The sequence below is a fragment of the Stylophora pistillata genome, chromosome 4 (assembly GCF_964205215.1).
Source record: "Stylophora pistillata chromosome 4, jaStyPist1.2, whole genome shotgun sequence".
NCBI classification, from domain to species: domain Eukaryota; kingdom Metazoa; phylum Cnidaria; class Anthozoa; order Scleractinia; family Pocilloporidae; genus Stylophora; species Stylophora pistillata.
This window is the reverse complement of record NC_142522.1, coordinates 8,517,070-8,586,713: the sequence shown is the minus strand read 5'-3', so window position 1 is coordinate 8,586,713 and position 69,644 is coordinate 8,517,070. Positions and strand designations below refer to the sequence as shown.

Here is a 69,644-nt window from a genome sequence, read left to right as displayed (position 1 = left end):
TTTTAATTTGATCAAATCTTTCATTTTCTGTGCCCAGTCAAAATACGGAAAATCGGCTGCCATCTTGCCCCACGACTGAGTTTAAAGAGGAATGACTCTAACGGGTAATGTGACGTCAAATCAAGAACACGAAAGTCTGCATTTCACACATTTTCACTTGTTTGGGAAGGTTATCGTCGATATTGTCCGAAATATGCCGACTAGGTGTGTTGTATGAGGAATGTATGAAGCGCGATATCCTCTTACAAATTTCACACATTGCTACATCCTTCTACAACACACTTAGTCAGCATATTTTCAGACAATATTGACTACAACCTTCCCAAACAAGTGAAAATGTGTGAAATGCAGACTTTCGTGTTCTCGATTAGACGTCACATTACCCGCTAAAGCCATTCCTCTTTAAACTTGGTCGTGGGGCAAGATGGCGCCGATTTTTCCGTATTTTGACTGGGCACAGAAAATTGAAGATTTGAGCAAATAAAAAAATTTTTGCACAGAAATACTCCAAAAAATACGCTTATTTCGTTGAGTGAAAAAAAATTTTTGGGTTTAGGTGCACTTTAAATCAAACAATAAAGTTTTGAGAACAAGGAAAAGATGGTTAACTGAAGTAGCTTTTGATTGTCAAGCAAGGAAAATTGAGGAGAATATATGTCCTGATGTGATGGCATGAAGGGTTTTCATTTTGTTGTGATTTTTTTCCCCAGCCAATCCTGCTGTGTCGCTTTCCAACCAACATTAAGTCTTTCTACATGTACAGATGTCCAGAGGACAAGGGTCTGACTGAATCAGTAAGTATACAAGCCTGTAAGCCAGGTTCTATGAATGCAGATTTTTCTGGGCTATAACCTATTACCAGGGTCAACATTTACACTTCCCCTCTTGTCAAAGTTGGTAACAAGCTAGTTTGGCCTACATGAAAATGATTAAAAGAAAACCAAGATTGAGAGGGAGCTGAGTGTATCAGTCAGTCCCCATGGATTTCTTTAACTTTTTGATAATATAAAGGTTAAAATATATATATTCATATCTACATGAACATGTAGATTTGGAAGATGTGATGACCACAAATGTTGCATCTGCTCATGGGCATCCATGCTTTGTTCATCATAACAGTGTGCATTTTTAATTAAGGTTGATCTTTTGATGCCTGGAGTTGGTGAAATTGTTGGAGGATCCATGAGGATGTGGGAATATGTAAGTACTTGGACAGGGTGACTTGTTTGTTCCTAACAATTTAGTGTAGTTTGGTGTGCTTGATACTACAATCCTTGTATTAGTGACATTCCTTCAACAAGAAGGGCCTACAGATAGATGATCCTCCATGTGGATAAAATAGGGTGAAATTAACTGCACATTTCTCCACTATTGGGCACCTCCCTTTCTCAACATAAATTTTAAATAAGCATTCCCAAGAGATAATTCAAGGATGTATTTGGTTTAACAACATGGATTGAATATGTAATAACTAAATTCTCCCTATGATATTCGGAAATTATCCTGCAAACAGTACAAGAATACTCAAACCTATCAGGGAGAGGCTATTGTCTTGTTATTATCTAACACCAAATTCTCAGTACTAATTTACAAGGAAATGCACAGCAGCTAATGGTGGAGAATTAAAAATCAGATCTTGAGAGTTAAAGGGTGAAACTAATTTGGAAATAAAATATGAATATTTGCTTACACTGCAACTAAAATTAATTGTAACGAGCGCTATGACAACGGACAACTACATTGGATCAAGCAGAAACCAAAGAACTAAATTTAATGCTAAGATCATCAACATATATACACAGTTATAATTATTCTATCACAGAGGTGATAGGGGTATTTGATAATGCACGATAATAATTATGCACAAGCATTCGTCACACAAATTGAGGTTTGTACCTCTGATTTGTTTAGGAGGAGCTGCTGGAGGGTTACAAGAGAGAAGGAATTGACCCCACACCTTACTACTGGTACACTGACCAGGTATGTCTTTCCTCTGACTTTCTTAAGATTTAATGGCACTTATTTTTGCAGTCTGTTGTATTTAACTGTAGCGGCCGACACAAGCCAAGCAAAATTTTGACAACAACTATGAGTTTCGCAAATGAAGACACACTATGAAGCGAGGATATATTTTACGGACAAGTCTTGAATCGTTTTATTTAACGTAGTCGTGGTATTCAAGTACTTATCATAAACTGAAATATGAATTTATAAGGAAGAAGCTAAGCTAAATGCGAATAGACAAACTAACATTCCAAACTTTCCGATATAAAGGCAAGGTGCAAAGCTAGCTAAAAACTCAAACAAACTCACAAAAGAACTATATATAAGCTCAAGGAAAGGAACATTAGCACTTACATAACAGTCCCAATTGTAAGAATTGAACCAAAACGAACTTCAATATAAGTTAGGTATTTGGAAGCGAAACGGGAAATCCAAACAGACACTTACTCTAACACAGAAAACTGTAGTCTTACGGCAAACGACAACAACCAAACGATAAACTAAAAAAAACTTCAACTACTCTTCTCAAAAAATCGCACACGTCAACATTAATTAAAAAGGGTCCGCGTGATTTGCTTACAAGATTACTTCGTAACCTCAAAGCATGCGAGTCGCGCGTGCATAAGTTTGTTAATGTCTTCTTAACAGCAGGCAAAAGCGTGGCAGCCGTTACATTAACAATTATTCATTGAAAGCAAAGTGAGTATTGTGGAGTAATCCCCTGAGATGAAGTCAAGAGGATTATTCAACAATGTTCACCAAGCCTGATGCAATTATAGGTGAGATATGATGCAATTCTTGACCAATAAGAGTGTGTGCATCTCTATGATCACCTCAGCAATTATACTAATAATAATTAATGGTCACTCGTATGTTACATTTTTTTTTTTTTTGAAATTGTCTCAAATGGAATGGTCTTTGAGTATAAGAACTACTTTCAAGGACCAGTTCTAACCCCATTAGTTGTAGGTGTGATCAGTACAAAAATTCCCGTGTTCAGTGATAATACGCTCTCCAGGAAATGAAGGGTCAGCTTTTAAAATGAATGTTCCTCTTTTTATTATTATTCACAGAGGAAATATGGTTCTTGTCCACATGGTGGCTATGGTTTGGGACTGGAGCGATTCCTCACATGGCTTCTGAACAGACAGCACATCAGAGATGTTTGTCTCTACCCACGCTTTACTGGAAGGTGTCGACCATGAAACAGATGTTTCTTGGAAAATTTGAAATGACCATGAACCAGTCAATATGCAAGATAAATTGAAAGGTGTACTGATGGCAGTTCCTTAGTAGCTAGAATGTGACAATTGCTGAAGTGTTGTAATACTTGACTGTACAACAAATGAAGTGCTTCACAAAATAAAGAATTGTGTGCAAAAAAGGGCTGAGAAATTGCCTATAATCTCAACCATAGAGTGACTAGCATCCTATTTCTCCCAACACATCACTGCTGATACAAACAGTAAGGTCGTGTGAATATTGGAGATGAGCAACCAAAGAACTTGTCAACTGTTAAACAATTTATCTATGTCAGTGTCATTTAGTAAGGAGAATATGCATGTTGATACTGCAGATGGGAGAAGGGGGTGCTGACATTGAAGTGGTGGTTATCGGTAATGAAAACAAAAAATCTGAAAATGAATTGATGTGAAATAAGTGATCAACTGCAGTTTCAACAAAAAGAGCACTGTTGACATTTGCCGTATTAAGGATAACCACAATCCTTTCAAGTTCATTTTGAGGAGAAGAGCAAGCATTGAGATGGGTAATTTTAGTCTCCCTTGCAGCCCTTTCCGGTGTCGTCATGCAAGCAAAAACTCCCCCACCAACGGCTGCTCACATTCGAACAACATTCCTTTCCCATTGTAATGTGTTATCCAATCAAAATAAAGTTGTTGTCTGACAAACAACCAATGAACACACGATATTTTTATTCCTGCGAATTCACAGGAAGCTCGTTGGCGTTAGTTTCTAAAGATGGAATGTGATGTCATCAAAACTCCGAAGAAAATATCAGATGATTGCTGTTTTGTTTGCCCAAATCCTGTGGGCAAATTTATAAAAACATCCCCTCTCTCTTCTATAATTACTGTTATGGCTTCTCTCTGATGCAAATTCAAGCTCTCCATACCAAAAGTATCTCGTACTGAGTCGAAAGCGTCTTCATTTTGCCAGTTTCAACGCTCGGATAATACGAACTCTGTGATTGGTTTGATTATTGAGGCACAAACGCTTTCCAGAATATGGTAAGTAAATGCTGATTGGCCAATTTCCAGAAAGGAATGTTGTTCGAATGTGAGCAGCCGTTTGTGGGGGAGTTTTCACTTGTGTGATGATGCCGGAAAGGGCTGCAAGGGAGACAAGGTAATTTCAATGTGTCCCATTTTACAAAAGCAAAGTACTTTCCTGCATTTTCCTTGTGTGGCATGAATCTATTTCTTTGGCATCCAACCCATATCTTTATTACCAGTTTTCCTTAATAGAAATTATAAAAAATATGCAACAATACTGTGTTACCCATACCACTCAATTTCAAAAATTCTTTATAAATGCTTTATTTATTTGATAATTTGTGAATGCTAATATACATGTGTCTTGACTGTTAATGAAAAAAATCTGTTTTGTACAGGTAGCAAATTTAATTTTTTTTTTTTCAGTATTGTAACCTCTGACAACTTTGCTTTGATGAAATTTACGGCAAAATGATTTATTTTTCAGTGAACCCCAAAATATTATTTCATTCCAAAGTTGTAACTCCGCTGCCTACAAACTTTACTAACAGTGATTTTGTTAAACCTGAGAAAAAAAGAAGAAAAAGTTGCCCTCACAGCTAGTCAAATTAAACAAACCACTGTTCAGTTGCTTTATGGTCTCTCTCCAATGCCACCAGCTAAATCATACACTATCTGAGAAACTTCTCGTGCTAAAGAATCCACTGCTTCTCTTGTGTCTGCCTCTGCGTACACTCGGACAACATCCTCAGTACCAGAGGGTCGCACAAAGGACCTTGCACTTTTATACCCTGCAACAAGCTTGTCGATTTCTTCTTGTAGCCCCTCAGGAGCTGTAGTCTTCCTTTCAGAATCTGTTGTTTTAATGACAGTGCGATCCTTGATAGTAACTTTACGTTGCCTATTGGGGAGGTCTGTGTATGCTGCCCCCCAGTCGTCCAAGCTCCATCCCTTCTCATAAAGGATGGTTTCGACCACTAACATGTCACTCATGGCGTCTCCAACTGTTTGGTTGATAAGATCTACCATGCTTAAAAACTTTTCTGCAGCTTTGTGCCTCTCAGTGCTGGCATCACTGTCTTGAACAATAGCCTTCATCTTGTCTACAACATCCTTTGTAAACAGCACAGTTCCGTGACCATTTGCTTCAAAGTAGACTCCAATATCAAACTCTTCAGCTTTGTGGTGGACATGCTTCACTCCTGTCTTTGCACAAGCCACAGGAACACCAAGGGTGCTCTCGGCATATGATGTTGAGCTACCATTGGCATAAGCTGTCTGGACTATTCCCAAACCTCTTTCAAGAGACACGCCTGTTTTATCGAGTTTGTCTTTTAGGTAACCCACCATCAGTGTGGCAATTCTATCTCCATCTAACAAACAAAATTTATTTTCTTTGTTGAAATAAAAATACAAGACACGATCGGCATCACCGTCGAATGTGACGCAACGATCACCTGGGGTTATCACCATTCCTTCAGGAGCACATTGATGAAGCTTGACAAAATCAGCACCACACTTCTCATTGAGCTTTCCAGTTGATCCATCATTGCACACCCAAATGGAGAGGGTACCATTCAAGTGCTGGGCCATTTCTTTGATTTTCAGAGCTCCTACACCATTTGCACCATCCAGCTTAATGACTGGTACATCAGTTTTGCCTGATAGTGAACGCAGGTGAAGGAAAGCCTTGGAGATCTTATGGTAATATCCCTCTTCTGTGGCCTCGCCATATTCACCAGCTGTATTGGCACATCTCACCATGTAATGCAACTGAGGGGTTGCCAAGACACCTGCAAAGGAAAAACTTTCACAGTTGAAATCCCTAAAGTTCAAAATAACCATTTAAGAGAGGTATAGAGATCATTCCGAGAAAGGTGCAAAAAAAAAATTTTTATCACGAGTTGCAAAGCATCAGTGTTACTCGTACCAATTATTGTCCAAATACACCACTTTATTATACAATGAAAAACCTCATTAAAGGCACTCTTGTAAGCTGATCAGTAGCATTGCCTATATTTCTGGCCACCTTCCTAGAGTAACACTTTTATTTCTATATACTAACTCTATAGTTTACTTTCTTGGAAGGAGTCTTTTCCATAATGAGCATGGGAACCTAGTACAGGAGACAAGACTTGCAATTTTCCTATCATTCTGACTTGCTAGTAGGAACAATCACAAAACTGAGATAGATAGAGAACAAAGGATTGATCTTGACTCTTTACTTCCGTGTAGTATTCGATTCCCTCCTCCCCAAAAGGGAACATTATCTCTTTACCGTAATCCTGATGCGATCCACCCAGAGCTTCAACTCCTTCTACCAGAGCCTGTACGAACTGTTTACCACTGGGTCTGGTGTCTCGTGCGATGAAAACCTTGGCTGGGACATTCCAATCAAGACTGTGTTCTGTGACTACCCCTCTCAGGACTTCAGCCACATCTTGAGCATTAGCAAGTTCCGATGCATGCCTCTCCCAAGATGGCTGTAGCATCTCGCCAAAAGGATCGACAAGTTTCACGCCATTATCGTGCACAGGGTTATGAGAAGCAGTGACGACCACACCGATCACTTGTCCATTTTTGGCCTTCGAACGCAGAACGGCGAGCAGGCCCATGCGAAACATTACAGAGTCGAGATTGTCAGCTAGCGCACGAAACCCAGCAGTTCCATAACTGAACTTGATGTCAGGTTTTGGATGTTGCTTACTAACTTCCGCAGCCTTCTGGAAAAGAGGATCCATAGTCATAGGAGAGTAGAACGGAGAAATCAAGGCTGAAGTCTAACGAAGCGTTAAATATTTCCTCACGATAAAAGCCACGTTGGTAATTCGGCTCCAGTTTCCTAACGCGATCGTTGACAGCGCACGCCTTATTTTCATAACTTCACCGCTAACATGTAAGCTTAACCACCGCTGGCTCGTCCTCTTCGCTTTCTTGTTTTCGGCCATAGTAGAATTCTCCTGTGAAGGTACTCAATCGTCTTCCATCCTTGCTATCCTTACGTGATATGTGTTATTTTTTTCCCGAAGAATATTAAAATTTCATTTCTTTGTCTAAAAGATAGCTTTTGTTCCTGTATTTTTTTAAACTTGAAATCGTTTTGATCTCTCAAAACTTCATCCGCACGTTTCAAGAAGAAGAGTTCGTTTAATTTTTATGTGTAGAAACAGGCTTCGAATTTATGTGGAATTAAGGTTGAACAAATATGAAGGTTGGAGATAATTTAAGTTTGTTCACGGATTATTGTATATAAAAGGAAGACTTTCTTAAAATGTTTATCGAACAGAAAACAAACCATGGCTCGTAACCAAGAAATGGCAGTGGGACTCCACAAGGGTCACAAAACCACGAAAACAGTGCAGAAACCGAGACCATCCAGAAGGAAAGGAGTGAGTGTGTTTCTATTACTAGACAAATGCCTGAATATATAGTTGTAGTTTAGTGCATTGCAAGAATTCACTGAAATATGGTGTCTTTCCTTGCTGTTTCTAAGGTTTGTGTGACAGCAAAACTTATATTCAATGAAAGTGTGTTGTTACTGAGTATGTGATCACGGTATTATGTACTAAGTTGTAGGTAACACCCTTTCCAAGGTTGTACTCAAAGAAAAAATGAAGAAAGCCAAGTACTGTAGGGTGCTCATCATATGCTTTTTATGAATAAACTAAAATTCCCAAGTTGTCCAAGAGCAATAGTAAGGTGCCTGGGGCCACAGGGTGCGGTAGACCACAGCCCTGCTTTCTTTCACTCTCTTCCCCTCTTCCTGTTTTTAATAATTAGCAACTGAGAAGAACTGTAGTGGGAGCAACTTCAGAATACCCGTCCACCTCATTTACATGTGTTGGGAGGCTTTAAAGAATGAGGCATAACACAATAGACGCTATTCTTGTTTAATGACATGTAAATAAGTGGCCAGGTATTCTGAAGTTTGGCCCTGTAGTGTTTACCAAATGGGAAACTGTTGTTTTTTGATGCTACACACTTTTTTTTTTTTTTTTTTTTTCAATTCAAGGGCAGAAAATGCATGAATGCTCAGTCTGACATGACATGTTTCTGAAATTGGTTGGGCTTGTGAATGATGGTACAGTACTGGCAACCCTGCTGCTAAATATTACATTTGCTGCATCACCTTTGTATGCAAACAACTATTACTAATTGGGGGAGAATGTCAGTGATATTGAAAGGGTCACATCAAATGCATTACGATATTAGTAAGAGTTTTTTCCCCTTGTTTTAATTTTCAAATGTGGAGGGTTTTCAGTGGTACTTCAGTTTCTTGTTCCACTTAGAAATACGTCAAGTACTTGTCCTAAAAGCAGCTGTGGTTGTTGTGATTTTCTCTTGTGACAGAAGTGATTGTTGTTTTTTTGTGTAGGTTACTGATGCATTTTGTATGCTATGTGTTTTGTTCTCTAAATTTGTGCCAGTGTCTATTGTCAAACAAATTGTTTAATGATAGAGTTTTCCTTTGTCTTTAATTCGAATAAGCCATTTTCAATTTACCTTTGGCCTCTTTTTCAAAATGAGGCCTGGTGCTCAACTTTTCTTGTGAAGTTGAATTTAATTTACATGGGAATGAAAACTTATCATCGTATAAAAGGATGAGCACCGGGACTCGCTTTCAAAAAGAGGCTCAAGGTAATTCAGAAATGGGCTCTTCCACCTGAGAAAAAGCTGCACTACGCGATTTGGTGATTGTATTTAAAGTTGTATGATTGTTTATCAGCAATGTTTCCAAAACATAGTGCAAGTAGGTAGCTAAAGGTGGCATACATGCCAGCAGTTTTGACTGAGCACTGGCTTTTAGCTACTGCTATACGCTTATTCAAACTAGTTCTCAGGAACTGTGAAGTGCTCTAAAATAGACTAGAAGGAGAATTTGAAAGGACAATTTTTCTCTAACCTCTCCATTCCTTCAATGGAATGTTCTTGGTTATAAACTATGTTCTTTCTTCAGGATTTCCTTTCCTTTCTACTTCAGATGACAATAGGGATTAAGGAAAATGATTGTTGTTGTTGTTTTTTTTGGTTTTTTTTTGTTTTTTTGTGAACTATCATTTTTTTCTTTCTTTTTTTTTTTAGGCTGGTAACAAAAGGGTAAAATTCATCCGTGATCTTGTGCGTGAAGTTGTTGGATTTACTCCTTATGAGAAACGTTGCATGGAGTTGATCAGAATCGGCAAAGATAAAAGGGCTCTGAAATTTGTCAAGAAGAGGGTAATTATTGGCTGTTTCTTGTTTCTAACACACTTTTATTTTATTCACTTTCTAACCAAGTATGATTTCAAATGTTATTGCAGCTGGGAACCCACACCCGTGGAAAGAGAAAGCGTGAAGAAATGCAAAGTGTCATTGCTGCAATGAGGAAACAACAACAACATTAAATTGTTAATAAAAGTCTCTTTTCTCTGGATTTTGTTGTTTTGTTTGTGTATTCTTTGTGAATATTTTGTCGACTAACAGAAATCAAAAGTGGCTTTCAGTGGGTCATAATAGTTATTTGATGGATGTGGTTGTCTAATGATTTGTATTCGTTAAGATACATGGTTGCAGATATACCCTTTGAATGGTTAAATTGGAAATAGTGTATACTCAGAGAGCAACCATGATATTTTGAGTTCACCAAAAGAACAGGAATTAAATTGAATTGAAATTTTATTCCTAGTGTTGATTTTTAATTTTTTGTTAATATTCTTATTACCGATACTTTCATATTTTTGTACTCATGACAAAAAGCTTATGTGAGATCTCAGCTATTACAAAACAAAGGAAACACTAATGCAATAGGGAAGATAATTAACTGCCTGCCAAAGACGTGCAAAAGCCGCCCTATTATTCCGGACAACTCAGTTTCCTTGGCTAATAGATTCAATGAATATTTTACATCTGTTGGAAGTTCAGCAGCTCAGGAAGCTTACGATCTTGCTTGTGTACATAATTATCATATCAGTCCCGCTATGCCAACACCTGATGATTGCCCTGACTTTTTCGATTTCACACCGTACTGGAGAAGGATGTTGAAGGTGTAGTTAAGGGCTTCTCTTCCCAGAAAGCATCAGGTCGTGACAAGATTACAACCCGCGTCCTCAAGGACTGTTTGCCAGTCAGTACCAAATATTACAAGCATTATGAATAACTCATTTAGATCTAATTGTTTCCCTAAAGTATGGAAAATGGCTGAAGTTACTCCTGTGCTAAGGTCTGGCAACCCCGAAGATCCCTGTAATCACCGGCCCATCTCATTACTGCCAATTAACAAATGGTAAACACCACAGCGTACACTATTGAGTTATGGATGCACGCGGGAGGTTGCTAAGCACGAAAGAAGCGTAAGAGTCGCTCGAGGCGATAGCCGAGAGCGACTCTAGCTTCTTGAGTGCTTAGCAAACCTCCCAAGTGCATCCATAACTCAATAGTGTACGCTGTGGTGTTTACCATTTGTTTTATAACATAACATTGATACATTGTAGCTAAAGAGTTTCCGTTTATTTAACAAATCTTACGCGACCAGAAAAAACAAGCGCGCGCGGAAAAATAGTCTTTGCATTTGCTCACGTCAGCAGCGTACACCCATGGGCAAATGGGGAACGCTAAATTGACCAATCAGAGCGCGCGCTTTACTTTGGTTATGTTATAATACTATCTAAAGTGTCTGAGAGATTAACTCACCGTCAGTTCGTAGACTACATAACCACCAACAAGAAGCTATCTAAAAATCAGAGCGGTAATCAAAATGTCACTCGACGGAAACTGCTCTCTTACACGTAACAGATGATTTTCTCATGGCTATTGATAAGAGTGAACTGTCCGTTGTCGTGTTACTAAACATGTCTAAGGCATTCGACAGTATCAGACATGATATTCTCCTTCAGAAGTTACAGAGTATAGGTGTTGCCTCTTCGAGCTTGGAGTGGTTTCATAATTACCTGTCTGGTCGTAGCTAGAGAGTGCGCATTGGGGATGCTATCTCAGACCCGCTCCCTCTTAAATACGGAGTTCCTCAGGGTTCTATCTTGGGGCCCGTGTTATTTACCATCTATGTAAATGATCTCTTGTCCGTTCCAACCCACTGCAAGTCTGTGTGCTACGTCGATGACTGTAAATTATACCTATCCTTTCGCTCAACTGACATCGCTCGCGTATTTGGCTATCTGAACGAAGAGTTGAGTGAAATCTGCCGATGGTGCTGTCAGAATTCCCTTCTAATAAACCCAGCTGAAACTAAAATCTTACAAGTTGGTGTTCCTCAACTACTGCGGAAATTGCCTCCAACGTCAATTTCACTCTTGGGAAAGGAAATAACACCAGTCCCTGTGGCAAAGGACCTTGGAGTCTACATCCACCAGTCCTTAGCATATAACGATCATATTGCTAAAACTACTTCTAACTGTATTTTCAAACTAGTACAGATCAGCAGGATCAAACACCTCTTGGACAGGAAGACTCTCTTACTTTTGATGAACGCTTTTGTTTTTAGTACAACGTATTATTGTTCAACTGTATGGGCCAACACTTGTCAAAGAAATATAAAGAAGCTTCAGCTAGTGCAAAACTTCGCTGCCCGTATTGACCCGTATTGTCTTAGGTCTTAAGAAATTTGACCTCATCTCCCAAGGCATAAAATCTCTTAAATGGCTCACTGTTAAGGAAAGACTTTATTTCAACGATGCTGTAATGGTATTTAAATGTGTAAATAATTTAGTTCCTGAATATCTGGCTAACACGTTTGTCCCACGATCTCGTATTCACAGTAGGGTAACAAGAACATGTAATCTGTTCTACATCCCGCGAATCTAACTAGTTGATTTTACCTTTCGAATAAGATCCATCCTTTATTTTTCTTGGCCCGATTCAACTCCGCTACCTTCTGACATGATATCTAAACAATTATAGTTAACTAACTTTTATCAACTTTGTTCTCGTATTTTTTGTTCAGTCATATATCTTTTTACTTTGTCTTAGCCCTCCCTTGTTACTTCAGTGGAAACTCATAATTCCCAACCCCTTAATTCAGAATGCAGTTTTACCGTTCTTGCAACTCAAACATCCTTAAGATGTTCAAATTAATTTGGCCACCAAAAATGAAATTCTAAAAATGATTATTCTTTCAATATTTTGTTTACATCGAAAAGAAATGATCTGGTGTCGTTAGTCAAATTCTAAAATTATTCTATTTATCCGCAAATTAAACACAACCGACTTAGAACAAATTCATCGACTTCTCTTTCAAGTTGGATATAGTTTTACAACTCACATACCCTTTTAAAATGGTATAGAATCAGTTATTTCGTCAATAATTAAGGTTTATTTCTCAGAAAAGGTATGCTCAGTACTTCAGTTTGTACCTATACACACAGAATCACCCTGGTCTACTTTTCCTCCAGCTCCACATTCATGCTCCATGTCTAAACAATTAAAAGTTACCAGTTAAACTCTGATTAGTTCCTCTTTCTCTACATCGGTGTTCCTTCCAATATTATGCAAACCTTTTTTATTTTTTTTACAGTCTTGAGGAAGTGGAATAAAATATTCAGCCGATATTTCTGCACCTATTTGGCCAAGTTCTTGATTTTTTATTTTTCTTACAAAAAATCTCCTCCAAAAATTCTTTTACGGTAAATTATCCAATTCAAGATAGTCTTACTGGTTGATTATACCTGTCAAATATGATTCATCCCATTTTGCTTAGCCTGATTCAACTCCGCTATCTTGCGGCGTTATATTTAAACAAAAACATTTCCTTTTTAACTATCATTTACCAAGTTTAAGTTGAAGTACTCTCCTAAATTTGTTCCATGACATTTGTTTGTACCCAACAAATTGTCTTTCATCTCCTTCATTACTTCAAAAACATTAAGTTGACAAGCTGTTCATGCTTAAACATCCCCCACCTACCCCTCCCACCTGCTTTTCTTAATGCGACAACCTTAGACCAATTTTCCTATTCCTCTTGAACTCAAATATCGTTTTTCCGAAATACATCCTAGTATATGCTATGTGGCGAAGATATAAAATATATTTTTTTATGTGTATCTTGGGACTGTAGAAACTCTAATTTTTTTCTATTCTCACCAGGAATATCGTTTAACAAATGTATCATGCATGTCATCCTGACCACCGACGATAACCAAGGGGTAACAAAACTGAGTGCAAAATACATCAATGAAATAAACGTTTCCCTGCCGTAACACAACTGCAAGTTGATAGATAAGAATTTCATCCTCTGCCAAGACAATCTTCATATAAAACTATGATCTTATTCAGCAGGTGAAAAAAAAAATTGAGGGCTAACAAGACCCCCTCTGAGCTAACCGCCGAGTTTTTGAATGGGACTAATGAGGGCCTAAAAAATATTGAAAAAAAAAAAACCTTTTACATAACTCTGCGAAGATATCAAGAGGTAAGACTGTGTGATGATTTCCTTGAAACGTTACACAATCAGCAAAATCCCTTTTTAAACTAATTTTCCAGATGCCCTTTATTACTTAGTGAACTCTCTGTGCAATTTTGGTCGTAAATTTATTCATCGAAGTAGGAGGTTGACAAACAATGTTAATTAGCTATTTCCAACTTTTTGTATTAGTAACGTTTTAAGATGTAATTTCTTTTTCTGTATAGCCTGCGAGGGAGTGAGATTCAATGAGTTTTCTCTGAAAAGGTGAGAAAAGAAGCTTTAAGTTATTAGTAAGAGCAGTTTTAAATTTCGCACCGAGACATCGCCAGAAGCCTTCTAAAGTAACTACCGCATTTGATACGGTAGCTGGGTATGTCTACGACCGCGCCTGTTAATTTTATGTTTAGGAATATTTTCCTGGTTTTGACGAGCAAAATCTCCCGGAAATGAGATTTTCATTTGGCAGTTCAGGCAGAAAAAAGGTCATAGTGTTTTTACTTACAAATCCTCTTAATGAAAACGTGACATAATAGATTTTGGTGAAGACTAAAGGAGAAGGTTTACACCTGCAAGATTTTCTTAACAAGACTCTTGCTGATATGAGTAGCAAGCAACTTTTCTTTGGCCATGAAAATAGGTACTACTGGTTCTTCGCCACCAAACAAATAGAATAAAAAATTATTATAAACAGGTACGAATGAGTGAAAATATTAATTTGTGAATTCGTTTTTTGTATTTTTATGCGAAACAAGGTAGTTTTGAACTTTGCGTGAACGTGAAAAAATGATGCACGTTATGCGTGATGCGTGAAAAGGCCAACTGTTTTTACGTGAATGAGTTTTACAAAGGGTATAGGGGACCCTTTGTTAACGAAGCTACTAACGCAGGACAACTTGGTTGAAATCAACGTTAACGAATTGACAAAAACCGGCCATATGGCGAATGAAGCAAAAACATACGAATGTCGACCGTGATTACGTAATCTTTGAGAGACCTCGCATAATAACCTAAATATAATCAATTGAGGTAAAAAAAAACCCATTGAAATGGAAGTAGAATTCTCTTCAGTTCCATCAAAAGAGTAAGATGGATATGTAAGTACTGGTTGCTACGGGCGAGTATTGTATACTTGCCAACGAAAACGAGAAAGCGAAAATGAAATAATAGCATGTCTTTGTGCATATTTCAGAATGCTTGCCAAAACAGTATTGGCCCTATTCTGCATAGTGGTCCACCCCATAGCAGTTTTTGGTGACCATACAAAGAGTGGTGCATGTCGGGACAACAGAGAGGAGCATGGTTTTGCTTTAGTTGGACATGATTACAGAAGTGAGTCCGCCGACCATTTTGGACGTTGTTTGTTTGTGTGCAGCTCAGAGGAAAGATGTCAAAGTGTGACGTATCTCTGGAATAAGAAGGAATGTAAAATGAACAAGGAAACAAAGAAGTCAAGACCAAGAGATTTTATAGGAAACGCAGCTTCTACCTATATGGAGAATAATTTTCGAGGTACCCTTAATCAGTCTCTGATCCCAGTTAAGGTATATAAGCATATGAGCTTACAGACGACCGCTTACTTCTACTTTTTAAACAGCAAAAAAAGGTTCAAAATCTTTGGTCCTAGGCCATTCCTGTCAAGATATCGTGATCAGTGGCGACGCTTAGGGGAATGGTGAGTACTGGATCGACCCAACAGCCACAGGGAACCCCTTCAGAGTGTTCTGTGACATGACAAATGCACAAGGTAAGTTTAGGTTGAAAGCTTCCGATAAGGCTGCCAGAAAGTTCCGAGATTTCTGGAATTTTATGTTGTTACAATTTTTGTATAATATACAAGAGAAATCATCCCGAGAGAGATAGGGAATGGCTAACCTTTTGTTTATCTTTTTACCTATTTATCGTAGTTGTTTACATATACTTTTTTTAGGTGGATGGACTCTGATCGGTCGCTTTCTCATGAAAGATCAAAATCCTGATGACCATTTCTCTGTTACCTCGGATTCTTACAGAGAGATTCTCCCGAATTATACCTCTAACAACCACTACTTGTTACGGACTGGCTTCAATCAGCTAAAAAACGACATGGGCTTCACTCAGATCCGGTTCTACTGCTTCAAAAAGAAAGTTGGCCGTGTGTTTCACATTATGACCAACAAGGGGTTCGAAGGGAGCTAAAGTGTTGGGGTATTTTACGGACAGTAACAGTTCCCCCCCCCTCCCCCGCTTTTACACGTCTTGGAGACGACAATTCGATACTTGCAGCTAAATGTGCAGAATGGCGCCATCCAACAAACAACAGACGGGGGCATCAACAGCACTCGGGAAACAACCGTCTGTTTTCACGACCAATTTTAATTCCGTACGCCCGCTATTACCGATTCATGGGCCCCTTTCCTTACGCTTGTGATGACAAAGTCTTTATTAACTTTCCTATGTCCCTGGGTGACTTATGGCAGATATTTGTACGTTAGAGGTCTTAGAACTGATAACACCTGAGGGACTAGTCTGTATTCATCGCCTGAGGGGAGGGGGGGTGGTGGAGAATTGATACCTCCTGAGGGACCAGTCTGTATTCATCGCCTGAGGGGAAGGGGGGATGAAGAATTTTTTGGGAAGATCACATGTCTTCAGGGGGGAGCAGAGGAGGATTACTTGTCACCAAGAGAGTATAAAGGGGAGGGGAGGGGAGGGGAGGGCACTGCCAATTAACTGCCAGTGATGGGGGGGGGGTCATAAGAATATTATAAAGCCTTAGGGGAGATCAGATAAATTATATCGTGATACAACCAAAATCCTCCAATCCCCTCCCCCCTCCCCCTTCCCGGGCGATGAATAATGGCCATCGTTGTACGGCGAGAACTGGCTCATGATATGTTTGTTTGGACTTGAGCCAAGAAAAGTTTGGTAGAACACACATTTTAGGCGGAAGGGTAGACTACCTGACATACCTCGCTGCATGTTGTGAAAAAGAGGAAAGCCAAACAAAAGAAGAAACCAATAGGGAAACTTTTGATTTCTTTTTTTTTTAAGGAAGTTACCTTTTAACCACTTCTGTTCTTACCGACACTGAGGTTATATTGTTTTGGATTTCTAATCTCCTCAAAGCCATCATTTCATATTCTACTCTTAGTGGGGTTGAAATCTATTTGTGCAGACGATCATGGAGTTAGGAATTTGATTTTTTTTTATTCTTAATATATTTAATCAACTATTACGCGTTCCTTTCTATTGACAAATCTGGCGGACAAATTTTGTTCTGTCGTTTTATGCTCAGAGCTTAATATTTATGCTGTGAGCATAAATTCGGTACTTCTATTAATAGATAGGCGTTCATAAACGAATTTCTCATTCAGAGTTGTTGAATATTGGCCAGATTCCTTTTTTGTGGACATTCATGGACAAATACGAATTCGAGGTCCATATCAGCGAAAAAAAAAAACAAGAACAATATTTAGCCACCTTGACAATATGATACACTTTGTTAATGAGGAAACAATTATTTGACACAAATTTCACATGAGTTTGCTTCTGCGTTGGAAAGATTGATCTAACTACCGTGGTGAACCAATCAGAACACAGGATCCCCTTCCTCCTGCCTGCATGCGGAGCCACCCGTTATAATCATGGATACAGTTTACAAAGCGTTTGGAAAAATTCTCTCATTTCCACCAATAAGATGGTTGCTCTGAAATAAATTAAGCTAGCGACTAGATTGAAGTCGACTCTTTATTTATAACTCGCATTTTACACTCAATACAATACAACATAAAACAGTATTCTTTATTTAACGAAGGTGACGTAATAAACCCAATGAGTTATCTAGCTTACGGCCTTACTCAGCCACGGAACGAATGGATTTCTGTGGGTTTGGAATTAATAACTGAAAAATGATAGGAAATGCTAGGTCGTCAAACGGCTTTACAGCTCTGCCCAAAATCGACAACTTTGTGTTCCCAGACCGGAAAACGCCTAGTATCTTGTATTAGCTAGGGACAATGGAAAGGATGTGATAAAGATGACAGGAATTATTTGTGATGACACGCCCATACAGAATTTGTTGAAGAACTGACATAAAAGCAATGAAACATTAATAATTTATAGATTTACGTTTTCTTTTATTGCATTAGTATTTTTTATACTCCAATGCGGTTTTATCGGTTTTATACTCCCAACTTTAAAAATGCTGGGGAACCTGTGCAACTGTAACACATTAGCCAGCGGTGTTTCCTATCACAACAGATGTTAATTGAAGATGGCGGATGTAGGAGTGATAGTGCGATCAGACCAGGAACAGGAGGTATAAAAACTGTACACAGTCCAATACGCTTAAATCTTTCTTTTTAATTTCACTCTTTCAAGACATGACTTGCTTTCCTTGCTCTCTAACACAGGCGATTGCCGTTTTCTTGAGAGAAGTCAACAAGGACTGCGCCGAAAACGGCTTGAGTCCTGTGGGAACATCTACCGCTCTTATGTTCCTTATGGCTAGGAAATTTAATGTCGAACGAGCTGTGAACGTATACAGACGATATCAGGTAAGGAAACTGTAACAGCTGCTAAAGATTTTCCAATGTTTCTGCTTATAATAAAGCGTCATTTCCAAAGACATGAACTTTTTTCTCTAATCTTAATGTACACTTGCATATTCCGTCTCTAATCGCCGCCGAATTTTCCGGCTGTGTCTCTGACAGCTAAAAACAGCTGTTTGTGGAATACTGTGTTTAACTTTTAGTGCTAATGAATTAAACAACAGGTATAGGATTAATAATTGTTGCGTGTTCACTTCTTTATGTACACATTTTAACTGTAATTGATACCTGTGTTCGCAATTGCGAACGATTTCACCGAGTATATATTTTTCTGAGAGCAACGATGAAAGAGCTACAGTTTAAAAATAATCCCCCCAAGGAATGTGATTAATTCTTTGTACTTGACTTTTTTAGGAGGATTACTTTTGTACATTAATTAATCTGTTTACAAAGTATTGGTTCGCCCATAGTAATCATGCTCAATATATTGAATTTTCCCGTTGCTAAAATTTTGCCATAGTTTAAGTCATTACGAACGACCAAGGTAGTTTAATAGCTGAAAACGTTTTTCAGTTTCAGTTACTTTTTCTTGGATCCAAATAGGTAAAAGATGGACCTTTAACAGGCAGATATTTATCGATAATGATGTTTTTTTGTATTTGGTTGATGCTTCCTTTTTCAGTAATTTGTCCAGTTACAATATATATATATATATATATATATATTTTGTGATGTCTTTTACATTTCGGTGGATTGTAACCGTTATTTCTGGCAGTTGCCTGACGATTGCTTCGCAAGAGGCATGAAACTCAGAGTTGCAGTAAAAGTTCAAGTAGCCTAGATCTTGAAGTATAATTATATATATATATATATATATATATATATATATAGTAGCAAATGGACTACTCAAGTGACGCACATATGGATTTTAATACAGCCTGTTTCGTAGACCAACAAAAGTTGATCCACTCATCAGTTAAACTCCATACATACTGAGGCATCGTGACGGTTAACTCTAACTCAGCAACGTGATCACATGGCATTGTTTAAAAAATTCAAATCTTGAAAACCGTGCGCGCGCCGATAATAGCGTTAAGAATACCTGAGAATATATTTTCGCCGATGTCTACAATTGGATATTATTTCACTTCGCTTGTTTAAAGAGGCTTCATGCGGATAATACAAGATAAAAAATTTCTCAGTAAGGCATAAATTGCAACGTTTTGTGGCATTGGAATATGATCTAGCCCTAGCAATAATTTTCCATGAAATCGAATAGTCTTCCCTCTTCTCCTTTAGTTTCCACAGGTACTTGCTCAGCTCTGTGTCATTTCGCCGTCTCTCGTGGTTGAACGACATTTGGTGGTTGCGCCATCTAGTCTTAAAATCTGTCGCTGTGAGGCCAACGTACGTTTTAGTTTCTTCCTTGGTATCGACTGTGGCTTGGTAGACGACCTCGCTTTGCAAACATTCCCCTCCTAAAGGGCATTCGTTTTCGTTCCTGCAGTTGCACAATCTTTGGGGGCGGCTATCTTCGGACATTTTTGCGTTCCTGATTGTGGCTTTGTTATGCCCGTCTATGATCTGTTTCATATTTGGTGTGCACGAGTAGCTCAGTTTAATGGTGTTTCTATTGAAAATTTTCCTCAGTTTGTGGGTGACTGGAAAGCACTTGTCAATAAGGTTAATGAACGCTCTGCCAATGTTGGTCTGTACGTTTCTGTTAAATGGTGGGTTAAACCAAATTATGTTTCTTCGCCTTTTGGTTTGGTATTGCGGTCGGTGCGGTTCCGGTTCAGTGAAGTGCAGCTTGTATGTGTAGCCACTCTTGTGCAACGCGTCTTGGTAGGGAGGTGCGGCTTTGTTAAACATGTCTTCGTCAGAAGAGATTTCAGAAAGTCTTTTATTAACTGCTTCGGGGATGTTTCGTAGTATGCAAGGTGGGTGGTTAGACTTGCTGTGTACGTATAGATGGGTAGTTGCTGGTTTGGAATAGGGTCCGAATCTGCCGGTTATCAGGTCAAGCGTTACGTCGAGAAAGTTGATGATTTTCTTGTTTGCCTCGATGGTAATTCTAAGGTTGTTTTGGGCAAATATCGTGCAAATCTGTTTCTTAATTCTCTCCACTTTTTGGGGTGTTTGGTTTATAACTGCAAGGCCGTCGTCACGGTAAAGTCCGATGTTAATTTCTGGTATGGTCGCAAGCTGTGATAGGAGGTAGCAGCCGACTAGTTCACATGTCTCCGCTCCATCATAACTTCCCATGGTGACGTCGAAAAGGCCGTTGGAATTTTTCTTCTGCCAAGAGGTCTCATTGCTAAATAGTAGTGATTCTTTAGCAAGCAGGACGATTTGGCGATCATCTGAGGAGATGGTCGTGTAGTTAGACGCGAAGTCGAGGGCACGTCCGAGTAGATCTTTCGTTATTGAGGGGTAGAATTCTACAACATCGAAGCTGATGAAAGCAGATTCGCATTTATTTGGTAAGTTTTTGAACCACTGCAGCACAGAGGATGTGTTCTTCCATTGATTAACGCCTGTTGCATTTACAAGTTTCTGGTTAATATTTTCGAGAATTTTCTTGCTTATTTTTCCAATTTCCTGTTTTGATGGGTTGATCAAACGACAAGTGGGTCGGTTTAAGAAATTGTCTTTATGGTCTTTAAGTGTTACGAACGCATCTCTCTGGGCGGTAACTTCGACCCGGTCGTCAATACCTAGTTTCTTCATGATTGTTTTGGCTGCAGCGTCAGTTTTTCTGAGTTGGTTGCTGTCAGCTTTCTTGTATGTTTTGGTTATGTTGTCGTTCAGGAGTTGATTATACTTCGTGGCCTCTAGCTTGTAAAAATTGGTAGATTTGTCCGCTTTAACGAATAAGCGATTTTCGTTTTTAATCAACTTGATGTCTTCATTCAGCTCTTTCTGAAACTGGCATTTCGTATTCTTGAATTGGACGCTTTGGATTAATCGTTGCATGCCGTCCTCAAAGTCGCGCAGCTCTTCGATGACCGGCGGGCAGTTGTTTGTCTTGAAGCCGAAAGTTTCTTTCTCTTCCGCCTGTCCTGGGTTCAAAAAGTGGAATGCTTTCCATCTCATGCGGCGCAAAAATTGTTCGGTCTTTTCAATCAGTTGCTTTGTGAATTCCCTTCGTGATGCCAAAGGAATGTTCTTCGTTGAGTAGTGGAACGCCACACGTTCCATATTTGAATCTTCGGTCACACAGTGCTCAACAAAATAGGAGCTATATAAGCGAAATAGGCAACGTAGGATCCATGACAGTGCTCGACAATGAAGGAGCGATTACAGTAGCAAATGGACTACTCAAGTGACGCACATATGGATTTTAATACAGCCTGTTTCGTAGACCAACAAAAGTTGATCCACTCATCAGTTAAACTCCATACATACTGAGGCATCGTGACGGTTAACTCTAACTCAGCAACGTGATCACATGGCATTGTTTAAAAAATTCAAATCTTGAAAACCGTGCGCGCGCCGATAATAGCGTTAAGAATACCTGAGAATATATTTTCGCCGATGTCTACAATTGGATATTATTTCACTTCGCTTGTTTAAAGAGGCTTCATGCGGATAATACAAGATAAAAAATTTCTCAGTAAGGCATTATTATCCGGCATGCAACGATTAATCCAAAGCGTCCAATTCAAGAATACGAAATGCCAGTTTCAGAAAGAGCTGAATGAAGACATCAAGTTGATTAAAAACGAAAATCGCTTATTCGTTAAAGCGGACAAATCTACCAATTTTTACAAGCTAGAGGCCACGAAGTATAATCAACTCCTGAACGACAACATAACCAAAACATACAAGAAAGCTGACAGCAACCAACTCAGAAAAACTGACGCTGCAGCCAAAACAATCACGAAGAAACTAGGTATTGACGACCGGGTCGAAGTTACCGCCCAGAGAGATGCGTTCGTAACACTTAAAGACCATAAAGACAATTTCTTAAACCGACCCACTTGTCGTTTGATCAACCCATCAAAACAGGAAATTGGAAAAATAAGCAAGAAAATTCTCGAAAATATTAACCAGAAACTTGTAAATGCAACAGGCGTTAATCAATGGAAGAACACATCCTCTGTGCTGCAGTGGTTCAAAAACTTACCAAATAAATGCGAATCTGCTTTCATCAGCTTCGATGTTGTAGAATTCTACCCCTCAATAACGAAAGATCTACTCGGACGTGCCCTCGACTTCGCGTCTAACTACACGACCATCTCCTCAGATGATCGCCAAATCGTCCTGCTTGCTAAAGAATCACTACTATTTAGCAATGAGACCTCTTGGCAGAAGAAAAATTCCAACGGCCTTTTCGACGTCACCATGGGAAGTTATGATGGAGCGGAGACATGTGAACTAGTCGGCTGCTACCTCCTATCACAGCTTGCGACCATACCAGAAATTAACATCGGACTTTACCGTGACGACGGCCTTGCAGTTATAAACCAAACACCCCAAAAAGTGGAGAGAATTAAGAAACAGATTTGCACGATATTTGCCCAAAACAACCTTAGAATTACCATCGAGGCAAACAAGAAAATCATCAACTTTCTCGACGTAACGCTTGACCTGATAACCGGCAGATTCGGACCCTATTCCAAACCAGCAACTACCCATCTATACGTACACAGCAAGTCTAACCACCCACCTTGCATACTACGAAACATCCCCGAAGCAGTTAATAAAAGACTTTCTGAAATCTCTTCTGACGAAGACATGTTTAACAAAGCCGCACCTCCCTACCAAGACGCGTTGCACAAGAGTGGCTACACATACAAGCTGCACTTCACTGAACCGGAACCGCACCGACCGCAATACCAAACCAAAAGGCGAAGAAACATAATTTGGTTTAACCCACCATTTAACAGAAACGTACAGACCAACATTGGCAGAGCGTTCATTAACCTTATTGACAAGTGCTTTCCAGTCACCCACAAACTGAGGAAAATTTTCAATAGAAACACCATTAAACTGAGCTACTCGTGCACACCAAATATGAAACAGATCATAGACGGGCATAACAAAGCCACAATCAGGAACGCAAAAATGTCCGAAGATAGCCGCCCCCAAAGATTGTGCAACTGCAGGAACGAAAACGAATGCCCTTTAGGAGGGGAATGTTTGCAAAGCGAGGTCGTCTACCAAGCCACAGTCGATACCAAGGAAGAAACTAAAACGTACGTTGGCCTCACAGCGACAGATTTTAAGACTAGATGGCGCAACCACCAAATGTCGTTCAACCACGAGAGACGGCGAAATGACACAGAGCTGAGCAAGTACCTGTGGAAACTAAAGGAGAAGAGGGAAGACTATTCGATTTCATGGAAAATTATTGCTAGGGCTAGATCATATTCCAATGCCACAAAACGTTGCAATTTATGCCTTACTGAGAAATTTTTTATCTTGTATTATCCGCATGAAGCCTCTTTAAACAAGCGAAGTGAAATAATATCCAATTGTAGACATCGGCGAAAATATATTCTCAGGTATTCTTAACGCTATTATCGGCGCGCGCACGGTTTTCAAGATTTGAATTTTTTAAACAATGCCATGTGATCACGTTGCTGAGTTAGAGTTAACCGTCACGATGCCTCAGTATGTATGGAGTTTAACTGATGAGTGGATCAACTTTTGTTGGTCTACGAAACAGGCTGTATTAAAATCCATATGTGCGTCACTTGAGTAGTCCATTTGCTACTGTAATCGCTCCTTCATTGTCGAGCACTGTCATGGATCCTACGTTGCCTATTTCGCTTATATATATATATATATATTCTCTAAACTGTTCTCCAAACATTTTCAAAGTGCTAACAAGGAGAATTTGTGTAACAATCAACAGCCTCTAGTTGGTGATCATTTCCTTTATTCTCATGACATCAATGTGTGATTCATGGGGAATATTGTAAAGGGAAATTAGATGTTAGTCACTCCAAGGGTTCATGAAAAAATGCAGCAATCATGGCAGTGACAGTAATATATGAAGAAAAGTGAACTTAAATTATGACATCAGAGTTGAGCATTATTTTCTATTTTCATTGTGTTGTGTAATTAGTACTGGGCTTTTTTAAGTAGTGGAACTACTTTATAAACCTATGGATAAGCCACACCTTTTTTCCAAAAATTGTCGCTAGAAATTCATCATCATCATCATCAGTCTTCTTCGTGCTCTGTTGTGCATAAGGCCTCGATACTTCTCTTCCATCGGTCCTGGTCTCTTGCAATGATACTTGCTTCTTCCCATGACTTCCAACCTGCCTCACTTCTTTCCTTTTCAATCTATCGCCTCTAAGTTGTTTTGGGCGTGGCCACCTTTCTCTTACTGTCTGGTGACCATGTGAGGGGTATTACGCAGTGGTGGTCTTGTGGCATCCTCAAGACATCTCCAAGAAACTTCCACCTCCTTCTCCTGACTTCTATGCTCATCGGCGCAGATCTGGTTTCTTTTTGTAATTCCTCCTTTGAAATGATGTACGGCCAAAATATTCCTTGAATTCTCTTCAGGCACTGGTACTGAAAGGAATCAAGTTTCTCCTAATCTTTAGCATTATTTTGTCTTCCATGTTTCACTTCCCTACAAAAGGACCGGTTTCACGAGGGTGTTGAATAGCTTAATCTTGGTCTTCTTACTATATTGTTTGGAGCTCCACACTTTTCTCAACTTCCTGAATGCTGTCTTGGCCTTACAAAGTCTGCTTTCTATGCCATTATCTGCTCCCCCATCTGCACTTACACATGCTCCAAGATAAGTGAAGTCGTTTGTTTCCTGGATGTCTTGACCGTTTTGGAATTTGATCGAGTTGTTGTTCTTGTAGTTAATTTTCAGTATGCATGTTTTTGATTTGCTAATGTTGAGTCCCACTCTCTGAGCTGCCTCTGTTAGCTTATCTGTCTTTTGCATCTGTCTGTGATTGGTTGAGATCAGAGCAATATCATCTGCGTAGTCTAGGTCTTCTAGCTGACTGGGGAATTTCCATCTGATGCCTGTCTTTGCTAGATTGGTTGTCTCTTGCATTATCCAGTCGATGGCAAGGAGGAATAAGAAGCCTGACATTACACAACCTTGCTTGACGCCAGTTTTTACTTGGAACCATTCAGATGCTTGACCTCCATCAAGGACTGCAGATTTGGAATCTTGGTAAAGGAGTTGGATTATTTTGTTGAGTTTACTCGGTATTCCATCTAGCTTCATAATATCCCAAAGGCTGTTCGTATGTAACGAATCAAATGCTTTCTCGAAATCGATGAAGTTCAGGATCAGGGAAGCCTGCCAACCATGTGTCTGTTCGATAATATTGCGTATTATGAATATCTGTTCAGTGGTACTTTGTCCCTGGCGAAATCCAGCTTGTTCTTGACGTAGTTTTGCATCTATTTCTTGCTTCATGCGCTCCATGAGAATCTTGCCTAGGACTTTGCTCGCAATAATGAGTAAGGTTATACCTCGCCAGTTGATGCAGTCCCTTAGGTTTCCTTTCTTGGGTAGCTTGATGATTAATCCTTTTAACCATTCTAAGGGGGCTCGTTTTTATTCCCATATTAATTGAATTATTCCATGTAGCTTTTGGGTGGATATTTCCAGGTCTGCTTTGAGAAGCTCTGCTACTATGTTGTCGACGCCGCCTGCTTTTCTGTTCTGTAGTGATCTAATTACTTGTCTAACTTCGTCTTTGCTGATGGGCTCTGTATTGATTTCTACTTCTGGGATATCTGTGTCAATCATTGATGGGTTTGTTGGGGTTTCGCGGTTCAGGATCTCTTCAAAGTATTCTTTCCAGCGGGTTAATCTGGCTGAGTCTTCAGTAATGGTTTTTCCTTCTTTGTTGTTAATGGCGGCGGAGTTGCATGGCTTCTCATTGCAGATAGATTTAGTTATCTCGTATAAGGTTTTCATGTTACCCATGTCCACTGCTTTTTGTGCATCATCCATTTGGTCGTTGAGCCATTTCTGTTTGTCTTCTTTGAGGTTCTTCTTAACTTGTTTGTCTTTAATCTTATATTTTTCCAGGAGTTGATTTTGGATCCTCTTTGACTTTGCGTTTTCCATTTGGATCTTCAGGTGTTTTCTCTCTTCAATCATTGACCAAGAGGCTTGACTGATCCATGGTTTGCTGTTTTTCTTTTTCTTACCTAGTATTTTTTCTGCTGTGTTGTTATAAGCTTTGTCAAAGTGGGACTACTTAGTATCGATTTCAAGTTCATGTTCCTCTTCCTGTTCCTCTTCATTGTCATCAATTGACTCGAGGACTGAAAGCTGGTTGCGAAGTTCTATTGAAAATACTTTCCCAATTGACTCATTCTGTAGTTTACCAGTGTCATACTTAGTCCTTGTGCTGGTAGGCTTGGTGATTTTCTTTAGCTTGAGCTTTACCTTGGTTCTAACCAGTTGGTGATCTGATCCAACGTCTGCGCCTCTCAAGACTCTTGTGTCTTGAACTGATCTTCTAAACTGCTGGTTTACTAGTACATGATCGATCTGGTTCTGTGTTCTTCCATCAGGGGACGTCCAGGTGTTTTTGTGGATTTCTTTGTGGGGAAATAGTGTTCCTGTGATAATAAGGCTGTTCATCTCACAGAAGTTGGTGAGCCTTTCAGCATTGTTGTTTATCGCTCCTGTTCCTTTTTTTCCCATAATTCTTTCCCTATTTCTGTTGCATGATCCGACTTTTGCATTCATGTCTCTGGTTACCAGCAGGAGATCGTGTTTAGCTACTTTCTCAACAATACTTTGTAGTTGTTCGTAAAACTGCTCCTTGTCTTCGTCTTCTACGTCAAGTGTAGGTGCATATACGTGGATAATGGTAAGTTTGATGAATTTTGAATAAAATCGTGCCATAATTATGCAATCGTTTACAGGCTTCCACTCCAGCAAGGTTGATTCTGCTTGTTTCGACATCATAATTGCCACACCACTTCGGTATATACCATCTTTTCTCCCTGAGTAGATAACAGTCTCTCCTGTAGTTAACATTCACTTACCCGAATCCGTCCATCTGCATTCACTGATGCCCAGGATGTCTACGTTGTATTCTCTCATCACATGTGCAATTTGTGCAGCTTTTCCAACAGCATACATCGTTTGTACATTCCAGTTTCCTACGGTAACAAATTTCTTGGGTTTCAGAAGTGACTCTGTCAATCTGGGGGCTTCTTCTGTAGGGGCTTTCACCCTCCAATGTCATCTGGCGCTGGTAGTCCGTAAACAACAGATCACTGTCATGGGGTACCCGGTCAGTCTCTTCGTTCTGCCCTTTCTGCCCTTGCATTCTTTGAAAAGTATTTCCGGTTTCAGTAATAATATTTTTTTTACGGGGAAGGGATATTAGCCCTTCGCCCAACCCCCAGCCAGGAGGGCCAGGTGTTGCAATCAGTCAGGCCTCTCACTTGGAACTTGCCCAACATGGTTGAACCTACCAGTGACCAAATTCACCGCTGGTATAACCTCCAAGATCATTAAGACACGCAGACCTTCCCACCACTATCAGGCGCAACACTTAGGGAGGGTCACTAGAAATTGGGGGTGCAGTAATTTTTTAGGGGCAGTTATTGGTTAACTTTTAGTAGTCTAGATTGAGATGAAACACACAGGCTCAGTGATTCTCTTTTAGTAATTCTAGATTGAGATGGCACACACAGGCTCTGTGACTCTCATTACCCATGACTTAAACTATGTTCTGTGGATTTTACTTTCACAGCATGAACGTCAGATGTATTATTTGCAAGAATTGGCTCCATATGATCAACCTTTGAGCTCTGAACTTCTTGGTGGGAAGTTTACAGTTTTGGTGAGTCACTTGACTCATTTGTGGTCACCTATTTGTTTGTGTAGATGTTGAGTGTAATGCAGCACTATTGGATAGTGATAGAAATAGCACTATATAAATACTGTACTATTATATTATTACACGACTCGTGCAGTCAGAGGGCCAATAACTAAAATCAACCAATCAAAATGCTCCATTGCCGGTCCAATATTCTCTAAGTATTGGACCGGGCACTGTCCCGAATGGTCCAGAATGATACCGCACTTGTGTCCCTTTGAACTTCAGTCATATAATAAATCTCTTATTAACCAAGCTTGCTCGGGACCATACTAGAAGAATATCAGCCCTCGGTCTTTTTTGTATGGACCGAGCGCAGCGAGGTCTGTACTGTCAAGACCAAAGGCTGATATTCTCCCAGTACGGCCCTTGCGCTTGGTTAATAAGATATATTTATTATATTATTATTAGTGGTCAAGAGTTTGTTACTTGCAATGAGTATAGGGGGTAAGGAATTGCTCCCTAATCTGGGTGCAAAATTTTCCGGTTAACTTTTAATATAAAAGAGATCATTACAAAGCTGCCATGGCAAGGTGACCTTCAGATTACAAAGTTTTTAAATGAGTTGGTCCAGAAGCTTATTAGTGCTATAGCCTTTGAAGTCAATGAGAACCCAGAGCATAGTAATTTGGTTTTATAAACTAAGTTGAAATTATAAATTAGCCACCATAAAGAATTAAAAAGTTGACATTGTGAGCGTTAGCCCTTCATCAGAGCAAATAGAGGAATTGTGGGTTGTGTGTGTGTTTCTATGCAGAAAGTGGTGCTGTACTATTAGTGGGAACATGGTGATGAGAAAAACAAGAATAAATTAGTAGAACGAAAAGCGTTTGTTGATACCTATTGGGTTAAGAGTGCCGATTTGAAAAATAAACTTTTGTTTAGGAGTTTTGCAGCTTTCCAAGCTACCTAAATGTGAGGAAAGACTGCAGACTGCCATATGCTGCTTAGAATGATTAGGTAGATTAAAGAGAGCATACCCTGCTTTCTTTAGGGATGAGGTGACAAGGATCATTGCTCTTATCTTGGAGGAGAAACTTAACCCTTTCACTCATGAGATCTCCTTAGTAATTCTCTTTACTGTCCCTAAATGAGTAAATAATTTTTACTCCTGCTTATCTAGGATGCTCGTGATTCAGGAGGTGCAGCGATAGCTATGTTCACTGCTAGCAAGCACTTTCCTGCAGCAACAAGTCACAGGACAGTTATACAGGGAATTGCATTTCAGCTGGATGAGTGTCTGAAAAGGTACAAAATATGTACACAGCAATTTTCTTTATTCAGTGGGCATGATCACTTGAAGATAAGAAGTGATGATGATGATTTGGTTTGGCTGGTACATGCATTTGGCCCTTTTTGATTTTATTTATATGTTTTATATCTCAGGTAGGATGAGATACCAGCTTGCCTTTCAATAAAATTGGCAGTCCCTGCAGTACATTGCCTTGTCTGTAAACACGTAAAGTTATCTGATTATCTGACCACTAGACATTATGTTGTGTGGGTTAACTTCCCATTATTTATTTCACATTTTTGTTTATTTTCCAGTTACGAAACCCAAAAGAATGGGTTAGTACTGCTCTACGACATGACAGGATCAGGCTATCATAATTTTGATTATGGTCTTGCAAAAAAAGTCATGGATCTGCTGAAGGTAACCTTGTACTTTCCTTATGTCGCCGTCAGGCATTTTTGAAACATTAAATTGCATGTGCACAGTTGTGTACATGTTTGCTTTGTGCCGTCTTGTCAAGGATTATCCAAGTATTCATTATTTACATCTCTACACTTCCAGCCACAGGAATGAAAGATTGCATGTAATATGACACGCTGAATTTTGATTGGTTCTCACTTATGAGCTTTTGGAGGACAAATGTGTAAAAATGTCATTATTATACTACACCACCCAAAGTATTGATCACATGAAGCTTTGTCCTTTTCAGGGAAGTTATCCAGCCAGGCTCAAGAACGTCTTCATTATCTCCCCTCCACTTTGGTTTAAGGCTGTGTTATCCATTTTCATGAACTTTCTCCAAGAAAAACTGAAGGAAAGAATTGAGGTAGTTCCAAGGGAAGCATTGCCACAGAGAATTCCAGAATCTTCTATTCCTGAAAGCTTAGGGGGATACCTGAAAGTGGATCATTTAGCTTGGTTAAACAAGTGCTTCCAATCATACTCACTGACACTTCAAGAAAAGGGTAGTTTGAATGGGGAAGCAAAAAACCTTGAAAGACATGGTGGAAATGTGTCAAACAAAGTTGGCACTCTAGCATTTGATCAAGAAGCAGGCATTGGAATTGAAGGTGCTCTCACTGTAATGGAATTTATCGAACACATGATGAAGTTACAAAGAAGGGGAATCAAGATCCAGTATTTCAATTTAAAGACCAAAGCAGTGGCTGAAATTTTTCAGTCTGCAAGGTAAGGACCCATCTGGTTCTTGTTGCTGAACACAAGTTGCAAAACCAGTGACTTAAGCTGCAAATTTAGAATGTTGTGGGAGTGAATAGCTATTGAATGATATGTTTTTGCATGCGTTATTTGCAGACTGCCAGAGAATTTGAAGAAAAACAGGTACACTGATGTCCCGTGTCTAGAAGAAACAAGGGTGAAGCTGTCTAATTTGGATGGACAGGTGGCAAGTTTATCTTTGTAGACAACCTTTTTAGTACACACATTGTTTCCATTAAAAAGCGCATTATACCTATGCCAATGAGTATATTATTTTTCAGCTTCACAAGATCTTTCTCTACTGACAGTATTTTGGCCAAACATATTTTTTGTACACCACTGCAGCTTACATGTGACATGACCTTGTTTCATGCTCTCAGTCAGTGGTGACAAGAAAGACAGTGGGCATGGGAAAAATGGCATTACTTCACGAAATAAGCAGGAGAGAAAAGAGTAATGCAAAGTGAGGTTTCCCTGACAACTGCAACAACAGCATCAGCTTGCTTGCCATTTTTTGCACATTGTCATCTACTGAGAGCCTAATACAGGCTATATGTAAAAGAGTCAAGCTTTTCTTTTTTCCATATCTTGACAATCTTGGTTAATCGGGGTAAAATTGTTTCTGCAATTATTTTCTAGACGTCAAATTACATTCATGCAAACTTTATGGATGGATACAAGCAAGCACGGGCATATATTGCCACTCAAGGTTAGAGTGAATCTGCAATAGAGAAGAACCCCTCTAGTGAGTGATGTAAAAGTTAGTGTTGGTTGAATCACAGAATGATGTTATGTAGATACAATTATACAGTTAACATATTTACATGTGAAGTTATCCTCTAGGATTTTTGATGGTAACAATTTACACAATCAAAATAATGGAGCTTAGGTGTTTTTAGTTTTTCTTGCAATACAGTAGTCGGTAGTCAGTCAGTGTGCATAAATCTTCATAATTTCCTTAGAAATTATTAACTGTTTTGAATAATTTTTGCTGTTTAGGGCCCCTGCCCCACACCAAAGGTGATTTCTGGCAAATGGCCTGGGAACAACAGGTTTATGTTATTGTCATGGTAACAAGGTAAGTGTACTAATTTTATCAAAAGCTCTTGGGGGATAAATGGAAATAAGCCAAACTTTGTTTTGATTTATCCTTGGAGTATGTGTAGGATTAGAATGATGTAGTTTACAATAGAGATGAAATTAAGGTTTTTGGAGGTATCATTCACCGGTAACAAGGTAAGTGTACTAATTTTATCAAAAGCTCTTGGGGGATAAATGGAAATGAGCCAAACTTTGTTTTGATTTATCCTTGGAGTATATGTAGGATTAGAGTGATGTAGTTTACAATAGAGATGAAATTAAGGTTTTTGGAGGTATCATTCACCGGTGGCTGCTAGTAGGTTAGTGATATATGCATTTTGAGCTTGAGGTGCAAAATTTGGGGTGGTTCATTTCTCTGGAAGGAAAGCTACACCTTGAATAACAAAATAATTCAAATGTTTTGTGCTGCACGAGAAGTCAAACCAGTTAATCCAGATCTCAGACCAGTTAATTCAGATGCTGCACCAGTTTCTCCAGATATCAAACCAGTTAATCAAGATTTTAAATCAGTTGCACTGACTCCGTTTATCCAGCATCAAGCACACATCATTAGCATGGCTTCCCATCTTCTTTCATTTCTTTCCTTTCTCATCTACATTGAATGGAAACAAAGCATTCTCAATCTCGTTTCAAGTCTCCGCTGCTAGGTGTCATATTATTATCATTCATTAGTCATTTTTACAGTCGTGGGCTTGGTGGCCGAGCCTTTGAACAGGAGTGAGGCTTAGGGTGACCTTGTTATGATAGAGATGTTGCTGCTTTTCAAATGCAAATTACTTTGTTATCATGCTAACTAGATACAGGTCTCTATCACAACAGGGTCACCCTTAGCCTCACTCCTGTTCAAAGGCTTGGCCACCAAGCCCACAACTGTAAAAGGGACTATTACTGAGTGACTTAACAAGAGTGAAATATGTTCACCCAGGTGCATCGAAAGGAGTCGCATGAAGTGTATTCAGTATTGGCCTGAAAATAATGAAACGCAAGAGTTTGCAGCCATAGAAGTGTCCCATGAAGAAACTTTGGAATTTGAAGACCATTTAGAAAGAGTTTTCTGGATGAAGCATAAAAGGGTAAGGATTTATTTTTACAGAATAGCTGGGAGAAGAAAGAAATGTGACTTAAATCTTCAAAGCTTAATGGAAGAGTTTGAATCCAGATTATCTTGTTATCGATTTCATGGTTGCCTGATTTCGATTGATTTTCCTCCAGGAAGTCCTTTTAGTCAATCAGAAACCAAACTTAGACAAATTGATCTTTGGTTATTTAGTCTTTCCTCTCTTAAGAATTGTGATGAAATTTTGTGGGCCGAGGCCAGGAACGTGTTCGATAATTGAGTCAGTTTGCTAGACATAACGTCTCGTAGTCACGTTCGACGCACTAAAAACTACTATAAAACGAATACAAGAATTGTAAAAACGTGTAAAATGGTATATAAAAAGTCACTTGTAACAATGTAGCGGAATTCCAAATCGATTTCGATCAATTACGATCCTCATCAGTAGTACTCCGCCATGTTTAAAATACTCATAAATAATTGTTCATATAAGTGACTCTGAAATGTCCACACTTCTTCCAGGCTTCATGTAAGCGGTCATGATGTATCAATCACAGCTCGTGGGATTTGAAAAAAGTTCCATTCGTTCTTGGAGTTCATAAGCGAGTCTTCGTTCACATTATTTATCCTCACTCCTTCAGTTATTTGTCTCAGCATCGCGTCATTGTGATAAACCCCCGTCACATCCATTCGGAACTGCTTTACCTCTCTATTGTGTTTCTCTTTACAGTGTTTCCACAATGCAGATCGTTCTTCCTTATTGTTAAGTGATTTCGTATGCTCTTTCCCTCTGGTATACGCGCTCCTGGCTGTTTCCCCTACGTATACGCTGTTACACTGGATACACTTAATCTCATACGTCACACTTTCTCTATCACACGGTCCTTTTCCACCTGTGCTACACACTGGGCAGTCTTCTCGTCCACACTGTCGCGGTTTAAATGGGTCGGACTTTTGGAGTAGTCGTTTAATGGCGATTCCGGCTTTCTCCACCACTTTAATATTGAAACCTTGCTGCTTTATTTCTGTCTGGTATTCCTTCCGTAACCGTGAGTTGGGCGTAGCTGGTACAAAAATTACTGATTCATTCCCGCCGCGTTTGTACCAGTTGGATTTCCTTTCGCTCTTTTCCTTTTCTCGTTCCACCTTCCTCCACTCCTTGGGTCGATGTAACGGTCTTTCTCCTTTTCGCTCAGCTCTTTGTCTCGCTCTAAAAGCTTTGAGGGCCGAATCTACAACCTCATATCTGAATTTCTTGCTGTACCCCGAGTATTGCATTCTCAGGACCATCTCGTTAACATTCTCTACTACTCGTTCCCATGGTAACAATCTGCTACAGTTAAGTAAGACCCGAAGGACTTCTTGGGTCAGGACTGTTCTCTTTGTACTCCAGCTTACGGCAGACCTAGCATGTATGACTGTCTTAGAAGCCATGCTCTTGGAATAAAACTCATACATGATCACTGAGGCTGAGGCTTTCTCGTCCTGCCTGTCTGTCTCTTCCCCTTTTGTTTCCATCCACACCTTCAAGTCAAGGATAGGTAGCTTTCCGTCCTGGTGTTTAGAGGGGTAATCTATTTCGAGTTGTATTGACGGGTGTATGTCGTTTCCTATCTGTTTTATCAATGTCATAGTCCTCTCATCGTCACTGATTCCTTGATCCTCAGCTACGGATCTCTCATCCATGTGAGTTTTTCCATCCTTGTACCTCATCCCAACTGGTGTTGCTTGCACAGCCATGTTGATGTCATCCACGTACCGTTTGTTCATTTTCATAACGATGGCCAATTCATTCAGCCTTGTTGCAAATTTTTCATCCCACCAAATCATGAAAATCTGGGCCAGTACCCCGGTTAATTTAAGGCCAATTGGACCACCTCTTATTTGCTTTCTGATCTCGTTATCAAATGTGAAAACATGATTTTTCATAATCACTGTCAATACGACTCTTAATGCCTCTTTCAACATAATACGTTTCGCACGTTCATCTGGCTGTGTGACTGGTGGGTTCCACGATTTAAATCTTTTCTCTTTCTGCTCCTCACTCCCACTTGCAGTGATCGTGGGTGGTCTCCCTCTATTCGTCTTTCTCGTTGGACATACATTTGTAATCTCCATCCTAGCTAGCACTTCCGGTGATGTCGTTAATGCCAGGTACAGACCCAACTCCTGACTGTTGATACTTCGGATACTGATGTTACTCTCGTAGAAAACCTCACACACCTTATCGATTGTGAACTCAATATCAAGACTAGGATATAAAGCAATCACGTCGGTGGAGCCAATTATTAAGTTGTCGTTATCCTGGTCCTGATTAACTCTGTTCATTTCCGCGATCATGTCTTCCGTGCTCGTGCATATGGCGCTATTCTCTCTCGATTTCCATACCTCTGTAAGTACAACGCTCACCAGGTGAGAGAGCTTGCAGTTGTAACCTACCATTGCCCCGCATACCGGTCTAACGGGGGGGCCCTTGTACTCATCACTGTACTCTTTATGGTCCTTACGTAGCGTATATAGCGGTGCTACTTGGCTATCACTATTTAACATACTGTTCTTTACTCTAGTCTCGTTATTGGTCTCGCTCCCTGCATTTAAAATGCGCACCCAAGACGTCGAATGTGCATTTATGAGCTGTTGTAACCGGTCATGTTCATCTTTGGTAATTAAGACGCTATCGACAACGTGCGGTTGAGAAGCTACTCTGTAGTTCCCCATGCTGTCTACGGAGAGGCGACCTGACTTGTCTGTTTGAAACACCACACTCTCCTGACTCTGAACTTTCTTTTTCATTGAAACCAAGCCTTCCTTTTCGTTCTTCTCTAGGTTGCTCCATTTGCAAACCTTTTCATCTTTCACGTATTTTTCTGTTATTTGATTTAATTTTACTTTCAGGTTTTGCATAGCAATTTCCGACAATACAACTCGAAATAGATTACCCCTCTAAACACCAGGACGGAAAGCTACCTATCCTTGACTTGAAGGTGTGGATGGAAACAAAAGGGGAAGAGACAGACAGGCAGGACGAGAAAGCCTCAGCCTCAGTGATCATGTATGAGTTTTATTCCAAGAGCATGGCTTCTAAGACAGTCATACATGCTAGGTCTGCCGTAAGCTGGAGTACAAAGAGAACAGTCCTGACCCAAGAAGTCCTTCGGGTCTTACTTAACTGTAGCAGATTGTTACCATGGGAACGAGTAGTAGAGAATGTTAACGAGATGGTCCTGAGAATGCAATACTCGGGGTACAGCAAGAAATTCAGATATGAGGTTGTAGATTCGGCCCTCAAAGCTTTTAGAGCGAGACAAAGAGCTGAGCGAAAAGGAGAAAGACCGTTACATCGACCCAAGGAGTGGAGGAAGGTGGAACGAGAAAAGGAAAAGAGCGAAAGGAAATCCAACTGGTACAAACGCGGCGGGAATGAATCAGTAATTTTTGTACCAGCTACGCCCAACTCACGGTTACGGAAGGAATACCAGACAGAAATAAAGCAGCAAGGTTTCAATATTAAAGTGGTGGAGAAAGCCGGAATCGCCATTAAACGACTACTCCAAAAGTCCGACCCATTTAAACCGCGACAGTGTGGACGAGAAGACTGCCCAGTGTGTAGCACAGGTGGAAAAGGACCGTGTGATAGAGAAAGTGTGACGTATGAGATTAAGTGTATCCAGTGTAACAGCGTATACGTAGGGGAAACAGCCAGGAGCGCGTATACCAGAGGGAAAGAGCATACGAAATCACTTAACAATAAGGAAGAACGATCTGCATTGTGGAAACACTGTAAAGAGAAACACAATAGAGAGGTAAAGCAGTTCCGAATGGATGTGACGGGGGTTTATCACAATGACGCGATGCTGAGACAAATAACTGAAGGAGTGAGGATAAATAATGTGAACGAAGACTCGCTTATGAACTCCAAGAACGAATGGAACTTTTTTCAAATCCCACGAGCTGTGATTGATACATCATGACCGCTTACATGAAGCCTGGAAGAAGTGTGGACATTTCAGAGTCACTTATATGAACAATTATTTATGAGTATTTTAAACATGGCGGAGTACTACTGATGAGGATCGTAATTGATCGAAATCGATTTGGAATTCCGCTACATTGTTACAAGTGACTTTTTATATACCATTTTACACGTTTTTACAATTCTTGTATTCGTTTTATAGTAGTTTTTAGTGCGTCGAACGTGACTACGAGACGTTATGTCTAGCAAACTGACTCAATCTCTTAAGAATGCTTAGGTAAATTAATTGTGAGTTTCATTCATTGATTCCTTCTCTTGGTGATTGTGTTCGAAATGAAAGAGGTAAATATTTTTGTTTCTATTTTTTTTACACTGAATCCAATGGCACTTATAGCGTACAGTGCGCATCGTGATAGTCGTGATAGTCTCTACCTTTCCATTGAAACAAGTACTTTAGGACAAGTTTGCTTCAATTTTTTTAAATGAAAAACTTGTATTTACCATACATTAACATTCTAGATCCCAAAGATCGGATTTGTAATTCTCTTTTCTGGCTGCTATACCGATAAAATGTCTTGTGAAGTTGTATGGGGAGTTTGGGGATTTGGTCTGATAACAAGATAGCCAGCTGCTGATCTGTTTTATTTTTTCCCCATCACGTTTGTACTGGAGAATATATCGATATTGTATTGAGAAGTTACTTGTGGATCACGCTCCTGGTAGGATTAATGTATCTTTGCTTGCATCCTAGTCAGGAGAGACGCGAAGAATTGTCCATTTCCAAATGACCTCATGGCCAGATTTTGGAGTGCCCTCGTCTGCCGAGTCGTGCCTACATGTCATTGGTCTGGTCCGGGAGGCACAAAATGATGCAGTGCAAGCATTAGGGTCCAAATGGAAGGGACACCCTAGAGGCCCGCCCATTATAGTACACTGCAGTGCAGGTATTGGTCGCACAGGGACCTTCTGCACTATTGAAGTGAATGTGGCTCGTTTGGCTGACGTGGGAAAATGTGAGGTATTTAACACAGTCAAGACTTTAAGAACTCAGAGGGCACTTACTATTCAGACACCTGAACAGTACGAGTTTTGTCACGTGGCCATATTGGAGCATGCGCTGAACATGTCAAGTACAAGGCAAGACGAGAAAGAGGCAATCACAGACTTCTTGGAAGGCTGGAAAATGCAGCGCAGAGATTCTAGTGACACGGATTGAGCCCAGTGTACTACACAAAAGACGGTGATTGGACTACAAAGGGTAGGCCTTAGTGGTCCAAGAGTTTTTTAACGACTCACCCCTCTCTCTGTCAGGGATAAGTGATAATCAGTTCTAATTAAACAGCCCAGAAAGCTTCCAAATGTCAGTGAAGCTCGAGCGTGGGATACCTCCCCCCCCCCTCCCCCCGTTCAAAATTCCCTCTCGTGTATTTGGTACATTTACCCTTGGGGAATCCTCAGAGTGCAAAAACAAATCAAAATCAAAAACCCTCATGAAAACGTACAAAATAATTCTATACCTTCAGAGCTAGCAAGTATAGCAAAGAACCATTTCGTTTACATTTGACTTTCTAGGTGTGCTTGTTAGATTCTCAACCATTTACACCCTAACATCATTCTGCATATTCTCCGTACTGTTCTCCTCCATACATTCCCAAAGGTGCTGACAAGGAGAATTTGTTTAACAGTTTAGACCTCCTTAAGTTATTGATCATTTCCTTATATTCTAACTTGATGCTTGATTCAGAGGTGATATTGTAATGAGAAATTAGATGCTGGTCACTCTTTGGAGTTAAAAGGTTTAACAATTGAGATGAAACTTATGGTTGTCTCCTTTTTCTATTTAGTATAATTTCAGAGCTGAGCAAAGAGTTTCCAGCAATCTGATTGGTCGAGCGATTCCTTATATCACGCTATATAAACCGCTCCACGCGGTTTATATAAAATGTTAAAATGAAATGTTAATAAATGTTACTAATATATTATGATTTTAGAAATTTCTCTGTTGTTCAGCTCTGAAATTATACTAAAACAATTATTCGCCTCCGGTTTGGTGAATATTGTCGAATAATCCCCGAGACGAAGTCGAGGGGATTATTCGACGATATTCACCTCGCCTTCGGCGAATGATTGTTAAAAAGTGGATTGAGGAGGCTCTTGCATGGCAAAGAAATTCAAACAAGGTCATGCGATTTCTCTCTCAGATTGTACATAGATTTTGTAGAAGTGTGTTTGACAATTTCATATGTTCAGCTTCGGTTGTTACCTAAATGAATACTCCAAAATAAGGTTTCTGAGGAAGGATAGGAACTGAATAAATGATTTAACGAATTATTTGTCGAAAAGTAATTTATTCAGTTCCAGTCCTTACTTGTAAACCTGATTTTGGGGTATCCATTAAGACTTAAGTCGCGACCGTTCATTTTCAGTGTGGCCGCCTTTCATAGTTGACATATATGTCATGAGGCTTTTGTGGCGAATTAGTGGAAGAATCAGGGTCCCAGATGTTCTGTTTCTTAATTGTTTTATTCGCGTTGGCAAATATAGTACGAATTGACGAGCTGGTGGGATGTAGCATAAAGATAGTACCAAATGTACTCTTTTGAGTTAAAAAATGGTCTGTCGATTTACTAGCTCTACGCCAATCAAACTGCAGCGTTAAGGGGGAAAGGTTAACGCCACTCCTCTGTGGTAGATTCTGCCCCATGATGTCTGTCGAATTTTTTTTCTTGTTGTTTCTGTTTGTTTGTTTCTTTCCAAAGGAAAAAAAAAAGACCGAGGACCCTGAGGAGTAAGAAAAGAGGCGCCTCCTTTTCGACCAATCCTGTTTTCCCGCGCTGTCGATAGTTTGCATTTTTCCACCTCTATCTGGTTGGGTAACACTCGATGAATACTCTTTTTGATTTACCAGCGCTGACTAAATTCACATTTACGATGATCTTTTTCAATCATGCGCTGGAAATTCTTTCATAATTACTTTGCAGAAAGGTTTAAAAATCGAGGAAACAAATGACAAAGCATCACACAGGGTTCGCACGGGTCCTGGTGAAATCTGGAAAGTCCTGGAATTTTATTTTGACATTTTCCAGGACTGGAAAGTCCTGGAAAAAGACTACAGGGTCTGGATAGTCCTGGAAATTTGCCTAATTCAAGCAATAAAGTTTTCAGAATTTACGTCATAAAAAATGTGTATAAACTGCAAGAAGGAAAATTGATTTTGAAATCTTGGTAATGAAAGGATTAAAGGTCAAATTTGGGGGCCTGGAAAAATCAATCTGAGCCTGGAAAAATCAATCTGAGCCTGGAAAAGTCCTTGAAAAGTCCTTGAAATTTGTTTCTGAAAAAGGGTATGAACCTTGATCACACTCTTGCGCCAATGATGACGATTTACTAATCTGCCAGTGTATTCACAGTGGAGTCATCGTGTATTCACGCGCGCACTAATCACTCGTGAAATGGTGAGAATCAAGGCTGCACAATGCAATACTATCTTTATCCTTTAGCGCTGCTGTCTGGTTTACCATGAGCGTATTATCTGTAAAACCTTTTTTGTTACCAGAGAACGTTCTAAGCTCTGTTTTGTATCTGTATTGCTCGTGATGTCGAGAAGAATCTGAAAACATTGCACATAGATTTCATTTACCGTAGATCGGGAACATCTTCATGGAGGCAATATCCCTTGAATGAAGGGTTATCTTAATTTACGCTAAAGGTATTTTAAAAGACAGGGCTGTTTAAAGCACCAATTTTGTAGAATACGTATGATATTTATAACTTTTTATGAGAAATGAAATTTCACATGAGGCTTTTTACAGTCTTGAAAATTACTAAATATCATCTACAGTTTCCAACTATAATGGGATGAAGTGCAGAGCTCAAGTTATACCCCATTCACGCCAGCAAAACATGTTATGTGAAATCTGGTTTAACTGAATTAAAATCAGAAACGTAGAAATGAAAACCGAATTTTCCACAGGTTTAAGTAGGTTTAGTCACTAACCTGTATTTTCAATGTGCTGAATTGAAGTCGACAAACATCAGTTTAGGCAGCTTCTGGGGAGAAAACAATTCCACCCTTTTTAAACAAAACAACCTTAAAACATGTTTGAGCTTTGGTGTGAATGGGGCAGTAGTCTCCTTAGCAACCGTTGTCTGGGATGTCACGTAATGCTTATCCCTCTGGAAGAGGCACCGTTGCGTGACATCCTACAGAACGGCTTTGAAGGAAATTTGTTAGTTTATGATGGAACAATTTGTTTGTTGCGATATGTGTGACAATCACGTTTCTTTATAAAATTTTTTAATACAAGAACATATTGCTCAGTTAACGTTATCATTTAAATGACATGAATTCCGTAAAGGAAAAGTTAAATGTAGCAGATTGGTTTTTTTTTCTAGGAAATGTTGGTGTCATGAGTAATTCAGTTTTAATATTTTTGTAAATAATATTCAATTGACAGTGCGATTACAAAAAGTGTCATATCAAAGATTTTCAAGACATTATAGTTTTGTAGAAGCTGTATTACTAAAGATATCTAGGTAAATAACTTAAAGAATTGAATGTTTTTTTAATGACAGAGTCAAAAAAAGTAAAAGTCGATCGAAACTGAGAAATGCTAAAGTTCTGAGTCTTTCAAAGGAAATTTTCTATTGTCAATAAAGATTTCCTCACAAGGAAACAGTTTCAGTTTTAGGCTGAAAAGAGTTAGCTGTCACATAGAGTTGGCCCTCGATGATACACTGAATTGACCAATCAGAGCGCGCGCTTTACGTGATTGGGTCGTAAAAAGAGTTGGCTCTCAAAGGTGGGTGTACATTGAGTGATGTTGCAACAGCAGTTGCTTTTACGTTTCAACTTTGAAAGTTCCCATGCCGCTGGAATTAACTGCGCGGCCGGCGCAAATGGATCCACTTGCACATTCCCGGCTTTTGACAGCTGTGTTTAAAATAAGCAAAATAACAAGCGCACGTAAAACGGCGCTTTTTTCGCTCTACCACCCCTCCGCTAGTTTCTATTCTATTAGAGCTTGGAACTAGCTTAGCCATTGAAAATGAGCGGAAAAAAAGGATCGCCGGCTCCGCTGACAATTGCAGCCATCGTTTAAACGCTTTACCAATCTTTCGTTAGTCTCCACTGACAGAGAGTCTGGTACTGCTGTTGATCGGCCTGTTTGGAAAAACTAGCGTTTAGTTTACGTTAAAATGCATCCGAACACAGATGCTCCTACGCCGTAATGCATGACAGTTATTGTTTCCATGATTTGCCATGACTGGACATTTTTATCTGAGAGATAATTTGTTTTTGTTTAATTTGGTTGGGATCAGCAAGTTCCAGTCGATTAAAAGGTGGGTAACTCAATTCATGGGATAAAACGCTGTTTGCGGAGTAGCATTGTTTAATCAGCGGTCTTCGTTATATAATCAGGAGTTTGCGTAGAACTTGGAGCAGTCTTGAGCTGAAAGTGAATCACTATATTGATCAACTCCGGAAATGATGGTTTTAACGGGCTTTGTGGAAATATAAATATGTGGAACACTGAAGGTTGCGGTAAGAGGTGTACAAGGGTCACGCATGATTAATCTCAAAGCAATACGTGATGCATTAATTTGAAGAAATTTGTGACACGTGCGTGACGCAAAAAGTTTCCTAAAATTCATGCGTGAAAAGGAATCAGGGCCCCTACCCTCCCCCCACCTCTTTGCTACCTTGTGATGTTTACAACGTTCCCAAAGTAATAATGTCGACCTGTTTTCCCTTAATCGACATCACAGCTAGAGGAAAACACCGCACACTTACGTTGCTAGGATGGAGACCTTGTGGAGAAACAAAATCGCTGCCAGTTAGGAGATACTCGCGATCGATGCCAAAGCTAAGACTTTCATAATGGGAGAAAATGTGGTTATGGGAGTTTATCGTTAACCTGGAGAATTCTTGGTCGAGGGTCGTATTGGTCGTGGTAGTGTTTGGCAGACATTTAAGAGTTCAGGAATGTACCTAAGCTATATCTCGTCTCAGTTATGGTAGAACAAAAAATTTAGTTTTAATCAGCTCTGTTAACAGTCAAGGCAGTCGTTTACTGAGGTTAGTCTTGTCACAAAACAGTTTCTCCCCCAAAATGCGTTGCGTGACTAGACCAGACAACGCAGCGAAAGGAGAGACCTAAAGATCTATTCACAGAATGTTAGAGTCACATCATGGAGTTTTAAAAGTCATGGTCTTTCTTGCAAAGTAAGGATCATGTTTTGACTTAAATAATTGATTTAAATCGTAAGGCCTTTTTTATGTTTTAAGGTAATTTAGTAGCAATTTTAGTTCCGCAGAAACTGCAACAGACAGCGGGGGATTGTTCACGCCTTGACCCAAACCACCTCCCTTCTTTTAAAAATGTTCGGCCTCGGCCTGAAGTCACGATACATATATCTTATTAACCAAGCGCGAGGGCCGTACTGGGAGAATATCGGCCCGAGGTCTTGACAGTACGGACCGAGCGCAGCGAGGTCTTGACAGTACGGACCGAGCGCAGCGAGGTCCGTACAAAAAAGACCGAGGGCCGATATTCTTCCAGTACGGTCCCGAGCTAGTCTCCCCGCAGCCGTGATGTTTCGGTCACGCAACGCTGCCTCACAGACACGGCTGCTTCAAGCAGCACCACATTCCGTTTCGATTGTATGCATAAGCCAATCAGAATTCGGTTATTGTTTTTTTTTGTTAGCCAATCAGCGAATCAGATTTAGCGGGAATTCGCGCCAACATGCGTAGGTTTGTTACGGCTGTAAGTTTGTAGATTTTCTTCGAGCGAAAGGGTTTGATCCACTTTCAAAACGTTTTATAACAAACCTATGAGTCAAACACCAATCAAATATATTGGGGAGAAAGACAACTGTTTCTTCTGCTCAAAAGTAGCCGCCAAGAAAGAGAGATTGCTGATATTTGGGAAGAGTTCAGTCGATCTAAAGGGACTAGTTGACTTCGCACTCGAGATTAATTTGTCTAATAATCACAATCCAGATGTTTATGTCTGCAAACAGTGTTATGATAAACTGAAAAAGCTTCAAAACGCCAGAAAAAAAGTCGAAGAACTTAAAAGAGAACTTAACGAAAAGTTTAAAGAGAGCAGAACAAGATTAAAGAGGCTAAATAAACCTGAACAAGAGAGTAGCGCCGTTGTCGAAAAGAGAACAGCGAAATCGCGGAGTTTTGATGATACCCCAAGTACTTCATCGCAAAAGCTTTCTCATGAAATAAATGAGAGGGAAGTGCAGAGTTCTACCTCTTCTATAAGTAAAATCTTGTTTGAGCCTCTGACATTGTGTTCAACAAATGCTCTTGAAGCAAACGTACTGCCATTATGTCCACTGAAAACTTCAACTCCTACGTCTTCACCAGCAAAGAACGTCGAAGCAGAGATAAAGATAAACTATCCTAGTCGAGCGATTAGAAAGTCTTACACGGTGAATTTAGCCGAATTGGAAAAGCATTAGCCTCTGGTGAACCGTCGCGCATATCATCCGCAATTATGAAGTGCCAACTAACCAGGCAACATGTAATTAAAAGGGTTCTGATGTAGGTTTCAACAGAAGTAAAGATCCTCTGTTCTCTTAAGAATCCCACCCTTCTGAGAAAAACTTCTAAAGAAGACCTGATGAAGTTTGAATTCAAGTCCCTTTGTGATGAATGGCAACAGAAAGCGCCCATATTTTACTCTTTTCTGTTGATGGCAAGTACAACCAGCAAATCAAGTGTTCAGACATGGAGCCCCAGTATGGCCCTAGCAGGTTCGATCCTTTTAAAGCAAAGGAACTGCGAAATGAATGCTACAGCAACTGTGCTTGGTATACTATTAAAGACTGGATCGATAGAAGTAAGTTGGAAAGTCTGCAATATCGAATAGAACTTTTATAATAATTATAAGAATACTTAATTAAGTGTGGCTATCATAATAATTTAGTAAATTAAGTATATAAATAATAAAACAAACATATAAATAAGTAAACAACAAATAGTCATGTGAGTAAATAAATAAATAAATACATTTGTTATTTGCATAGTGCTTATATCAAGTAAAATAGGTGAGCAACATATAGTTTATAAGTAATATTATTATAAACACAAAAAAGTAAAGAAGTTCAAGAACACAATAGCCATATATACTACTAGAATGTTTTTGAAGTGTGCATTTTTCTTCTTATTTTTCTACAGACTACTCTGAAAAGATTATCAAAGTTGAAGTTAACTGCATCTAACAGTTGTATACTAAGCAAACTGGATCAGATGGGAGAGGATCATGATATACAACTTCAAAATGCTAAGAAAGAAATAACAAAGGCCAATGTTCACCTTGAATTACTTCTTGACAAGAAAAGTGCTTCAACCTCTTTTCTAGACAGAGCTAACATTGCCAAGGAAATTGAAAAACACCAAGAATCATCCCCTCCAGGATTTGTTGTCTCCTTTGATAACATCGACCTGAATTTGCATAGAAGAAACATGACAGCAACCAAACAGAACCGTGACTATCACTGGGTAAACCATAAGATGATAGAGAACAGAGTTAGTGGAAACCACCTTGATAGTAAGAAGGCAAAATCTGACATTCTTGTTGTACAGAATCTCAAGTTTCTCCCCACAATCGCTGATAATGAAAAACAGAGAATGGATTATATTGTTTTAACATCCAGAATTTTGACAGATTACTTTGAACAGCTAGCTCCACTAAAAGATGTTTGTATCAACCACATCCCTCATAGATATTCTAAGGAGATGTCTTCAAAGTCAAGCAAGGTAATGTATGGACTAACTAGCATTAGTAACACTAGATGTGAAATGCTGTATAGGTAATGTAGTTATAGTTTGATTGGCTATTAAAATAAAATAGGTTATTGTTCCAAAAAGCATTTGTTATCATGAGAACAGGCTGTAAGCCAAGGCAGTTAATGAAGTAAATGTTCTGAGACTACAAACTTTAAGTATACTTCTATAAACTACAGATTTGACAATGATCTTACTCAATTAGGTTATTTCTTTTGTGTAACTTCAAATCAAAAGATAAAATGCCTTATGTTACTTTATAGGTTCCCCTTGGAGTTATTTTCAAAAACGAAAATATAAATGAGGAAATGTTGGCTGTACTCCAGAAATTTCACACTTATCTGCCACAAAATGGGAAAGGTGAAGTTGATACTCAGTTATTTGCAGGAGATCAACTCAGTGTTGAGCGTGCTGTCAACACAATAGCAAGCGTTGCAAATGGCTACACCCAAGAAGAGAGACTGGATGGTATAAATTTGCAGTTGGGAGACTGGCATGCAGGGGTTAAACTCTTAACTGTGAGTATTTCATGAATTATAATGTTGTAGTGGATTGATGTTGGGTGTTTCTTGCAAATTAGTGCCAGGCATTAAAATACAGCATGAAACTACTTTACCCAATAAAGGGCAAATTGACTTAAAAATAAAACATGGTATTGACCAATTTAATTTATCCACTGGATAATAGATTTCAACAATTTTGCTCAGATTTTGAAAAATTTCGATGTTGTTCAGTTTGTTCATTACCTATGTCCATGGCATATGGTTTATGTTAAGCACTCATGCTTTTGTAAGTATAAAAAAAAACCCATCATTTTCATTTTCTGTGATAATATCCTGTGTTGATGTATACCTTTTACTTATGGGATGCAAGTAAGACCTATATTTTGCTTTTTTCGATATTAGCTCAAGTGGAAAACACAGGGTAATGTCATTTTAATGTTTACAACATTTGCATCATATAGTAAACTTGTAGAAATCTCAGAGTTGGAATGGAACTCAGGAAAGAACATAGTGCACTGCTAGAGCATGCTATTAATGTCTGGACAATTATTAATAAGCACTAAAAAATTTATTCATTGTAACATTGTGTATTGTCTGCGTTTCAGTTGATCTATAACCGTTTTTACAGTGGAAAGTCTGATGATGATCACTGCACCCTCTTCTCCGATCGAAGTCTAATAAACAGATGAAATGTAAATGGTGAACCAAAGTTGGCCTACCGAGCTGACAGGGATTTCTTGGAAGTGGAAGTGAAGAAGTGAGTTATAGCAGCTGCAATGTCAACTCTTGATTTCAAAGACAAAACAGATACTGCAAATTCGTCACTGCGAAGCAATCTTCAATTAATGATGAAGTCTGAAAGGCACAAAGCACTGGTAGATATTTCAGCTAAGGTGGTTGATGAATTCATATTTGACCAGGGGAAAGCAAGTGTTATGGTGGATGCTGTGCTATTGGAACAGGAAAAAGAGAACTTGCTACAGCAGGGTTTGAATGAAGATGGGTGTTTTCCATGTCGGTTTGAGGGTTGTTCGAAATCGTTTGCATTCAATGGAAAAAGTAGAAGAAACCACGAACTATCTCACAATCCTCCAGTTGTCATTGAAGAGCAGAACACATTTTCTCCCTCAAAACCAAAGCCTGAAGATCCTTCCTTACCAAATTTAGATGATATATTCAATTATAACTGCGCACTTCTGGCTGATGGTTATCTTTTTTTAATTTTCTCGATGCAGTGAAAGAAGGAGATGGGGAACGCATCATGCGACAATATAAGTATATAATGTTATACTGTAGAGCTGATGGTAGTGGTAGTGCGAAATATGCACTGGAGTGCCTATATCAATTTTTCTTAGTACATGCTCTTTTGTCACCCAGAGACAGCGAGAGATTTGTTTGAAACAGGTCGGTCTACAACCACAATACTCGTGGCACAAACATACCCCTGGATCTTGACGTTGAACATAGTAATAACTTCCTGAAGCAATGTATAAAGAATCTGGGCCCTAATGTAAGTGAAGGAGCAGTTTTGCGAGTTTGCAAGGCTGAGAAAAGCACTAGAACTGTTTTAGATAACATTGACTGTTCTCTAAATGTAAAAAAAGCATCCACTAAACATGGTAAAACCTCCTGTGATGATGACATTGAAGCTCTAGTTAAGAGATTGGTTGACTTACAGGTGTTTAAAGAACATGCAGAGGGCCCTTCATATTATCATTATACTGACTTCGAGAGGAACAGACTTGAAAACCTAAGCATGTCTGAAATATATAAATGGATCAACAAGCACAAAAAGAACATTAGCATTGGAATTCGAGCCAGGTGAACTCAGAGACAAACAATCCTTTACAACGATAAATTGATTATTAAAAGCACTATATTAACAGCACTCTGTCGAACATAATTATAGTTATAATAACAACGATGATACTGTTATAAGGTATGAACTAGCCTCCTAAGCAGGCAGATTAAAATCTCTCTTTTCCTTTGTTGGTATCCCTGTGCTGCTGTATTTCCACAGGCATACAGTCACTAATACATTGATAAGCAATATGTGTTTTATCTTACCATACCTTTCTCATCTCATAGTCAGAAAGAAAACTACAGAGGAGGCTTCTTATGAACATTAAGTTTCTATAATGTGAAAAAAATGGATGCATTGAAAAACATGTTTAGTGATCATTAATAATTATTGCACTACAAATGTTGTATTGTTCAATTTCATTATGTTGTTTTTCAACCATAGAAAATTATATACCTTTTTAATTGGATTAAAAGTTTTATGAAGCATGATCCTATTAGGATACTAATTCCAAACATTTCCAATATCACTTGTACCAATGAACTCATAATAGAGTGAACATGCTTAATTTGTGAAACAAATACTAGTAAAACTACTAAGTGGTGTTGATTACACAAAAGGGAACAAGGGAATTAGCATAACTTAGTAGTATTTAATAGTAATGTTTATATTTCACGGATAAAGTATGTTCACTCTAGAATCTGTTTTAGTCTTACTTGATACAAATAAATTGACATATACCACAAAGAAAATTGTGATATCTTTACTTTTAATTCATGTCCATGTTGCCCAGCACATTCTGCACCACATCAGGAACAGCAGCAAAAGAAGTGTCACTTATCTCAAGATTACTGAGGTTTTCTTCGAGCAAAGACATATTTTGTAACATGGAAATATCCTGTAAGAAAACATCTGTAGCCTTTGCTAACAGCTCATCATCATCTAAAAGTGACATACACTCCTCCACCCACAAGTCATCCATGAGGTCATCTATGTCAGCTTTGTCCAAATTATTCTCATCAGTGTCATTGAATGTGTCAGCTAATACTTGCAATATCTTATTAGCATGCCTCAGATCCCAAATCTCAATATATTCATAAATGTCTTGTACTGTAAACAAAGACTCAATGTTATTCAACACTTGTTGAATTTGGAGCTCGGAGAATCCTAGCACAAATGATATATCAGTGAAAGTATTGATCTGGCACATTGATGTTGTTTTCAAAAGGTTCCTTACTAATTCTTTGTGGTATATGTTCAGTTCTTGACAAACACTTGCCTTTTGCTCATGAGACACCTGTCTAGTCTTTCTTGCAGTGTTGGCGTTAGTTTTATATGATGGGATTTCAGTACTTTTTCCACAACTTGGTAAGCTACACTTGCAGACCAATGCGCAGATGTCACAACATAAATGCAAATGAGAAATGTGGGTAAATTCAGCTTCAAAATGTTTCATAAGACCCTTTCATCTACATTCTGAACTTGTCACATACATCGTCATGTTACCTTCAACATGTGCCAATAGTAGACCATTGTACAGGAGAATTGCTTGAGCTGGACTTCCGTCCCTCCCAGCTCGACCAGTTTCTTGAGCATAAGATTCTATATTCTTCGCAGGGCCAAAATGCACAACTCTACTCAGCTTTGCAATTTACGCCCATTCCAAAGGCTATTGTTGCGACCAAAACACGTATCTTGCCAGCTTCAGTTGAAAAAGACTCCATAATTGTATTTTTGTTAGCCACAGGTGTGCAAGAGTGGAGCATTTCCAACATAGCCTCATCATTAGGTGTAAACATGTCTTTACCAAGCAGACCTCTGATTGTAGCATAAATAACACCACACTGTTTAATAGTTTGACAGTAGACAATAGTTCTAGCACATTCTTCCTTGTTGGTTCTCAAGTCATCTGCCAGCCAACCTAAATAATATACAATGTCCACTTCCTTTTCCATGTAATGAATGGAGTAGGTAAGGTTGGGCTTATTTGGACTGTCAAAAATAACGTAAGGTTCTTTCATTAATAGAATGTCAAATATTGTGTCTCTTGTTTTATTAGTTGCTGTTGCTGTTAAAGCCACAATTTGCTCTTTTGGGGCAAGGCTTCGGAATTCATGTAGTCTTGCGTAGCACTCACGGAACACAGCATGGTCATTAGTGCTTGATGTACCCCTGAGAAGTAAAATCCGACAGTTTTTATTATCTTAGAAATATTATTATGGTATTATTGTGTACATAACAGTTCTTTTAAAGAAATAATTGTGCTGACAAATGAGCAACGTATACAAAGCAAGCATTTTCTAGAATTAAGCCACGAGTTTATCGAGTCTATTCTCATCTCAGGACGAATTAAAATTAGAAATTTGAGCTCATTTTGAGTAATTCAGTTTAAGAGTATTTATATTTTTAAGGACAATACGTTGAATTTTGACCGAAGTCAACAGCTAACTACTTCAAAAATTAGTCAGCTATTTTCCACCAAGAAATGACTCACCATTGCCTTATCACATGGGCTTCATCCACTGCGATAGCACACAGCTTTTCGGAGTATACTTTATTAGTCAACATTGATCTCCAACGATCGTTATCGAGCCAGGATTCAGGTGTCCCATACACAAGCGAATATTTTCCGGCTTCTAAGTCTCTGCGATCTCCTTCATTTTCGACATTACTTATGTTTATTGCAGAAATACCCAGGCTATTCAAATAGGCAACTTGATCCTTGCTTAGATTAAGAAGCGGGCAGACAACAACAACAATACTCCCATGACGAGCCATTACCATGTCGAACATCGTTGGCAGAGCTTGGAATATCAGCGATTTGCCATAGCCCGTTGGCAAATTCACAAAAATATCTCTACCCTGCATAAATTTTTCGATTGCAACCTTTTGATAAGCATTTAGCTCTTTAAATCTGAATTTTTCGCAAACAGCTTTGAGTGCCTCTTCCACAGCCGCCATGTTGAATTTCCAGGAGGCGGGAATGGCGTCTCGATTTCTAGAGTCGCGCTCTGATTGGCTAACGGAATGTGGTGCTGTTTGAAGCAGCCGTGTCTGCGAGGCAGCGTTGCGTGACCGAAACATCACGGCTGCGGGGAGACTAGTCCCGAGCAAGCTTGGTTAATAAGAGATTTATTATACGACTGAAGTTCAAAGGGACACAAGTGCGGTATCATTCGGGACCATTCGGGACAGTGCCCGGTCCAATACTTAGAGAATATTGGACCGGCAATAGAGCATTTTGATTGGTTGATTTTAGTTATTGGCCCTCTGACTGCCCGATTCGTGTAATAAATTGTACTTCTGCATGCACCCGCGCACGCTCCGAAGTCGCACGTGTGGCCAGCAACTTAAGAGTGGATCACGCGTCAATTCTCCGCCGCAGCAGTGATGATCGGTTCTAGGATTTCTTATCGATTATGGCGAGATGTCTTGTGATATCGGTTTAATTTGAAATTATCATGCAAGTTCTACCTAAAATTTTATACAGTAAACTTTTCAGTAGAATTATACGAAAGCAATATCTACGAAAACAGCAAAATAAACTATATTGAAGTGTGCTGCTCAAGTGAACAAAAACCAGCGCTAGTTTATTTAAAATACGTACTTTAGATTTTCTAAATTGCAACCCCAAAATGTTTATGCTAATTACGGAAATGCACATTTTTAGCTTTGACAGACCATTGTCTCAACTACTTTCCGCAGGACTTTAAGAGTACTGCGTTCTTATCAAAGACGAGATAATCTGCAATATTCTTTGACAAACGACTTATTCCTAGTCGCAAAGTAAAACATTTTGGAGCGCATTGTGGCCCAGAATACAAAGTCAACGATTTTCATGTCTAACACTTGCACGTGCGTAATCGCGTGAACGTCTATTGACATGTAAATAGTGTTTTATAAGGGTGAAAAAGGTCCTTGACTGATAGATTAGGTCACGCCTGAACTAATACAAGTTACATCACTGAAGTGTCTTCTCTTCTTTTCTATGTAAATTTGAAAAACCAATTAAACTATGCGAGCATTATGTACGCTAATAACGTAATGAACGTGTAGGCTTTGACACTTTGCAGAGTATTACTACTGTAATTATCTGATAGAAATGTTATAAAACAATTGGTTCAGACGAAGTCCATTGTCTCAATCATCAAGATGCAGAGATGGACGGCACGAAAGATGTGGTTGAGTTTCTCGAGAGGTAGCTGAGCCGAGAACAACTGTATCATGTTCCAGTTGCTACATATCTCGGTGATCCCACGTGAAAGCACCAACCATCATTTTACCAGCAGATCTTTCTAGTAGCATAGCATACATCTAATTCATAGCGAGTAAACAATACCGTTTAAACATGTGCAGAGTATCACGTGCACACTCAGCTTGGTCGCATGAGAGAAAACGTGAGTGATCTCGTGTTCTCTGCGAGTAACCTTCACTCAACTTTACCAGCTCCACACAACTGAAAAGACAGAGTTGTTAAAAGTGAACAAAGTTATTTATTTAACAAATAATTTCTCAAATTTTACAGCAAGCATGATCTTTTCATAACAAAATTAATCTTAGCGCCACACCATTGATTACCAGCCATAGCGTAATGGCAACAGTTTACAGAATTTAAACACCTATAAAACATTTCTTTCTACATTGAATTTACAAATTTAAGGTTCTCATCGATCTAACTGCAGCTTTAACAATTTCATTCACATGGTAACATTGACATTGGATGTGACTTTAAGGCTTGACAAAAATGATAATATCTTTCCGAAGACAATTTCCTGTACTGCTGAGGCATTGCATACAGGAACTCTTCGGTTGATTTCTCACTTCATTTTCCCTTCCCTCGTCCCAAATAAATTAAATTATGATATATCTGTTGTGGAATAAATAAACATTTCAATTTTACATAATACTTTTCTTGTTAATAGCCATAATTGATAGCGCAATATCATCAAGGGCCAAGCTTAGGTAAGAATGATTTCCTTTCGTCGCCTAGCAAATTGCACCTAAATCAATCTTTGAAATTTTTTTTTCTTTCTTTTTTCTTTAGTTACAAATGACAATTGTCAAAAAAAATTAAATACTTGGAAATTATGTTTACGTAACCTTGGAAACACAGGAGAATTGCAAAAGTGAGAGTAAAAAAAAGTTACTTTCAACAAAAAACTGATCTATCCTTCACTTACTACTTTACTAACTTGCTTAAAAACGAAAATCAATAAATAAAATTAAAATTGCAAGGGCATATAAAAAAGAATCCCTTGGGCACAACGTAACTGTCATAAATTTAACTCAAATGGGTGAAATCCAATAAAGTGTATTTTTTCAATACTCTTTGTGGTAAAATAAGCCATGAATGGCACAGTACTAAAGGATAACACTGACAGAGAGATAAAGAATCCACAAAATCACATACAAGAAAATCCAATAAGTTAAACCAATCATATCTTTTAAGATTTTAAGCTTCTAATAAAAACTAGTAAACACAACACTTTCCAATTAACAAAACAATTTACTTTTTAACATCACACAATGACCCCCTTTCCACTGAACCAAAATGCTCCACCATAGCAAGTTTAAACGTAATGATCTAGCCGTCACATTATGTGAATCCTCAAGTACAAAAACACAATCCTGACCAATTAAAAATAACACAATCCAAATGGTCCATTAAAAACATTTTTCTTACAAGTTAAGTTCACATTTTCCTTCAAGCCTCCTTTGCCAAACATACCATCTAAAATGGTTGAAGGCATGTTAGCATGATGAGACTCGAACAGTTTTTCCTGCTCTTTAGGATCAACAGTTTCATTTAGGGACATTTGGATTTTATAGGCCACTGCCAAAGTCTCTAGTTCTTCTTTGTAACTTTCTAAACCCAAACGCTCTGACACATCAATGCGGGTTTTACACTGGTCCAGCAAAGGAGCTTCTGGCTCTTCCATTATGTCTTTCAAAGATAAGATGTCATTTCCAGAGTCTTGCTTCTCCACAACAACTTCTTCGAGAACGACATCTGGCACAGAGCTTTCAAAAGAGCCACTACTTTCAAATGAAGAACACTCTTCTAAAATCCAGCTCTTTAAGGTGTCCTCCTCAAAGTCTCCAACCTCATCTTCAATGTGCAGTGGCTCGAAACAGACTGGTTCATCAGATGGGAATGAATACTGATGAAGGTATGGATGAGCAAGGGCTTCTTCTGCTGTAATTCTTTTATCTGGATTAAACTTCAGCATTTTCACCAGCAGATCAAGAGCTGCCAAAAAAAAAAAAATGAGAAGCAAAATTTTGAGTATTGCCATTACTTCAGGAAAATATGGTAGCCATCAGCTAATCATGTAATGATGTTACTAAGTACTCACTATTATACAAACACTGTCAGTATTACATCAGGCAAATACATGTAAGAGTCTCTTAGAGACACATCAGTGATTTCTCCCAGAGGAAAACTAATAAAAAACATGATTTTACGCATGTATCTTACTGGTACTGTGAATTTTGTTCGCTAAGTACTAGGGGTGACTAAGGAAGATTGGCATTAGGTTCTAGGTGTCACAATTTACATCTTGTTTTCCAGGAATATGAAGAATTTCACTTTTAAGCGTGTGTTTTTTGTTTGTATACTGTGACTTAACAATTTCCTTTCACGCATGATTTGGAGCATGTAGATTGTTGGGTATTATTACAAAGGTTAAAATTTCAATTATTTCCAGTGCTTCCCAATTGGTTAGCCAATCCTACAGAACATTCCATTTGGGTTCGGTATGTGGTTAAGATTAATAATTATTATACGGTTTTCAGTTTAGCTAGTAAGTCGCCAAGCATCTTAAACAAGGTCGGTTCATCAAACCGCTACATAAAAATGCTTAACGTTTAAAATTCACACGAACAAATGAAAGAAAAGAAATCGTCAAGAGAACAAGAAAATGAAATTTACTTTACCACCCGCGACTGCGCTGATACGTAAACAATATTTTAAGTCCACTGGGGTGATTTTTTGCCGATCTGTTGCGCCATGAAAAACTCACAAAAAAGGAATAATATTCTCGTGGTTCGCGCAAATGGACCCGATATTCGATTGTATTTCGAAAGATATCAAGCGAGAGGCGATATCAAGGCCCTTCTGTGCCAACTAATATCATCGTTAAATTTAGAAATTTCCTAACTCACGACATTTTTTTCAAGTGTACCTCCCGATTCGAGCATTTTAATTTTGTACATTCTGTCCTCATCCATTCCGAAAGACACATTTCAGCTCGTAAATATTTAGACTGTAGAAAAAGAAAACTTCACCAAAAAGATACACCCTAGATACCTAGAATATTTTTTCTTTATTTATATTTTACATTAAAACTCATAAAATATTCATAGGGTGTCAAAGTACAATTCTGGAGTGAGCAATACGAGCGAAGTATCAGAAAATTCTTGAATATAGGGAAGACTCGGAAAACACGGGTTCATTCCATTATAAATAAACGAAAAAAACTGGGATGACAGCGCTCATAAGAATCAGAGAAAAAAAATTGGTGTTACGTAAGTGAACTTGACCGCGTCGCTTCCAATTGCGCGACTATGCAAATGAATTCCAATGTTTTCATGTACGGTTCGAACCGACAACAAAACCGGTTCCTACCTTGGATGCCGATGTGTGGAAACTTGCTCCCCAAGGCAGATCCCTGCTCCTGAGTCCTCTTCAAAGCCGTTCTTTCTGGTAGATGTGGTTTAAGAACTGTCCATTCTTCCTCCGTCAGGCAGACAGAATCTAAAATTTGCTCCATTTGATCGATTTCGTGTCTCCCTTCGAACAGGGGTTTGCCTAGTAACATTTCAGCAAAAACACACCCCGCGGCCCACATATCTACCGAACTGTCATAAGTCGATGCATTCAACAACAGTTCAGGTGATTTATACCACAAGGTCGAGACGCTGTGAGTTAGATGGCCGTTGTGTGAGTAAGCCGGATCGAGAATTCGTGATCGTCCGAAGTCGCCTATTCTAAGAAGCAACGTTTCAGAGTCAACTAGTAGATTACTTGGTTTCACGTCACGATGAACAACGTTCGCGGAGTGGATGTATTTCAGTCCTCGTAAGAGCTGATATAAAAATAATTTAACATAATCCTCTCGCAGTTTTCCTTTACTTTGTAAGATTTGATGTAGGTCAGAATCAATCAGGTCTTCGACAAGATAAAGTTCGGTCGCCCCTCTGAAATGTTCGTCTGTGCCGTCCAAGAATGGCATGCCCTCAGAGTCCACTACTTTTGTTAATTTCACCACATTCTCGTGTTCGAGGGTCTTTAGAGCCTTCACTTCTCTGAGAGCTGCTTTACAGTTCATTCGGTCTCGAAGAATAAGTCTTTTAAGAGCAACCCGTTGGTCGGTTTCCACATCGATGGCGGAATAGACCGCGCCGCTGCCACCGGTTCCCACAAGCTTCATGTTCGTGAAGCCAGAGCCGAGAAAGTCCGAGTTCGTTCCTTCAGACATAGTGAACGTCTTGGTAAAGTCGATGTGATCCCCAAGACTCCTGGGGAATAATGAGCTACTGTTATAAAGGTAAGAGCATTTCTACAGCCATCCACGACTTTCTCCCGTGGTTGCGCTAAAATTTTTTTCAGGACAATCGTTCGAACAAGATATCAACCGGCGAGAACAGATATCCTTACATCTGATTGGCTCATAGGATGAAGAGTATCGAACAACACCTGTGATTGGTCAAAAGTCTCTATGTTTCAGGTGACGTTCACATGCATCACATGAAGACAGATAGCGTATGACTACATCTGTTCTTACATCAGCCGTAATAATTCACGTTGGTAAACACATTTCCTTGTTACATAACAGAGCACACGTCCTCTTGTCTCTGTCGATACTGGCCAGCCTTCGATTTTCTGAGTATTATTTTGTATATTTTCAGTTAAACGGTTGAATATTTTGTGCATTACGCTAATCTAAGTGATTTGGATCCACACGCAACAGGAAACACGCAAATGTTTCTTTCGCCAAGGTCATAGAGCTATTGCATCGTCAGCGTAGAAAGTTCATCCGGTTCTTACTTCACAACAGAAATATGAGAGCTAAAGCATCGAAACTAGCGTTAGTTACCAAATTTGACTTTTTCCCTCTTTTACTTTCAGTTTTGACATGAGGGGAAACTGTTCAAGATAAAATGAAAGAAAAAATGGAAGAAGGAAGACTTTCCGAATACTGCGCATGATTAGGGCATGAAAAATTAAGAGGATGTGGGAGTGAGAGGGAAATTGAATTTTCCGAATGACGTTCGTCTAGATGAAGTACTTCCAATTTTGCTAAGAATCGCTGATGTCAAAGCGTGGGATGTTGACAGTCAATCGAATACGACTACAACATTGAGACAAATCACCTGCCTGCTAGAACGCCTCCGATTTTAGTTCAGATGAATATAATTTTGCATATTGATTCCAAAAAAAGAACACTAATAACGGAAACAAAAATTATGAGTAGAGCTGTCGTATTAACGCGGAATAACTTCTTCTCGTTGAAGTTGGGCAGCTGGCTTATCGAGGAATGAGAAAATGTCGCAAAAATTGATGAGATGCCCAGTAAAATTAAGATTTTGTGCAGAGAGCTTAGCTGTCTTTCGAACAGGTGAAAGATATATTTCAATTTTGCAAAACCCCAGGAATAGCTTTTGAAAACCACAAAATTAATTTGACAGAAGTGGGTCTCTACGAAACTTCCGGAAATCAAGAGTGAAATTACGTACTGCGACTGAGGAGTGTGAACAATTTTAAAAAACAAAATATTAAACTGAAAGAATATTGTATTTCGTCTAAGTCATATTTCGAAAGGAACATATACATATATCACGTTTAGTCGAATGATATATATTTTAGATCTGCTACGATTTTTCTCCTTGTTGTCCTCTTCTTATTTTGTGTTGGAATTTTTAACGGATTGGAGCTCCCAAATTTTTTCTGGCAAAACAACTTGAACTTCTTGGGAGGGCTTGCGAGGAACAACTGAAAAGCAGTAGCTACGAACATGGTGGCCTTAATGCATCCGGCACTGCTGCCACACGGGCATCATGCCAGCTTTAAATATTTTTAGCCTCGATCAACTGACGCAAGAGCAGCATAAAATATGCGTTAACCAAGTGAAAGTTCACCACAAAGATCAGCCTCAGGAAAAATTAGTCTTCCTTCGCCTCGATATACTGAGCAGAGTTAAATTTGCCAATTTGTCCGTGAGGCAAAATCAACAACCAATAATATTTGAGGTTTATTTTCTTCAGGAAAGTTGTACTTATGATGAAGACAGTCTGGTGAAAATTCCGCCGGTCTAATAGTGCAACGAAAAAAATGATCCACATAAATGATAAGGGCATAAAATTAGTCGAAAACATTTGTATGCCTAAGTGACGCAAGAGCAACATAAAATATGCCTAAGTGAAAGTTGAAGGCAAAAATCAGTCTTTTGAAAATTGTCTGAGGTTAACTTTGCGAATCGATGCGTGGAATGAAATCTACATGTACAGAAAAAAAAAATTTAAAGGGTATGGTTACAAAAAGAAAAAAAAGAAAACACTTGTCATGTCGCAAATTTTATAGATTACCCGTCAAATAACGAATGATCAATCCATAATAGGAAGATGAACCGTCATATAACTATTTTTTGTTTCTATCTTCCCTCATCTCTTTTGTGATAGCAAATATAGTCCCATATCGCGACTTGGTGGAGTACACTGCTAAAAACTCAGATAAATGCAACTTTTTTCATGAACGGAGCATGCAGTGTAATGAATCTGAACTTGCTATACTGATCGATTTAAGATACATGAATTTAAAAATAGTTTTAGGTTGGTTAAAGTTAGCCTTCATCTGAAGTAATTCAGGAATATTCTTAAGTTACCCTTGTATTGTACACCATGATAGAACTTTGAATCAAAGTTTCTACGTACCTCACAGGCCGGTCTCCTGTTGAAGCTCTCTCTTGTTGAAACGCAGCATGTTTTATTTGGCAAACTGACCATGCAAGATTTTACCTGCAGCCGATGATTAAACCTTTCGAAAACTCTGCACTCAAGAGACGTTCTAACTGAGTGCAGAGTTTTCGAAGGGTTTAATCATCGGCTGCAGTTAAAACCTTGCATGGTCAGTTTGCCAAATAAAACATGCTGCGTTTCAACAAGAGAGAGCTTCAACAGGAGACCGGCCTGTGAGGTACGTAGAAACTTTGATTCAAAGTTCTATCATGGTGTGCAATACAAGGGTAACTTAAGAATATTCCTGAATTATAGAAGAACTTATTAAATACACTCAATACTTTTGATTATTCTTTCAAGAATTTCACAAAATTGCCAGCACAATAATCTTATTACGGTCTTTGTGTTCAAACAAGTGTGTCAATTGTTTGAAGTGGAGTTTAAAGATCACATGATAACAATTTTTTTAAACTTTGCAGAAAAGCTGTTAGTACCTTTATACTGGCAAAAGTTGAATTTGGGGCAAATTGCGCCACAGGTTTATGGCATAGTTAACATTGATTCACATTAACACCAAGGGTCTTTAAGAGTTATGGAGTATCTGTCGATATTTCCGAAGTCTGTTTTTGATGTTAGGGACTGCTTGACCGCAATACGTCATAACTGGACGGATTTAGAACTCGGCACCTAACTAAAATAAATTGCGAAATATTATGGATAAATATTATAATTTTCTTTTTTACATACCCAGACATTAAAGTAGCGGAAAACGAATATTTTCAATTGTCGACTAGAAAAACACGGTCGTCTTTTTTAAAAGACGACCGTGTCTAGTATCAAGCCCTCAGTTGTATTTGGTTTCGTTTTAGCTTGACTATGATCGACTGATTGGCTTGCCTGACACACAATTCTCTCTGACATATTTCAGAAGTTATTGGGTCATTCATTTTTGAAATATTGGGACTGTGTTGTGTTTAGAAACCGTCACTTTGATCAAAGCGTCAACTGGAGACAGAGAAAACACTCTAAAAGTCATTTGTCTAAGTGGAATGTTGTTCAAAGAGCAAACCAATTAAAACAATATCTGATCGAAGCAGTGGCCAAAGTCATCGAGAGGCTTAGGAAACACATGGCCTTTAGATTTCTACCAGGGTAGTAAATGGAAATGCGATCAAGGAAGGATTTTGCGATGCATGTGTTTTGCGCTTTTTATGATACTTCAGAAATCTTCAGAGAAAAAATTGAAATCAAAGAGTTTGTTTTCGATTATTGGTGAATATAGCACTTTAAAAAATTCGTGATTTCGCTGACTGATAAATATTTTTAACGTTCAAGATATAGTTTAAATATAATGTTAATTGTATGGTACTCATATGTCTACTCATAAAGTCTGCCATTTGTTTGGCACATTTAGGAAAAAATTTCAAACATCAGTTATATTGAGTGAACTTAGATTGAATCTTGTATTTTCACAGCGCACTCCAACACTAAACCGCTGACCACAGACGTTCTCCAGCGAGTTATTAGACCATTCCGAAAATACGTATTTTTATAGTTCTTTACCGAGCTCAAAATCACCCATGTTTCTTTCTCTGTTTTTAGAAGTGATTAGGGATTAAGGAAGCGAACAGTAAAATCCGGAACCGGCGAGCATAGCGGCCGTAGTTTAAAAATCTGAGGTAATCAACTTAAAGGCCATGAATTATAAAATTATTTCCGATGTGATTTCCTCCGGACACAAATTGAGCCTTGAATCGACTTACACAAAGACACCGGAGGTGCATAGTAGTACCTCGAGCTATCTCGAGTCTCGCAAAATATTTAATCTATCTCGAAACCTCATCATAGTTTGCCTGAGTCTCGAGGTTTCGTATCTTCTACCTTTGTTCTCAAGATGTAAAATTTCTAAAAACAACTGTGCTAGTATATTGCTTACTTTGTTGGAGGCAAAATTCTGCGTAGGATCAATGTCAAGAGAAAAAAATTGAAATGGAGAAATTGATATTTCGCGTAAACGAATGGAAGTTAAGAGAGAGTTTAGTATTCCCAACCCCAACGCCACATTTTTCCAGTCGAGCTAAGTTGGACATTTGTCTATCATCCTACTGATCGGATCTCAGCAAACCAAACGACCAGGGGAAAAAGTTGCGGACCACGAAACGCTAGATCAAAACCAGACTAATCTCGTGTTTATCATGTTATTAGAACATAGCAAAGGTCTGTTGTTTACTAACTTTTTGACCGGAACTCATACAATATAGTTAAGCTGCAGTTGTAAGAGTGAGAAAAACAGGTCAAAAGGCCCGAGCACAGCGAGGCTTAAGTGTGGAAAAGATAATCAAATTTCATGGCATATTACGACTTTAAGTCGTCGGTATTTCCGTGAAGAGGCCAGATCACGAAATATTCTACGCTTTGTACCCTGTTCAAAAGATTCGCCGAAACCACCATTTGTACCATGAACACTTGCCATGTGCAACCGAGCGTCTCGAAGATTTTGCACGATGACCTTCTTGAGACTTATGTCTTCTTCTGCTCTTATCTTGTGTAACAAAAGTGGCTGGCGTATGATATAATTACATGACAATATTACCAAGTCAAGTATCTGGTAAAGGTAGATGTTGCATAACAAATCGTCACGCTTGTTCTCACGAGCGACCTAGATAACTTACATGGTGACCAGAAACGTGATGGTAAATTACGTAAGTAAATGATAGCATCGAAAACTTTTACCTTTGAACTCTCTCACATCCCGTTCAAAGGTCTCTTTTTTCGATATTAATCTAGTAAATAGTGAATGGTATTGCACTGTAATTTCTTGAATCTTAGGACAGGAATGGTTCGAGCCGTTCCATGCACTGCAGCTCGAGCGTGGCGTGCAATTTGGTAGAGCATCGGCCGAGAGCCAGTCACGAACATATAAATAGTGCAGACTGGGACGCGAAGCGACCCATCAAAATGTTTGCCATTGGGGGCATGCAAATGTTCTATTCCAAAGTTTTCCGTTATGAATAGTTTTTTGGCGTGTTCACAGTCTGAAGAGTACAGTTTTAAAGCATAGAGCGAGACACCTTCCTTTCGGACAAGAAAATTTGACGCCACATTTGCTCATGTTCCAATACAGAACTAAATTTTTTAACATTTCCGGTCCTGTACTCAATTTCGAATTATCAGTGTTCAAAACAAGACAAGAGCAAATTTAAGCGCTCTAATTTATTCGAATTTATGCTACTACCTAACCACAGCCTGTGTTGTTTTTAGGGATTAACAACAACAACAAAAGGGACAAGGATTAACGTTGAGCCACCACACTTCTCTTGGTTTTAGGGATACTGATCATGGCTACTTGTCAGTTTGTTACTTTCCCATAAAAAGACCCCACCCATTTTCAGTCGCCTATTTTTTCGCTCGACCTCATCGAGAGATCTTGGTCGCTTTCCATTTGACCAAAATTTTCGAGATTTCCGGTCTGAAATCGAATAGAACGGGAAAAGTTCCGAGATAAGTCTTGTTGAATAAAAAGAGCCTCTTACGACTCAGCGATTAGGTGCGCCTGCGCATCCGTGAACAAGATCGCCGCGCCAGCGGATCTTTAGGCAAGGGACTGGGCAAACGTTTGAAGGAAAACTAGAGAAACAATCCCTATCAAAGAGGATATGCGAAAAATTGAAACGCTCATAGAAATCTGCGAAAGGAAACAACGGTAGGGGAAGGGAAAACTCGAGACTCTCTAACACGAATCTTGGTGTACAGGGTGTACCCAGGAGCCATTAAAGGGGCGCGAAATGTTCAGCAAGCAACCGTGGACGATAATCCTACTCTTGTACGTTGGATCAGCAGTGATCTAATCGGCCCAAAACTATTTCTATTTCTAATTGTTATCTCATTGTCAATCAAATAAGGTTTACGTATTTCCGCTATTACATCATGCAGCTATCTATTCTATGTCAATTCCCTCTGCACCTGAAGAAGGCTGGTTTGGCCAGCCGAAATGTAGTGCTCCGTCTTAAAACTTATCTACGTTGTATTGGTCTTGCCTCTATATTTCTATTAAATGGGCCCCCGGTGTACGAAATTACGAACATACCATTTTGCTTTGAGCCTTATCAACAAAGTTGTAGGTTTTTCTTAACTAGTGACTTACTGGCATCCATGGTATATTTTTTAACTTCCTTAGGACATTTTAGCTCTGAAAGCCTGAATGCATGCCACCCAGTCCGCTATTAGTATATTACAACGTTCGCACACGTGCAGACGTTTAACAACTATGATGGCCAACGTGAACTTAGCACAGGCCAAGAGATTCAGAGTCTCATCCAAACCAACGGCAAAAGTTTTGGTCATCTGTCTTAGACCTGTTTATTTGATCTGTGTGAAGATAGCAAAGTTTTTATCTTCTGGATCAGAAAAAGAGTGGGCAAAGTTTAATGGAAATTCGCCCGTGAGCATAAAATCTGTCTACTGCTGCTGCTGAAGCAAGCGAAGAAAATATCGATGAGATTAAGATAAGTCTTCGCAACAGTCACTCTAAATAGCCTTTTTAGAGAGACCGCATTACTGCCCATGAGGTCGGCGATTCTCATACCCTTCTCAGTTCAACCACGTTTATTTTTTCGTGCTTGCCCTGCTTTCCTCTCGTGCTAGCGAACTAAGAGCCTGAAATAGCTAATAATTTATCTCTATTTCCATCACCTCACTCGTCTACTTGCGGCTACACAGATCAGGCTTCCATTTCGATTTCCAATCGAGTCACCATCCTAATAAGTTGTCATAGATAGGCAAGACAAACAAAATTTTGGCCACAATTAAACCTGCGAGAAGAAAAAACAAGATTCCGTAAATTACAGTACGGCCCGAGAAAACGATGCTAATAAGAGCTTTATTCTATCTCTGGATTTAATTATGGGGAGAAAGTTTTCAATTCAAGCAAACTTTTTAATTTAGTTGGCCATACAGGAAAATATGGCCTGCCTAATTGGCCAGTCGAGATATAATAAAAGGCCTTATTATTCAACTACACTCCGTAGAGTACAAATGACTCGCGAATAAAGAAGAAATATCACACGGCATTTGTGCTCCAGAGAACCGTAAATAAATATCCGCGAGATTTGTTGTGTTGGATGATAAATCTCTTATCAAACGTTTTCTCGTATGGTACATGTATCGCTGAGTATTTTTACGAGTTGTACTGTATTTTGACGAGCCCGTAGGGCAGTATTGGTCGCAGCAATGTTTTGAGAGCAGATAGCAATTTGTAGCTTTACGCAAAGCTTGCGGAGGAAGTTCTTCCCGACATTTATAACCATCATTTTGAATTCTCACAGCGTGGGTAGAATATGGGTTGAATTGAATTTTGATAAGTGGGAAGGAAAAGGAGGAAGTGTGAACCCGAACAGCCTCACCTGCCCACTGGCCACTATTGACCAAAATGATGTGTAATAGCGTTGAAGAGTATTAAAATAGATGTAGATGAAACATGAAGAATCTGGGCAAACTATCGCTAGTTTCCCTAAAGCTTCCTCATTAGTGTCCGTTATGCGGTTTTCCTTTAAAGAGTAGTATCCAGCGTGGTAGAAGAGCATTCTATCAAAAAAAAAAAAAAAAAAATTGAGGCACAGATTCATAGATCGCCAGAGTTCCTGTTCCCGCGCAGAGGTGGGTTATTTTTATTGCTATCCGCGCACCGACACTTTTGGACGTATTATGCGATCCGACCAAAAACTTCCTCGTGTTTTCTCCGTTACCAACCGCTTTCTGATCGCTTTTTCTTCTTAACACCTATAACAGGCCTGAGCAAGTTGTAGAAAAATAGAAGTGAACTTCAAAGCAAGCGATTTACTGAAAGGACTGGTAAGGAAAAACATAGTTTTCCCGCCATAGGCTTGGTTGCTAAGGAGAGAAAGAGGAAGTTGGAAACAGAAACCAGAAACAGGGGGTGTACTTTCAATCTAAAAACAGCTGAACTTAACGTTTTATATGAGAAAGGAACTCTTCGTCTTATTAACTGCATTTCAGGTTAGGTATTATCATTTTTTTATGGTTACTGTCCTCAGAAAGTTCTTACAGGTGATTGTTGACGTAGATTCCATTTTGGATCGAATTACTGTCGTGTTCGAAAACGGCAACTTAGTCAGAACGCGAGAATACTCAGTCATTGTTTATTTTATGCGACAAATTTTATCATGTGAATGTTTTGGGGATATTTAAGTAATTCTAGTAGAATGTGGTAAAGGTTATAAATTTTCTTTCTTTGTAATCTGTGGACTTCTGCATGGTCTTTCGGGTTACAAAAATAATGTCTTACGGAAAGAGTTCCCACATGCCAAATTTTAGCAGTAACTAGTTTGGAAAAAAGTGAATTTGTCATTAACCAAAAATATTTCAGTGAATCTATTTCTGGGATCGAGGAGGCTGGTGTTTACCATTTATAATGTTTCTCTCACTAAGCTATGATTAATTCACCCAACAAAAAATTGTACTACCATACCCTTGGCTTATGATGAAGCCTTTCAATACGCTTGATTTTATATTCCAGCTGTTGTGATGCAGTTGTCGCTTTCATTGTAGTTTTTAAGTCAATATGTTTCCAGCATTTTATACTTGATTGTATAGTTTACTTTATATTTTCTCTATGTATGGCACAAACGTTTTATACTATCCCCTTTTATATTCAATCTAAGGGCCTGTTTCTTATTCTACTGATTGAAGGGCTCAGAAAGCTGTACTGTTTTCTTTCAAGATGGGGGAAACTGAAACCTACTTCTATTATCTTTGAATTTTAATTTCTGGGCCCATTAAGTTAATGGAACTTTTGAGAAATGGGCTCCAGTTCCCTAGTTTTTAATCAATTTATTCAGCCCAGCATTGTTTTTATTGGGTAATTAAATTATCATGCTTCAACTTTAAGAATTTACATAAGGACAAAAGTCCCCAGAGCCAAGTGATTCTTTAAATTTTATTATTTTTGCCTCCAGGAATGTAAGTATATATATATATATTGTGGGAGGAAAAAGACAAGTAAACTACAAGTTCATCCCTACAAGCCTGTTTCGTGGTCGCGCCCACTCATCAGGGGATTTAATGAGAACTATTGAAACATCTGTGGACCTGTCTTGGAAGGTTTTATTGACAGAGGCCAAAATGTAGTTTGGCGTTAAATCCCCTGATGAGTGGGCAACCACGAAACAGGCTTGTAGGGATGAACTTGTAGTTTACTTGTCTTTTTCCTCCCACAATATATACTTCGCTCTACTTCTATGTATTGAGCACTGTTCTACGAAAATCAAGTCACACTTTATATATATATATATACTCAAGTGAATGTTACCTGATATTTACACCACTTATAAACTAATTTTGATCATAGATCTCTTTAGTCAGACCCTTAAAAGATTCTTGTGATGCAAAAAGTGACCAAAGCTGTTTTCAAATGTCAGAGTTTTTAGAGGACAGAGAGGGAGACAATATGGGACAAAGTGAGTTAAACTGTGTTTAAAATAGAGGAAAGGTTTTAAATGTGGTGAATACCTTATTATAGGAAATTAACAATGCACTTAATGAGGTGATTTTACAAAATTCATGTTAATTTTAATGTATCCTATTTAATGTTGATGTAAATTTAATGCACGCTATTTTACAACATTGTTATTTTAAAGCACCTTTATTTCCTAAAAGCTAACTACTGTAAATGCTTCTTTTTCTCCATGAGACATGTGTATGTCGTGTATATACGTCTCATAACTGCAGTTCACTCATATGTTTCATATGTTTGTTGTTGTTTGATTTATCATCTACGGGTTTATGTTGAATTAATTTGATGGCCTGCTCCCAGTTGGCTTGTTAGCTCAATTGGTAGAGCGCTGCACTGGTATCGCAGAGGTCAGTGGTTCGAATCCCGTACAGGCCTGAAATTTTTTTCAGGTCTGATTTTCACTATTGCTCAAATAGTGCTTTACTGCGAAGGATCGTTCTTATATACGTCTCATAACCGCAGTTCACTCATATGTTTCATATGTTTGTTGTTGTTAGACATGTGTATGTTGAGATTTTGTAAGTGCTGCAAGTTTGTGTTACTGCAACAAACTGTGGTTTGGTTTCTGTCAATTAAACAAGTGAGCAGCTCTTGGTGATTTCATGGAGGCTTTGAAAGAACTTTTGAATTGATAGGGTCTAGTTAAGCTTCAAAACCAATTTTTCAGCCTTAAAAAAAACTTAGAAACATCTGTGGACTTGTCTTGGAAGGTTTTATTGACAGAGGCCAAAATGCAGTTTGGCGTTCAGAAATGTAAAATGCGAGTTTGCAGAATTATGAAAATTGAAGTAAATAAAGCTAGATGCTTACTGAAAAATTTGTTATTTTAATACATGTAAACCTAATTTTTGAAAAATTCGCATTAATTTAGTGTAATGTAAATTTTCTTCACGTTGTGAACATGCATTGTTAATTTCCCGTAATAAGGTAAATACATACCATTTCCTCTATAGTCTGCAGTGCAAGAAGGCAGTTCGTCCAAAGGTGGACTGTATTGTTGTGTATTCATTTGTAGAGACACTCTTCAATTGCTTTCTATAATAGTAATAATAATAATGATGATAATTTGTATAGTGCAAATTCCATACAATGTTCAAATGCACTTCACAATAAAATAACACAGTAATAAATAATACAACTATTAAAATAACATAAAATGAAATAAATACTAGAACTACATACAAATACTAATGTTATACTAATACTGCTATAATTTCGTGTTCAGGCTAAGATAAAAATGCTAAACGCTGTCTTTATTCATTGATCAAGTATCGAACAAGCTGGAACAATCATCTCACTCACCTATAGTACTTTCACATCCTTTAGTAATCCTACAGTAATATCACTAACGTACATGTACTTTTACTATGTTCCTAATGGGTACGCAAATGTTACAAGCCCTTTGAATGGCAAGAGTGACTGACATCTAATTTCTGCTGACAGTTGGTCGCAATGGCATGATGACTTGTAGGGCTCATGGTTAAAATTGTCTATTTTGATGAAAGGAAACTTTGGTTAACTTTTTTAAGACTAATGCTGTAAATTTGTCAATTTTTCCACTTAAAAGTGAAATTCCTTTTGTGGTTTTAAGGCTAACAGTGAACCCCATTTGAACCCTCCCTACGGAATAACAGATCACCAGTTTAAGAAACACCTGATTTGTCAACAAATTCCCCTTGTCATTACCACAGGATATGTGCAGAGAACAGTATGGAGAATACACATACTGATGCTAGGGTATAAAGGGTGTAAGAGGATAATGTCTACAAAAGATTTCAACAGCTGGACAGTGGTTTACACCCCAGATTGTTGAACCTTTTAACGGAACATTTCAGCACCATATTAAAATCTGCCGCAATCTTCATCTCGCTGTGATCCTTTTGTCACTACCTTGTTGCTCATGTCAAGCTCCAACTTGGTTGAATATTGTCTATGCAATATTCAGCACTCCCTCTGCTGATAACAGTCCCTCTTCACTTTCTCCAAACTGTTCCTGATTTACAGAACCATGCTTTGAAATTTGTTTCAACAGATCAGAGTTCAAAAGGCAAGAGAAGGGAAGATGCTTTCCCAGATACTCTAGAAGGATTTGGATACAAGTTCAATGAAGGTTTGTGACAGAAAAAAAATCTTATGCTGAACACTGCCCTATCTGTCAAATGTAGTGTACACAACTGTTTTAATTATGGAGGGCCAGAAGCTTTTACTACTATCAGAGGTGGTTCTTTCAGTCTGGGTTCCACTGTTCTGCTAGACCTGACCAATTCTTTTCTTAACAGAAGCAGCAAGAAGAAGTACTCCTTAACCCTTTCACTTCCAGAATTGATTAATTAATTGATTAAGATGGATAGAGCACTGGACTGCTGTGTGGGAGGTCGAGGGTTCGAGCCCCGGCCAGACCAACACTCAGGGTCTTAAAATAATTGAGAAGAATATGCTACCTTTCTATAACATCAAGAAATGATTAGATATTCTAGTCTTCTCGGATAGGGATGAATAAATTAATGTCTCCTGCAGGGTTAGGGGCAGGAGACATTAATTTCCCACGCACAAGATTACTGTGTGATGGATTTCCTCCCCTGGGGTGGGATGGGTGGGTAACAGGACCCCGTTGATACTAGTGTTTACTACACTGAAGGGGCTATCCTGTATAAATATAGATGTCTACTCTACTCTACTCTTCTCTCTATAACATTCATATATTATCCAGAAAACAGTTGGTGAGAATGCTCAAACTTATCAGGTAGAACTTTTCATCTTCATCTCATATCAAACACTTGTAATTAATTTGCTTGCACCACTTTCTTTTTTGATCAGATTCAACACTAAAACCGACTACGACTCTCTTGCTTGAACTTTCCCATGCTGTCAGCAGTTAACTTACTTTTACTTTGAGTTCTGATTGATTCCTTATGATATTTTCTTTGTTCCAAAAGGTGACATTTAGATAACTTTGGTTTGGCTTCACAACACCTAATTAAAAAGCATGCTGATTTACAATTATTAGATGAGGTTGAGCATGATAGCGATAATTATCAAGGCCAAAGTTTGTGTTATCTGCTGAAGCCGAAGGCCTTGATAATTATCACCATCATGTGAAAACCGACTCCAATAATTTTATTATGCATATTCCTAAGCTGCATGTGTAAAGACAAGAGCGCGTAAAACTATTGTCTGTAGGTATGACAGCATTTCTATATATTAAATAAAATCTATTGTCTGTAGGTATGATGTAAGAGAATGTATAATAATAATGATTTCATTGTAATGTTTCTGCAGAAGGAAAGCTGAGAAATATCGAAACGGATGAACCCTTCAAGTTCGAAGTGAAAGAGGGTGACAGGATGTATAACCAAAAACATTATGAGGCTCTAGGAGAGGTATGACTCGTAGTAAGATTTGACATGTAGTTAAAAGGTTTTTCATTGAGATATTAAGTATCAGTCAGCATTCCAAGCTCA

General features: G+C 38.8%; 7 protein-coding genes, 1 long non-coding RNA gene and 2 pseudogenes across 12 annotated transcripts in view; 7 read left to right on the top strand and 3 right to left on the bottom strand.

The window, feature by feature from the left end:
• The window catches only part of LOC111341939 (asparagine--tRNA ligase, cytoplasmic), a 21,526-nt gene extending 13,893 nt beyond the window's left edge, over positions 1-7,633 (top strand). For both annotated transcript variants that reach the window (XM_088756038.1, XM_088756037.1), the window contains 5 exons: positions 711-794; positions 1,138-1,200; positions 1,912-1,980; positions 3,078-7,206; positions 7,525-7,633. In XM_088756038.1, the coding sequence (XP_088612164.1) occupies positions 711-794; positions 1,138-1,200; positions 1,912-1,980; positions 3,078-3,209 (348 nt within the window). In that variant the 3' untranslated portion in view covers positions 3,210-7,206; positions 7,525-7,633. The remainder of the gene's footprint in view (positions 1-710; positions 795-1,137; positions 1,201-1,911; positions 1,981-3,077; positions 7,207-7,524) is intronic.
• LOC111341932 (phosphoacetylglucosamine mutase) lies at positions 4,547-6,985 on the bottom strand. The gene is made up of 2 exons (XM_022948978.2): positions 6,517-6,985; positions 4,547-6,031 (listed from the first exon to the last, which is right to left on the bottom strand). Exons 1-2 carry the CDS (start codon positions 6,983-6,985, stop codon positions 4,872-4,874), a joined length of 1,629 nt encoding a protein of 542 aa, XP_022804713.2. The 3' UTR covers positions 4,547-4,871.
• LOC111341933 (large ribosomal subunit protein eL36) lies at positions 7,169-9,651 on the top strand. The gene is made up of 4 exons (XM_022948979.2): positions 7,169-7,206; positions 7,525-7,627; positions 9,321-9,455; positions 9,539-9,651. The coding sequence occupies exons 2-4, from the start codon at positions 7,535-7,537 to the stop codon at positions 9,620-9,622; spliced, it is 312 nt and encodes a 103-aa protein (XP_022804714.2). The 5' UTR covers positions 7,169-7,206; positions 7,525-7,534; the 3' UTR covers positions 9,623-9,651.
• A 3,694-nt stretch (positions 9,652-13,345) lies between these two features.
• On the top strand, positions 13,346-16,192 carry LOC148732276 (uncharacterized; annotated as a pseudogene). The gene is made up of 4 exons (XR_016000592.1): positions 13,346-13,896; positions 14,822-15,141; positions 15,227-15,376; positions 15,560-16,192. The product of XR_016000592.1 is annotated as an uncharacterized LOC148732276 (transcript).
• A 1,597-nt stretch (positions 16,193-17,789) lies between these two features.
• On the top strand, positions 17,790-41,262 carry LOC111341934 (tyrosine-protein phosphatase non-receptor type 9). 2 transcript variants are annotated; one of them, XM_088756036.1, is made up of 11 exons: positions 17,790-17,929; positions 18,024-18,167; positions 27,878-27,967; positions 29,127-29,251; positions 29,552-29,657; positions 29,947-30,425; positions 30,552-30,639; positions 31,095-31,164; positions 31,455-31,533; positions 32,482-32,629; positions 37,338-41,262. In XM_088756036.1, the coding sequence occupies exons 1-11, from the start codon at positions 17,885-17,887 to the stop codon at positions 37,800-37,802; spliced, it is 1,839 nt and encodes a 612-aa protein (XP_088612162.1). In that variant the 5' UTR covers positions 17,790-17,884; the 3' UTR covers positions 37,803-41,262. The 2 variants fall into 2 exon arrangements, with proteins under 2 accessions (XP_088612162.1, XP_088612161.1); XM_088756035.1 differs by having other exon boundaries at positions 30,552-30,642.
• Positions 41,263-43,144: 1,882 nt separating this feature from the next.
• Positions 43,145-48,448, top strand: LOC148732275 (uncharacterized). Its single transcript, XM_088756043.1, has 4 exons — positions 43,145-44,445; positions 44,784-45,365; positions 45,656-45,910; positions 46,501-48,448. The coding sequence occupies exons 1-4, from the start codon at positions 44,227-44,229 to the stop codon at positions 46,582-46,584; spliced, it is 1,140 nt and encodes a 379-aa protein (XP_088612169.1). The 5' UTR covers positions 43,145-44,226; the 3' UTR covers positions 46,585-48,448.
• Positions 48,449-48,465: 17 nt separating this feature from the next.
• On the bottom strand, positions 48,466-50,673 carry LOC148732274 (uncharacterized; annotated as a pseudogene). Its single transcript, XR_015999692.1, has 2 exons — positions 50,191-50,673; positions 48,466-49,868 (listed from the first exon to the last, which is right to left on the bottom strand). The product of XR_015999692.1 is annotated as an uncharacterized LOC148732274 (transcript).
• A 1,493-nt stretch (positions 50,674-52,166) lies between these two features.
• Positions 52,167-56,320, bottom strand: LOC111341927 (mitogen-activated protein kinase 4). The gene is made up of 2 exons (XM_022948974.2): positions 55,324-56,320; positions 52,167-53,946 (listed from the first exon to the last, which is right to left on the bottom strand). Exons 1-2 carry the CDS (start codon positions 56,174-56,176, stop codon positions 53,333-53,335), a joined length of 1,467 nt encoding a protein of 488 aa, XP_022804709.1. The 5' UTR covers positions 56,177-56,320; the 3' UTR covers positions 52,167-53,332.
• Positions 56,321-56,504: 184 nt separating this feature from the next.
• LOC148732273 (uncharacterized) lies at positions 56,505-58,450 on the top strand. Its single transcript, XR_015999693.1, has 2 exons — positions 56,505-56,696; positions 56,827-58,450. It is a non-coding gene; the product is annotated as an uncharacterized LOC148732273 (long non-coding RNA).
• A 6,073-nt stretch (positions 58,451-64,523) lies between these two features.
• LOC111341935 (cotranscriptional regulator ARB2A homolog) overlaps positions 64,524-69,644 on the top strand; it is a 14,095-nt gene continuing 8,974 nt past the window's right edge. Inside the window, exons 1-4 of the mRNA XM_022948981.2 lie at positions 64,524-64,667; positions 66,019-66,127; positions 68,216-68,293; positions 69,463-69,563. Coding sequence (XP_022804716.2) covers positions 64,629-64,667; positions 66,019-66,127; positions 68,216-68,293; positions 69,463-69,563 — 327 coding nt within the window. The 5' untranslated portion in view covers positions 64,524-64,628. The remainder of the gene's footprint in view (positions 64,668-66,018; positions 66,128-68,215; positions 68,294-69,462; positions 69,564-69,644) is intronic.

Excerpts from the sequence above, each read along its gene's own strand:
- LOC148732275 (XM_088756043.1), top strand. The coding sequence starts at position 44,227 with ATGAAGTTTGAATTCAAGTCCCTTTGTGATGAATGGCAACAGAAAGCG. Across the intron at positions 44,446-44,783 it reads TAAAGACTGGATCGATAGAA|ACTACTCTGAAAAGATTATC; the intron begins GTAAGTTGGAAA and ends ATTTTTCTACAG. Across the intron at positions 45,911-46,500 it reads CAGGGGTTAAACTCTTAACT|TTGATCTATAACCGTTTTTA; the intron begins GTGAGTATTTCA and ends TCTGCGTTTCAG.
- LOC111341932 (XM_022948978.2), bottom strand. The coding sequence starts at position 6,985 with ATGACTATGGATCCTCTTTTCCAGAAGGCTGCGGAAGTTAGTAAGCAA. Across the intron at positions 6,032-6,516 it reads TGGATCGCATCAGGATTACG|GTGTCTTGGCAACCCCTCAG; the intron begins GTAAAGAGATAA and ends TTTCCTTTGCAG.
- LOC111341933 (XM_022948979.2), top strand. The coding sequence starts at position 7,535 with ATGGCTCGTAACCAAGAAATGGCAGTGGGACTCCACAAGGGTCACAAA. Across the intron at positions 7,628-9,320 it reads GACCATCCAGAAGGAAAGGA|GCTGGTAACAAAAGGGTAAA; the intron begins GTGAGTGTGTTT and ends TTTTTTTTTTAG. Across the intron at positions 9,456-9,538 it reads TGAAATTTGTCAAGAAGAGG|CTGGGAACCCACACCCGTGG; the intron begins GTAATTATTGGC and ends ATGTTATTGCAG.
- LOC111341934 (XM_088756035.1), top strand. The coding sequence starts at position 17,885 with ATGGCGGATGTAGGAGTGATAGTGCGATCAGACCAGGAACAGGAG. Across the intron at positions 18,168-27,877 it reads ACGTATACAGACGATATCAG|CATGAACGTCAGATGTATTA; the intron begins GTAAGGAAACTG and ends TTACTTTCACAG. Across the intron at positions 27,968-29,126 it reads GTGGGAAGTTTACAGTTTTG|GATGCTCGTGATTCAGGAGG; the intron begins GTGAGTCACTTG and ends CTGCTTATCTAG.
- LOC111341927 (XM_022948974.2), bottom strand. The coding sequence starts at position 56,176 with ATGTCTGAAGGAACGAACTCGGACTTTCTCGGCTCTGGCTTCACGAAC. Across the intron at positions 53,947-55,323 it reads TCCACACATCGGCATCCAAG|CTCTTGATCTGCTGGTGAAA; the intron begins GTAGGAACCGGT and ends TTTTTTTGGCAG.